This window comes from Diadema setosum, chromosome 4 (assembly GCF_964275005.1).
Source record: "Diadema setosum chromosome 4, eeDiaSeto1, whole genome shotgun sequence".
In the NCBI taxonomy this organism is placed as follows: Eukaryota; Metazoa; Echinodermata; class Echinoidea; order Diadematoida; family Diadematidae; genus Diadema; species Diadema setosum.
Window position 1 is genome coordinate 43490302 of NC_092688.1, and position 72089 is coordinate 43562390.

Below are 72089 nucleotides of genomic sequence, written 5' to 3' on the forward strand. Positions count from 1 at the left end.
ATAACAATTTTTTCTTTATTTTTCTTTCTTTCTACTACTTTCTGTGCAATAGATGAACAACAACAATGGCTATCAGTCCCATATTTTGCACATGTTTAGTACACGTCACGTACATTATTTCATAAAATAACAACTACTTAATCGGACACCATCTTGGGTATGTAAATTAGGGTCAAAGGTCATAAATGTTTCATCCTGTATCTTGGTGAATACATGTCCTATCTTTCCCATATTTTGCACACGCAAAGACCATGTTACAAGAATCATTTCATAAAATAATCACTTTTTGCTTAGACGCCATCTTAGGTGTGCAAAGTGAGGTCAAAGGTCAAATATACTTCATTCTGTATTTCCGTTAGTGTATACGGAATTCGGTACCAAAGATGGCAGGTCTCATTCCCTTTTCTAAATGAGAATCCAAACATCACACAGCCAATGTCCCGTCAACACAGATGAAACCTGTATGGTCATGAATATTTGGATCAGGACTCAAATCATTGATTTTCGAAGAGATCGGATCACCTAATTTGTCAGTCTTGACAAATTCCGAGTCTAGTTCTTTGTTTCTTTCTTTATTTCTCCTCAAAAGTTGTGCAGAGGTTAGCTCAGAAAGTGCATTGCCTCTCAATGTCAAACTTATACCATATATGTATCATGTCGCAAAGACGACAGCGCAAGTAAAATCATAGTGATCAGTCGACCGTGACGTCACTATGACGTCATTATATGAAAACACATTTTCATGCATATCTCATTAATGGAATAGAATATTTCAATGAAATTTACGTCACATATATTTCAAGTCATGCGAATTCTACTCATATTCTCAAAATTCATTTTTATCACAAAACGCGCGCGTACGCGCGCGTTGAAATATTTGCATGCTCAAATCGAGCTCAAAATTTTTTTGCACACGTTTCAGACCATTTGGAGCATTTTTTGAAAAATTGAAAAAATTGGACGGGCGCGTACGCGCGCGCACATATTCGCACGCACAGCTCATATGAAATAGAAATTTTCAATTTTTTCACACGGATCGGATGTCCGAAATGTCAAGGAATATTTATACCAAGTTTCAAGTCGATCCGATTCAATATGACGTCATACGGGCCCGTCAAATTCAAAATTCCGCGCGTGCGTCAATGGGGATACACAGTGCAACTATGCCAAAAAACCGCCAATTTTAAATCGGATTTTACTCGTCAGGATGGACGGTGACCCCCCATTTTCTTGACATATTCTGAAAGCTGATGAGTTGTACATGTCATTTCATGGGCTGGCTATGCTGACAAAATGATTAAATGATATCAAATTTCTTAATAAAGTAAAAAAAGTAAATTTTCAAAATGACGTCATCAAATTTCAAGTTTGCTCGAGCGTATCTCACTTATCCTTTGCCAATTTTCACCTAGATTTCAATATGTTGTAGCTTATGAAATGCTCTTTCATAAATGTAATTACACAATTTTGATTAGATGACGACATCACCTCGAAAAAATGGATTGAAGGTAACCTTGTCAAATTTGACCAGTTTACGTGTAATCTCTATGGGAGTGCAATTTTTATGGAAATGAAAATTGACATGACTATCTTTATCGAGCACTAGCTCACTTATGCTTCGGTGAATTTCTCTAAGATTTTAATATGTTTTAGCTGAGACGTAGGGCTATCGTAAGTGTGCCATTCGTTTTTTCATACGTTGTCGGGATCACGTGAAAAAACTTGGTTGAAATTAAAGCTTATCTTCGATGTATTGTAATATTTCTTTCTTTTTACAACTTTATGTGCAATAACTCAAGAAAAACATACCCTATCACCACCATATTTTGCACATGTTTAGTTCATGTCACGTACATTATTTCATAAAATAACAACTACTTGATCGGACAACATCTTGGGTATGTAAATTAGGGTCAAAGGTCACAAATGTTTCATCCTGTATCTTGGTGAATACATGTCTTATCTTTCCCATATTTTGCACACGCAAAGATCATGTTACAACAATCATTTCACAAAATAACCACTTTTTGCTCAGATGCCATCTTGTCTGTGCAAAGTGGGGTCAAAAGGTCATATGTACTTCTTTCTGTTTCTTCGTTATGACGTGTTATCTCTATGGGAGGGAATTTTTCTAGATGTGAAAATTGACATGATTGTCTTTATCGAGCACTAGCTCACTTACCCTTCGGTGAATTTTTCTCAGATTTTAATATGTTGTAACTGAGACTTTGCGCTATCGTTATGTGCCCTTTGTTTTTTCATATGATGTCGGGATCATGTTACAATACTTGGTTGAAATTAAAGCTTATCTTCGATGTATTGAACTATTTCTATGTTTCTGCAACTTTCTTTGCAATAACAAAGGAACAACAGCCCCTATCACCCCCATATTTTGCACATGTTTAGTTCATGTCACGTACATTATTTCATAAAATAACAACTACTTGATCGGACAACATCTTGGGTATGTAAATTAGGGTCAAAGGTCACAAATGTTTCATCCTGTATCTTGGTGAATACATGTCTTATCTTTCCCATATTTTGCACACGCAAGATCATGTTACAAGACTCATTTCACAAAATAACCACTTTTTGCTCAGATGCCATCTAGGTTGTGCAAAGTGGGGTCAAAGGTCATATGTACTTGTTGCTGTATCTTCGTTATAGTGTATACAGATTTGGTACCAAAGATGGCAGATATGACTCCCTTTTCTAAATGAGAATCCAAACATCACACGGCCAATGTCTCTGAACACAGATGAAACCTGCATGGCCATGCCTATTGCGATCAGGACTTGAATCATTGATTAAAAAAAAAATCGGATCACCTTAATTTGTCAGTGATGACAAATTACAATCTCTAGTTCTTTGTTATTTCTCCCCAAAAGTTGTGCATCGATTAGCTCAGAAAGTCCTCTTCCTATCAATTTCAAATTTATACCATATATGTATCGTCTCCCAAAGACGGCAATCGAACTAAAATCAAAGTGATCAGTCGACCGTGACGTCACTATGACGTCATTATATCAAAACACATTCTCAATCATATCTCATTAATGGAATGGAATTTTTCAATGAAATTTACGTCACATATATTTCAAGTCAAGCGTATTCTACTCGTATTTTCAAAATTCATCTTTATCTCAAAACGCGCGCGTACGCGCGCGTTAAAATATTTGTATGCTCAGATCGAGCTCAAATTTTTTTTGCACACGTTTCAGACCATTTGGAGCATTTTTTGAAAAATTGAAAAAATTGGACGGACGCGTACGCGCGCGCACATATACGCACGCACAGCTTATATTCAATGAAAATTTCCCGTTTTTTTACTTTTATCGGATGCCTGAAATGTCAAGGAATATTTCTACCAAGTTCCATGTCAATCCGACTCAATATGACGTCATACGGGCCTGTCAAAGTTGAAATTACGCGCGCGCGTCAAGGGCGATATACAGTGCAACGATGCCAAAAAAACGCCAATTTTAAATCCGATTTTACTCGTCAGGATGGACGGTGACTTCCAATTTTCTTTACATATTCTGAAAGCTGATGAGTTGTACATGGTATTTCATGGGTTGGCGATGCTGGCAAAATGATTAAAAGATATCAAATTTCTTAATAAAGGAAAAAAAGTAAATTTTCAAAATGACGTCATCAAATTTCAAGTTTACTCGAGCGTATCTCACTTATCCTTTGCCAATTTACACCCAGATTTCAGTATGTTGTAGCTTATGAAATTTTCTTTCATTAATGTAAAAACAACATTTTGATTGGATGACGTCATCGCCTCGTAAAAATGGATTGAAAGTAACCTTGTCAAATTTGACCAGTTTACGTGTTATCTCTATGGGAGTGCAGTTTTTCTGAAAATGAAAATTGATATGACTATCTTTATCGAGCACTAGCTCACTTATACTTCGGTGAATTTCTCCCAAATTTTAATATGTTGTAGCTGAGACTTTGGGCTATCGTAAATGTGCCCTTCGTTTTTTCATACGATGTCGGGATCACGTCCAAAAACTTGGTTGAAATTAAAGCTTATCTTCGATGTATTGAGATATTTCTTCCTTTCTGCAACTTTCTTTGCAATAACTAAAAAAAACCAGCCCCTATCGCCCCCATATTTTGCACATGTTTAGTTCATGTCACGCACATTATTTCAGTAAAAAACAACTACTTGATCGGACACCGTCTTGGGTATGTAAATTAGGGTCAAAGGTCATAAATGTTTCATCCTGTATCTTGGTGAATACTACGTCTGGCTTCACGGATCCCCTCCGTATACAGACCGAAGTCAATGATCCCGGCTCCTGTGTGGAGCATCGCGCACAGATCACACGTCGTTGTAAACCAAATTTCTGACAGCTTTTTTACATTCAAACAAGTTTGAACGTGACGATGCAACAGGCTGGTTGATGTGTGTTTTACGTTGAAAATTCGACCGAAATGTTGGATTATTCATTAATGTGGTGTGTGAAGTCTATTCTTGAATAGTTGATTTAACTGTGCAAGCTTAAATTTGCCGACCTAGGGCCGTGAATTAGACGCAATCGAGAAGGGTGAGGTACCTCACCCAATTTTCCATAGAGACAGTGGTTAAGAATATCCACACAGCAATGGGTACTGGTACCTTCCGTCTGTCTACGGAGGACAGATTGTCTTTATCGAGCAGTAGCGTACTATGCTCACGTACCCTTCGGTGAATTTCACCATATTTCACCATATTAACCGTATGTGTGCCTATGTATGCCTATGTATGCCTATGTATGCCAGAAAATCACAAGAAATCACACGGATGGACATGCCATCGCTGTGCCTCTGCCTCGCATTCTGAGAGCTAAAGACATAATGCAACTGATTTATCTGTGATTTCATGCATCTGGACCTGCTGAACATGAATTTTGTGGTTCTGTCCCTGCTGCAAACACCGCTGCAAACAACAGTCTTTCGCGCTATAGTCCCACACATTCATCTTCGTGTCATGGACCACCAGTTCTTCATGCAGAAATTGCAGTGACAATGACGATCTACTGTAAGTTTTTTCTGATATTGCATACACCACAGGACCTCTTGCTACAGTGTACTGTGTCTCTCAGCCTTATATCCGTGGAAACCCTGAACTTAATCAATGTCAATGCACAGTGAGTGTGCTTGAATAAACTGATACCGAGTGTTAGTTATACATGTCCAACGGCTACTGAACTGTGTACTGTGCATACGTGTATCTGTAGCGGTGCTGAATGCTATGTGCAAGCAAGTTGTACGTACAACTGTACTTCAGTCGCCTAGCTACACAGTGTACTGCTTGTAGACTACTGAGTATCTCATGTGACATCTGAAGTTAAGCCTCATCTTCTCAGAACTCAAAACCTCCCGTGATTATCACCAAATGACTATCACAAGTGTTCTTCACGTGACGGTATATAAGAGTATTAGACGTCTAGACCTACCTCGAAGTGAAGATGAATTGACTTATGCTGTACAATCATAGTATCAGAGTGCAAATGTGGATTACAGCTACAGTCCACTGGCTGCTTCTCTGCAGTCAGTATGCCTGACCTTGCCATTTCTGTTCATCACTGAGTATAGCACGGAAATACAACTGTAGTCATCACTCCAGATTCCAGTACTACTGTCACACTGTCTGTCGCACCTGATACCCCAATATGGAAACCTGCAAAGGGAAAGCCACAAGTACTGAAGCAATCATTCAGGCTTTTGGAGAGTATATCCAGAGTCCTGATTTCCTTAAAGCCATCGAAGAAGCTGTTGAGAAAGCCATGAATAAACAAATGACAAAGTTTGTCCAGCGTCTTGACCTAGTAGTAGTTGAGCAAAAGTGCACCAGTCTCAAGGAGAAGTCCGATCAACATGATGGCTGCATCTTTGACCTGGAAGCATCCCTCAAAGCAAAAGATGCTGTAATAAAACATCTCACCACCGTCTTGATGATCAAGCAACAGCTGTCAACAATCTCAAACTGACGATGAATGAAGCAGAGCAATATTCCCGCCGCAACTCCCTGAAGTTCCATGGTGTCAAAGAGAGCAGACTAGAAGACACAGACCAACTCATCCGCCAGCTCTGTTCCGACCAGCTCGATGTGCCCATTACTCTCAATGATCTTGACAGATCGCATCGTGTTGCCCCCCGCAACGACATCGCGACATCCCAGCCGTCAAACTTTGTTGCCAGCAACAAACAGAAAGACAATAAAGAAGACCATCTGTAGTAAATGTGACGTGGAAAAGCTTTGACATGGGCCTACATTGATCCCAAATAGGCACTCAAATATTGGGTATTTTGTTGAATTTTCTATATTTTTTTTTTCTTATTGAATTATATGTACACACTTTTATATCTCTGATTTTCTGTATAACTTTTGCACTTCTTTTCATTTTTCTTTTTTTCCCCCAAATGTTTGAGCCTTGTAATAATTTGATTACTCAAGTGGTCGAAGACAACGGAACCTCAGATACTTTGCATACAGATACTCCATTAATAGTGCATGATGATGTGACGGTTTCTCCTTTAACATCTGTTTTTCAGGAAGAATCAACTACATCTTCCAATTTCTGTAGTGAACAAAATGAAAATGTTGTTGAAAATGAAGAAACTCACTCAAGTGTAGTCAAGTATTATCTGGGTAACGAGTTTGATGTAACAGTTTAGCAATTAATGTTAACAGATAATTTTAGTATGTTACATTTTAATGCAAGGAGTTTGTCCCGAAATTTTGATCAAATTCACAGTTATATCTCAAGTATCCAATTTTCGTTCTCAGTGATTGGGATATCAGAGACATGGATAAATTCATCTTTGACTTTACCATTTGTGATTGATGGCTACAAATTTGTCCATGTGGATCGACCCAGTGGACGTGGTGGTGGAGTTGGTTTGTTTATACATGGAAGCTTGAATTTTATGTTAAAGAATAATTACATGTATGAGGGATGTGACGGTGTTCATTATCTGATTGTAGAAATTGAACGAAAATTCCGTAATAATATAATTGTAGGAGTTGTGTATCGACAGCCCAAATCATCAGTGTCTGCATTTACATCTTTCTTTGATAACTTGTTGAACACTGAGGATTGGAAGAGTAAAAAAGTGTACCTTATGGGAGATATGTGTACATAATATTGATTTGATGAAAGAACAAGACAATGCACAGGTATTTGATTTTGTTAGTACAGTTGTTTCATCTGGGTTTTGCTCAACTATAGACAAACCCACAAGGGTGAATTCATTATCGGCCACTCTTATCGACAACATCTATACAAATGATGTGCGATACTGTAATCTGTGTGGTATTTTATTGACTGAAATACAGTTAAACTCGCCTAAGTCGACGTCGCATATGTCGAATAATCGCGCAAGTCGAAGATTTTAAAAAGTCCCGATTTTTTCCCATTGACTTACGTGTATTAATTCATTCACAAGTCGAATACTCGCCTAAGTCGATGAAATTCCAAGTACACTTTCACGGAAAAACCATTGAATTCACTGTGCCTAAGTCGAATAAGATTTTTTTATTGTGTAATAAATCACTGTCAAAATCATGAGACGCCAGTTTTTGTTTACATACAGTATACTGTATACCAAAAGAAACTTTGCGTTAAAAACATTAACGTTTCATATACACAAGCGGTTTCACCTGAATCGTTATTAACCCAAACTAACGATCTGGAAAATTAACGTTTGTAGTAACGATGAGTAACGATCCCAAGCGCAAATTAACGATGTTTCGTTGACATTAACGATAGTAACGCTAGAACTCACGCGAGATTTTGGTTTCCGTTACCCAGACCAGGTTAAAGGACGACGCATCGCCTCTGCCGAGTTTAGCGATCTATGCCTTATATACTTAGCGGAGTCTTTTCGCGAATCGTATCACGATTTCGCGAATGGTTAATATGCGACCGGGGTCACCAAAAACGCACGCCGTGCCAACAACAACAAAAATAAGCGGGATGTTTGCCTTCAGTTTTGGAAATGAGCAGCGGTAACAATCGGCTCCATAAGATGCTAGAATAAATGTCAGATGTTTGCTTTTAATTTTGGAAATGAATAAAGGTAATATTCAAAGTGGATAAAGCGTCTTGCTGAAGGGCAAATATCGGGCACACCGTTCCAGCTCTCAGCTCCAAAGTAGACAACATACATGTACATTATACACGTGTTTGCGTGGTGTAACTGTAAGTCGATTTTATTTCGACTTACGCACAAGTCGAAACTCGCCTAAGTCGACGTGTTTTGCTCAGTCCCGAGAAGATCGACTTATGCGAGTTAAACTGTATCAGATCATTTTCCTGTATTCTATTTATCTAATGAAGCTGTCTGTGATGATAATGTTGAGCAGGTATCCTTTTGTTACAGGAATGTAATGAGGGCAAGTATCGGTGAGGTAATAGAAGGGTTGAAAACAACAGATTGGTCAGATGTGTGGTGTACCTGTATAAGGAAGATGATGCTGATGCAGCGTATAATGTATTTTGTGCAATATTTACAGGTTTATATAACACACACTTTCCGAAAATTATTAAGCATGTGTAGAAATGTAAGAAGAGTAGGAAACCATGGGTAACCTCTCGTATTTTAAAGATCATCAATAAGAAAAACAAAGTTTATAGAGGATATCTTCAATACCAAGAATATAGATATGAAAAATACAAGAAATTACATAATAATGTTACAGTTTGTTTGCGAAGAGCAAAAAGGAATTATTATTTTATTAAATTTGACTCAGTAAAAAATAATTCAAAAAAGATGTGGTTTCATATAAATTCTATACTCGGTAAGAAAAATAATGTGCATAGTGAAGGTACTAGTATCACATTTGATGGTAAACATTGTAGAGATTCTGATGTAATTTGTGAACATTTTAATGATTTTTTTTTATTCATACTGGATCTAAAGTTAATAGTGAGATTGACAGTGGAAGAACTGATGATTTTTATGGATATCTGCAAGAACCACTGTCTCATTCTTTATTTTTTAAGCCAGTGACAGAGGAAGAAATAATCAGAACTGGTAAACTGTTGAAGAACGGGAAGAGCAGTGGATATGATGACATCAGCCCAACTGTTTTCGAACATGTATTGCCATATATAGTTCAACCTTTACATTATATTTTTAATTCCTCACTCAGTACTGGTATTACATTGTATACCATCTGAAATGAAACTTGCCAAGACCGTTCCAGTTTTTAAAAAAGGTGATCCAAGTTTGTGCAATAATTATCGCCCAATATCAATTTTACCCTGTTTTTCTAAAATTTTAGAGAGATTGGTGTTTGATAGATTATATTTATTTTTAATTGAACATAATGTGTTGTACATTGTATGACAGCCAGTATGGTTTTCGTCACAATCATTCTACGGACCTTGCCATTATTGAAGTTCATGATCGAATCCTGGATGAGTCTAATTCGGGGAATGAGGTCATTGCAGTTTTTATGGATTTATCAAAAGCTTTTGATTCTCTTTCACATTATATTTTGTTGCAAAATTATGGAATACGAGGTGTTTTTTTTTTTTTTTGACTGGTTTAAATCATATCTGTTAGATCGGAAACAATACTGATGTACACTGTATTTAATTCTTGTACATCCACACAAAAAATCATTATCACAGGAGTACCCCAGGGCTCAATTCTTGGGCCATTATTGTTTTTATTGTATATTAATGATATTGTAAATGTTTGTTCTGATTGTCGTTTTATTTTATACGCTTATGATTCTGCAGTCCTTGCATCTCATAAAGATATCAATGTGTTGATTTGTAACTTGAATAGAAGTTTGGCTCAGATATCTTCATGGTTTAAAACAAATGAATTATTTTTGAATATTAGCAAGACACAGTGTATCCGTTTTAAAAGGGAAGGTGTACAAAAGGAAATTGGCAATCTGTCTGTCAAAATAGATTCAGATTCTTTAAAGGGTGTGTACAGTTCTGGTGGAGGTGAAGATTTAGCTTTTAACGTTTTGCGAGATAGTCAGAAACTACTCTATGAGATGTCAAAGAGCATGCAGTTCTAAGGGGTATCAAAAGTTTATTCGATGAAAATCGGTTTTGAAATGGCTCAGATATCCAACAACAAGGTGAAACAAAGATACCCTAATAAAGTTGGGGCATGTCGCCTTTTATTATTAGCACTTTTTTGGATATCTCAGCCATTTAAAAACCAATTTTCATCAAATAAACATTAAATCCTTCTTAAAATTACATGCTCTTTCATATTTCATAAGAGGCTTTTCATTATCTCACTTAAGAATGTTCAAAACGTGAATCCGTACCTCAACCAGTACTGTACAGTCCCTTTAATGTTTTATGATTCTGTAAATTTTCTTGGTGTCACATTGACTAGCACTTTAAGTTGGAAGGAACATATTAATTCTGTTTGCCAAAAGTGTCTCGTTTTGTTGGAATTTTAAACCGGTTGAAATATGAATTGCCAAAGTCTATATTATTCATCTTATATAATTCTCATGTTTTATCACATTTGACATATTGTAATTCTATCTGGGGGAGTACATATTTTTCCCACTTGCAAAAGTTGATAGTTTTACAAAAGAAGGCTATACGTATCTGCACTGGCTCTACATATCATTCCATAAAACAACAACTTCTGACTCAGATACCATCTTGGCTGTGCGAGGTAGTGTCAAAGGTCAAGGGTTAAGAGTACTTTGTCCTGTATTTTGGTAATTACATGCTCGATCACTCCAATAATTTGCACACATTTAGCCAATGTTATATGGAGCGTTTTATCAAATAACAGCAATTTCCTAATCAGATACCATCTACGGTTTCTAAAGTAGGATGAAGGATCAAACAAATTAATACAATACATGGCATATACTGCCTCCATATTTTGCACTAGATATAAATCTTGTCAAGAGAATCCTTTAATACACAAGATAATGGCTTTTTCCTCAGATGCTATCTTGATTTGAAGAAAAGAGATAGATACAATATCTGCAATTTGTTTCTATGTTAGCATAATCCTCTTTCCATTTTAGAATTGTATTTTCCTTGCCTGCGATGAAAATACATAATGTGATACAAATAGTAAGATATCCAGTCTTACGCCGTGACCCAATTGTTAGGCCTACATTGAATCTTCCTTTTCCAATTAGTTATGTTGTAATGGAATATTCAATAGGCAGAATAAAAAAAAAATTATGAACCATCAACCATTAAAATAGTATACTTTGTTGTTTCTCACCATTTCCATACCTGTCTCTTTCCATTTATATGATAAAATGCTGTTAAAGATATTTTCATATCTGAGTACAGGGGGGGGTGATGCCTTGTAATGAATTCTCAGTCATGTCTAAGGGACTTTCAATGAACCCTTAAACATCAGCAACAACTTAATTCGTAGATTTTTGCCCCCAGTAGAGCTATGTTCTAGATATTTTAAGCAAGTTCACTTTTGTGGTTTGGTCTTACATCACGTCTGGCTGTGGATGGGCCATTACCTTGTTGTACAATCAAATTCTGCTCCATTCTGAGTTCATTTTTTTAGCTTAGCCTCATGAATCACAATATTTTTTTTTTTTTGCTACACATTAGTGCCTATGTATGCAGGTTGGAACAAACTCTTGCATGCTTCGCAAACAAGCATATAGATCAGAGTGATGCAGAATTGGTATTGAGTAGGTAAGGAGATAAAGTTTGTGATAGGCCTACATGTGTTGTATGGGATGTAAACATTACAGCCATAGGTTGGAAACATTATTTCATTTAAGTGCCGACAAAAACCCTGTAACTCTTTACAGTTGTACCATGTCCAGTGAACACACACAGACACACACACATACACACACATACACAACTGCTTCAGAAACATAACAAACAGCTTTATCCACAAGTAAAAACTCCTTTATACTGTTCTCATTCTTTTCCCTCAAATTAATCTCATGTTTTTGTAAGTGAGTAGCTTGGACTCATAAATCACAATTTTTTTTTTTTTTTTTTGTGTGTGTGTGTACGTATGTAGTGCCTGTGTATGCAGGTTGGAGCTAATTCTTGTATGCCTTGCATGCAAGCATATCAGATTGGTGCAGAATACATTATTTCATTTAAGTGCCAACAAATACCTTGTTACTTTTACACACTTGTACCATGCACAGTGAACAAATACACACACACACACACACACAACTGATTCAGAAACATAAATAGTATATCCAAAAGTATAAAACCCCTCATATTGTTCCCATTTTTCTCCCTTACATTAACCTCATGATCAAGAGTTGACATAGGTAAAGTGAGAGTCCATATAAGACACATGTGCAGCATAACATGTCACGATGTGTTCTTCCACTGCATACGTAATTTCAATTACAGTATGTGACTGCTTCTTATTCCTATTTCAAATGGTGTGACCAAATAAAGCAAAATGTCTCTACACTCATGTATAGCAATGTGTTCAATTTACCTGTGCTTTGAGAAAATTTTGTTATAATGATTCACCTCTTTGTGTGGCCTTTGTGTGTGGTTTGAATGTTATCATGTGATGTTCATTAGGTTTTGTACTTGCTGTCACAAAAATGAGGCAAAAACATTCATTAGTTATCTAGGTCACTGGTTACACAGAATATATTCCTTTCTTTGGGTGCGTACAAATTTGAAGACATACATGATCTTAGCGTGCACACAAATGGCAGCGGCGAATCCAGGAATTCATCAAAGGGGACACCTTTACAAAACGAAATGGGGGAGGTGCACGCTCCTCCCACTCTTTCCATTTAATTTCTTTTGTTTTTACAAATAATAAAGAGGGGATCACATGCCCCATGTGCTCCCCCTACATCCCCCCCCCTTTTGGGAACTGCCACTGAACAGCTCTGTCACACAATCTATGGCACTTGCAAAAGCACACATGTCATTCTTTTGACAATGAGTCACTGTTAAAGACATCACCCCTGCATTTCTTTTTTTTTTTTTTTTTTTTTTGATCAAGGCACAAAGAACTGGCCTTACTTGTGTCCACCTTGAACCAACTCACTTAACTGTCTGTGGGGTTCAATGAAGGTGGTCAATATCTACCATATTCTTGGTGTCCTTCATTCATGTTATATGACTTTGTAAGCTTGATAACCACTCCTTTGCCATTACGAGAAGAAAACACTGGACAATTCCAGGTACAGTTGTGGTGTGAATTTACTACGGCAGCCAAGATACTCAGCACGATTGCCCACAGGAGGGCATACATTGCAAACAACAATCCTAATAACATTAACAACAGTACAAACATGGTGGCGTGACTACTTCTTTTCTCTTTTGCTTACTCAAGGCTCAATAAAATAGTGCTCTCTCAAGATCTGATATGGCATGTCAAACAAGATTCTGGGTATTTCTTGACATAGCAAAACGTCTACTACACTGTATTAACTACATCAGTATATACCTTCCATAAAATGGAGCAGAATATCCAACTCAAACACAAAGAGAAGGAGTTTTAATTACAATATTAACTAACTCATAAGCTAATAAATCATCACAACTGAAATGATGCTTATAACACATCTCTTTTGGCACTGTCAATTTGATGTTACATGTATACATCAACTATCAAATCCTGGCAAACTGCTGGGCAAATCCAAAATCACCTTGTAACATAACAAATAAAAAGGAACCTACATACATCATGACATTCCTGAACAGGTATTACTAAGGATCAAACAATAAAAAACTTACATAATTACTTATCCTGCAGATTCTAAAAGATACAAAAACACTACAACACTTTTTTGCCGTTTCACATTTAATGATGCACATAAGCACTATGATAAAATCACTAAACTTGTAACAATCACTTCAAATTCCCATAAACTAATATCAAAACTAAACAATTGTATCACTACCATCAAATTACCTACATACCATCTTTGTCACCTTCTCTTTTCAATTCCTTTATGAGAATGTTGGATAATCAAGACAGATAAACATAGCAGCCAGAAGATAAATTCTCCCATTACAGTGCACTCCTGTTATAACGAAATGCTCAAAACCGGCAGTTTTCTTTCGTTACAACGAAATTTCATTATAACCGAACAAATACAATATATAACCAAAACAAGGAAACTACATATAAATATCCTGTTTGCTGAATAGTCATTATACTCTAAAAAGTTATTTGAAATGTGATGGGATAACTGTATTACAATAATAAGCGCAAGTTCCCCTCAGAAACTGTGCGTGACAGAAGGAGCGAACTCACAGTGGTGTGAAGTGTCACCCATGCAGAGCAGTATATATGCTTCTTTTGCCAGTATTTTCCAATGCAATTCGCATTTCGTTATAATGGAGCACATTTCTTCTGTTTTTCTTTGTTTGTGGCGCTTGGGAAAGACTCTGTCACAAAGAAAATTCCCCTATTACTGTGTTTGTTACAAGCGAATATTGCACGATAGACTTTAATGGTGGTAATTTTGGGACCAGAAGTTTTAGTTCGTTTTAACGAAATTTCATTATAACTGTGTTTGTTGTAACGTGAGAGCACTGTACATAGTACGTGGAGACTAAAATGCTCATTAACATACATGTACACTATTGAAATCAAACACAGTACACCTAAGATCCACCACAGTTTACAAAAATAAACATCACATTGCATGGAAAGAAACACAAAACTACGACATATGCGTCCACTCTGCATGCACTTATTGTTGCCCTTAACACACATCAACATCACTTACAGATAATATAAGGCTTTGGTTCCTCAAAAGCTTCCCTGAGAGTCTTGTCTTAGTTTGTGTATCAGCTTAAAGTACCTTTCATATAACTAACATTGCGAGACTTACTCGCCCCAAAAATCTCTCATGTCTTAGTAATCATGCAATAATGGTTTCGTACCAAAGCAGAGTGGGCTGTGATGAATTCAAACGAGCCATTAGTTAAGCTCAACGTGATGCAGCGATAATCAATGTACACATTTGTACGAAAACATCATTGCATGACTGCTAAGACATGGGAGCACTTTGGGGCGAGTATGTCTCACAGTGTTAGTTATATGAAAGGTACTTTAACCTGAAACATAAACGAAGACGAGGAAACTCACAGAAACTTTTGAGGTACCAAAACTTTATATTATCTTTAATAAGCAATTACAATGTATACACAGACAGCTCTCTGCATAAATACTGTAATACAAATGCATAAGTTTGCAATATTTACTGTCCAAGACAGTATACTATTAATAAAAACAAAAGCTCACATCTGAGAATGCTGGACAGGCATAAGAACAGGGTCTTGTATAACAATACTCATGTCATCAAACCAGGTGATGGGTGAATCTGGCAATCGGTAGCATAAGCACTGTTCTACAAATCAAACCTGAAAATACACACCTAAGCAGTGAATAACTGTTGCATAAATATCACCTTTCATGAACTTGAATAGTCGTTTCGAGTCAGCATTGGCGATCTCTTTTCTCAGGTTCTGGGACTTTGCATCAGTAATCAGACTATACGTGTAGGACAGCTCACAATCTTGACGATATAGGTCCATGTCAGTCTGCATGCCGGACTTCAACATGTGACGTTCAGCACAACGCCAATGCCTCCTGACTTCCCTAATCTTATCAGAGAACCAAGGGGCCTTGGGTGTAATTGTCACAGTCACGGTTTTAACAGAGGCATGCTTGTCCAACAGATAATTCAGCATATCATTATACATTGAAATTGCTTCTGTACGACAAGATGTCGCTGGGAAATCAACAAAGCCTGTTTAATATCATGGCGGAAAGAGTCAGTGTCAATATTGCGAAGCTTTCCAAAGCTAACTTTCCTTCTAGGGTTTGGTGGGCTTTTAAGATTAATGGCGTAAAGAATGGCAGAGTGATCAGATGGCAAAATTGGCAATACAGTGATATGGGAAATACTATTTTCACATTTCCTAGTAAAGACTAAATCAAGTGTGTGGCTTGTTTGGTGAGTGGCACCCATAACATGTTGATGGAACCCAAAGCCTTCAACGGCATTGAAAAAAGACTGAGCGAATCTATCAGCAGAAGAACCATCTATATGTACACTAAAGACATCAAGAAGAATGGTTGAATGAGCATCAACAATAGCACTCTCGAGAAGAATTAAAAACTCATCAAGAAAGTCGTTGCTAGTAAAGGTGTGACGAGAGGAATGGGGTGGGCGACAAATGCAATTAGAAATGTCGCTACAGCGACTGGTTATACCCCCGCCAAACAACATTTCATAAGCTTTGGTCAAAACAACATTTAATAAGCTTTGGTCAAAAAACTGAGGAAGTAGTTAAATCCGCAAGATCTTTCCTTGATCTTCTGCCATTAATATGCCGTTACCATGGCAACGTACTTTCAGGTACTGTCGAAAAATGCGTCTTGCACATCTACAACCAAAGGCACACATCTGTACCAAGTTTCATGGAAATTGGGCAAAAACTGAGGAAGTAGTTCGCAACACAAAATTTTCCATCATTTTGGCTCATAATATGAGCTGTTACCATGGCAACATACTTTTTGTCACTGTCAAGAAATGTGTCATGCTGACCTATATCCTAAGACAAACATTCAATATGAATTCCATGAGAATTGGAAGAACACTGATGAAGCAGTTTTGCCATGAAGCATTTTGCCCTATATTTTACCAATAACATGCCGTTACCATGGCAACACACTTTTTGCCACTGCTAAAATATGTGTCTTGCACATTAACATATTCAGATGAACATCTGTACCTAATTTTATAAAAATTGATCAAAAACTGTGGGAGGAGTTCGCGACGCAAGATTTGTACCCATTTTTGCCCATAATATGCCGTTACCATGGCAACGTACTTTTGGGTACTGTCAAAAAATACGTCTTGCACATCTACAACCCAAGGCACACATCTGTGCCAAGTTTTATGGGAATCGGTTGAAAACTGAGGAAGTAGTTCGCGACGCAAGATTTGCAACTGACCGACCGCCCGACCGCCCGACCGCCCGACCGACCGTCCGACCGCCCGACCGTCCGCTGATTCCTATATACCCCCTTCAAACTTCGTTTGGCGGGGGTATAATAAACCTGAACAGTAGATGGAGAAGTGAGATGAATCATGAGATCTAGCAGTTCATAAGACAAAAATTTGTGAATGTCATTGACAACACAACGCACAGCAGACCTATGCAGGATGCAGACACCACCTCTAGATGTCTTCCTGGAATGATTAATAACATTGACATTTGGAAGGGATAATTTCAATTCAGCAAGGGTAGGCTCATCCCTCTGGTCACTTGAAAGCTATGACTCAGTGATGACTAACACATCAATATCATTATCTATGATCAGAGTTGACACTGCATCGACTTTATTCGTCAAGGATCTTGCGTTCCATAACCCAAATTGAGACCCAGTGGAAGCATCACAAAATGACTCTGTTCAGGGGATACAATAATCACAAACACAATATGTTAACAGAAAAGGCAAAAATAAATTATAACATATTCAATACTCTATCCACAGAGGTGTAAGACCCTATATGCTCAATTCAACACAAATATTATGCAAATCTTCCTGATCCACTTATAAAGATCTACAATTATAACCAAAACCTATGTGAAAAAAAAATGAGAAAAATCACTCAAATCTCAAAATTTCAATTGAAAATACAACCAGCTGAGTGCAAGTAAAATTTACAAAATAGAAAACTGACTTGATTTCCCACCAAAAAAAAAGCAAAAAAAAAGCCAAAAAAAAAAAACAAAAACAAAAAACACAGAATTAGCTTTACACAATGATGTAACACCATTCAAAACACTAAAGGACCCTCTGAGAACAAAACATACTTATACAGAGGACAGAGTCTATGGGCTTAAGTATGACAAAAACAAACTTGCATTGAAGCAATGCAAGCAATCATACAACGATGTAATATATGAGAACACCAACTACATTGGTGAAAAGCAAACAAATTACTGACAACCTCATAAAGGTTAGACAGTTGTACAGTAGTTGACAATTGCATCAGGGGTCCGCTGCATAAAAGTTACAATTATGGTAACTTTGCCACCAATGGTAACAACCATGGCAACAATACTCAACAGCCAATCAAAATCAAGAATTCCATGGAAGTTACCATTAGATGGCAAAGTTACCATAATTGTAACTTTTATGCAACAGGTCCCTGATCTCTGTCTTTTTTCTTTTTTTCTTTTTTAATGAATACACAACATAGTCACGTAGGCAAGTTAAACATCTATGGAAAGGGTACACCTGGTACAATTTTTCTGATGAAAAAAACAAACAAAACTTTTGTAACCTACTAAAGGTGTAGTACAATGTATAATCACTAAAAAAAAGCATGTTAAACATTTTATTCCTCAGTAAATAAAAAAATAAAAGAATGAGTTAATGCATGATTAACATGTCAACCCAATTCTATTGTCTATACCAATACACAAAAACACATGGGCCAAACTATCCAGGTGCACAGGCAACACAGATAGAAGACAGGTGTAACGGGGGGTAGCGAGCCATCAGGGTGCAGTCCAAGGAAGGCACATGGAGCATGTAGGGCATCTGTGGGCTGCTGGCATGACAGAGGCACGAATGGAAGCAGGAAAGAGTCAATGAACTGCTCCAGGTGGGCTGTGGCCCGCTGGAACTGTCAAGGGGATGACTGTCAACATACACAAGGTAGACAGCAGGAACAGAAGGCAGGGGTGTGGCTGTACTAAAACTTGGCTAACAACAAGAGAACAATACTCGAGTGCATCATCAAGCCACAGCTAAAGAGGTGTATCCCGTCCCATGGGTGACATGTGGTAGACATTGTCAAGCTGCCAGGAGGGAAACTGCTGGTAGTGACACACAAAAATTATGGCAATACAGGACCAAGATGAGCATCAGATGTATCCAGCAGAACAGTCAGGGAGCAGACATCATCTTTGTGATTGGAAGTGCCAGGGGCAGCAGTGAAGGGCACCCTGTGCTTGTGGTCAGGTGCACAGACTTGGGCACTACCTGGGTTTTGCGTCACTGCTAGGAGACCAGCGTCCATAACTTTAGCCACAGAAAGTGGACCATGCGCATGGGCAGCACCTTCTCTCTTGTGAAGTCTGTGCACTGCCTGTGATAACAGCAAATGGGGAGTTCCATTGTGTTGAAGTCTTCAGTACAGAACCAGCAGTTTTCTTTCATAATATCTGAATTTCATTATAACTGAAATGGTAAATAGGCATTCCATATTGCCTAAGTGATTGCACACTATTTTGAACAAGTCACATAAATTATTCTTTCTGCTTTTACATTCATAATGAAAATTGTTTACCGCTCTTGGTGATACTACGAAGTGAAGAGGCAGAAAGTTTCAAGACACTTTGAAGTTATCCCTCTAGTAATAGCGTGCTGAATAAAGTTTAATCCAAGATTGACAGTCATCAACACAGTTGAGGAAGATGTGATCCACAGGTGGTCTGATTCATTAGTTTTGTAAACTTGTAAACCAGTAGACTCTTAGTTTGGTGTCATACCAAAAATGCAATGCAACGTTGGTGGGTTCTCTCCATTCACCAAAGCCTCGCCAAAAAGACGTGCATACTCTTACCAATGCAAACTATTGTTCTTCCGACACTGCTGAAATACAAGCATAAAAACATGTTGGTGGAATGGAAGAAAAGCATAAATGTTCGCCAGTATGATGAATGTTATAAACTGTTTACTTAGCGTATGTATTTCAGACTTATACAGTGTACAATCAATTTCATTTAGTGATAACTTATGAATGCAAGTGCACTGAAACATTACAGTATAACATTAGCTTTTCTATCATTTTTAATGTTTATCTTATAATCACATGTACTTATTCTTTTTACAAGCATATGCCCAATAAATTAGTGCATGCATATCATGTATTTGGTTCAAACAGAACTGGAGCTGTAATTCTATACCTACTATTGTACAAGAAATGACAAGTGCTCAAAAATAATTTCATATATGCCAGAGCTGTACACTAACTAAATTTTCCTGCTGGTTCATTCATGAGGAGTTACTGGTGTGACAGTGGGTCTGGAAAACCATAGCTGCGGCACTGAAAAGCATGCAATATGAAATTGATCAATAAATAGTTTCTGACACCAACTTACTGTGAAATAAATTATTAGAAAGATTTCAGAAAGTGAATGATTTGAAAACTCTGTTCATATATTCTTTAATGGACCACATTTCATTAAGCTTCAGAACACACATTCTATATTAATTACACTTGTACTGAGTAACTGAACGCTGAGTAAGATTGAGGCAGCCTTTCCCAAATGTTATAATACCTATATAACAGGATATAGAAAAAAATGGGAGAGTGGAAGACCAAAAAAAAAACTTACCTTTTAAGACAGCTGGATGAAAGCATAGACATGTCAGGCACAGAGACAGACCACTTCAACCTACATCCGGCAAAACCAAAACCATAAAGATGTAAGATGCAATAATCCAAAACTCACCGGGTATGTGTTATTTCACCAGCTCCAAGTACGATATCACTGGCTTGCAAAGACTAATATATCGTAGCAATCACTTAATCCAAAAGCTGTGCTACACCTGCACCACACACATGAGAAAACCTGTGCTGCACATGATCAATTAATGTCACTCTTTGTTTTTTAAATACAGCATGAAGTACTCATCGATATACAATATATCACGTGAATGCACATCAGGATTTCGCATAAGATACACAACTCTATTTTCATTACTTTCTTTCCATTGATTCTTCCGCTCTTTTACCACACAGTAAAACAAGCTTATCCTAATGAGTACTTGACTTTCTGAATAAATACAGGACCCTACATCACACTTTTGAAATGATCATTATACAAAATCAAGGTTCATAAAATGAAAGCAACAATTTTTTTTTGGCAATGTTGTGTTTCTGTTCTGCATCAGTTATCATGTCTTTTCTCTGTATGTTCTATTTGAATCTTATACCTGTTCCATTTTGTTTTAATTTTGTTCTTTCTCAAATTTGCATGCAACAATGAAAACATTTGCAAGCTTTAATTTTCAGACAAAAGCAACCTTTATTAGCAATCAGTTTGTGAAACAGGATTTGTATAACTATCTGGAATTGGTGTTGACACAGCTCACTCAATATGTTATTGCCACTACAGTTGTAGTACACTTGGGTCTAAACAAGAGTATCTATCGTTCATTTTTGCAATGCCACAATTTTTGTCTTTCCCTTTCACCATGTCACACATTACCCCCCCCCCCCAAAAAAAAAGGAATAAATCAACAAAAATCAAAGATCATTGTTTTTGTCATATTTGTGTGTTGTCTGTTCAGTTGTCTTTATGTTAGTCTTGTCAATTTTTGTTCTGTAATGCTACTGTTTTCTGTTCACTAGTCTTGCTTATGTTGTTCAGATCTCGTTTTCATATTCACAAGCATATTTTCAGTGGATCCTTCAATTCTTTGCACTTTTAGTCATTGCATATTATTTCACATCAATCATTGGGTAGGCATTGTAATGTATCAATATGATAAGGTGTCATTATTGTTGTATACTCTACACATCTTACATTGTTGCACTTACCTTATTCTCTATTATAGAATCTAATATATACAGCTGAATCATGACAAATGAAAATACATTCAATGTGATTTCAGGATATGTGGAATTACTTTAAATAAACTTCCAATGTTATTCACAGAAAGAAAATTCATTAAAACTGAATTCTAATAGCCTCATGATAACTGTAATACACTGGAATAACTTCAGTGAGAAGTGCATCAAAACCAATGCTATATACATGATCAATCAATGTATCACCTTCTGTAGTAGCATCAAGTACATGCTGTTGATATCCATAAGAACACATCAATTTATGCACACAAGAATCACTTGAACCTTGTCTGAAATTCTCATTGAAGTCACCCATAACTATGCATTTTGTACTTCTTTGCTGCAATTCTATGAGCAGTCTCTTTAGTTTCTCACAAAATTCTTTTTTGTCATATCTAGGAGGTCTATATATCACTGAAATGATAAAAGAAGGGCAAGTTATTGCAAATGTAATACATTCTAGATTGTTGACATGTAAATCTAGCCTACTAATAGATCTGATTTTACTGTACACTGCAACTCCACCATGTTCTTGATTTTTCAGTGCTGAAAATAAGGGACTTTCATCTGAATAAGATTTAGACCGAGGCTGATTGTACATTATGAACTGATCTAAATTCACATCAAAAATGTCATCATTAAGCCAAGTTTCAGTTAAACAAATAATATCAGAATTTCTAAATAGGAAATTTGATTGGATATCTTTGAAATGTGCTTTAAGACCTTGAATGTTATGTAACATTATACTCATAGTGGCAATGGAGACATTATTGTCAATGTTCATTTCATCAACAAATGTTGGCATGTTCTCTAAACTTTCTTTAACAGCTGAATTGCAATACATAACTTTTGGATCAAAATCTTCAATTGTTAGTCCACATAATGATGTAACACGGCTAAGAGCTACATATGCCTGTCCAGGCAAAAATATATTTTTCAGAGAAACAACAGCTTTTTCCATTGTCATGCCTTGTACTTTATGTATTGTGCATGCATATGCTAATTTCAAGGGAAATTGTTTCCGAGTATATTTTTTTCCAATGGATTCCTGTTGCATTTCTATTGACTGAGTTCCTACTTTATTGTTATCAAATTTCACCAGCACACTTGTTGGTCTTGCATTTTCATTTACCCTTACTATCTCAGTTACAGTGCCAATGCAGCCATTTGATAAACCTTTAGTCACATTCACATTTTTAATAAGCATCACTCTAGAATTTTCAGCAATCCAAAGATATGCTGGCAAAGAAGCTTTAGTACATCTCCGTGGTTTGTCACATGTTTTGTTTTTACCCGCATCACTGAGTTCAGAATCTTCTGCATCAATACAGATGATATTTGTGCATTTCTTGTGAAGCATTATTTTATTCCAGTCATTTACTTGTTTGTTTGAAGAATATATATGCAATGCATCCTCACATTGTTCTCCGGTTTGGCATGATTGAAGAACTGCTATATCATTACTAGACAATTCATCTTCCTTTTCTTTAATCCTTAATTTGTTCAAAAGAATGGCAAACTCTGCATCATCCTTTTGTCTCATTATTTCTTCCAAGTTAATTACACAGAAGTTGTCTTTCCATAAAGAACTTTGCAGTGTATCTTTATACAAAGGAGTACCTTTTACTGGGGGTAACTGATAGAAATCTCCAACTGCAATAACTGAAACCTTTCCAAATGGAGCATCATCACGTGTCTGCTTTATTTGCCTTAAACGTCCATGTATATACCACAATAGCTTCTGATCAACCATGGATATTTCATCAATTATAAGTATCTGTAGCTGACCCAGCTGACTACGTAGATGACTTATCTTTTCTTCTCCAAGGGGTTGGTAGGGTAGTGTAGCAGAAATGGGTATGGACAAAGCATTATGAATAGTACTACCATCAATGTTGTAAGCTGCTATTCCAGTTGGAGCTACTTTCATAATTGAAATATCATCTGGATTATGCATCATTCTACTAAGAATTCTTCTCCCTTCATTGCATATGCATTTGACAAGATGACTTTTTCCTGTTCCAGCACCACCAGTCACAAATATCTGAAATGATGTAGGTTCTTTTCCGTTAACTCTGTCAAGACACCATTGTCGTATTTCGTAGAAAACCTTCTGCTGCTTGTTATTTAAAGTTCTTAGTAAGACATTACTGACTTCTCTTGAAATGCTATATGATCGAAATTCTATGCCATATGACTCTTTCTCCTGAGATTTAGACTCAAGATCTGGGATTCTAAATTCATTGCCAGCATCTTCAACTTCTTCACGGACTTTAGCTGTTTCATGTCTCTCAACTTCGGTTTCTGGACAGAGTAATCCCCATGCATCTTCTTGTGGACCAAATTTCTCAAGATACTCTTGTGCTTGATCAATTGTATCAGCATTTTTTTCATACTGACAGAGATTTCCATTTACAATACTTTTGACACTTTCCAGACTCTTATGAAACATTCGAACAGATCCAGTTTGATAGAATTCCTGATATGTCAAAAATTGGTCAGGTTTTAACTGTTTATCAGTGCGAAATGGCAAAAATAGTTGCAGTATACTCTGATAATATTTTTCTGGGCTTACGGTTGGTGAAAAACGAGGATATCTCACGACAGCATCATTGGTTCTTGATCGTTTTTGTACATAGCCCAGCTGATTTCTCAATTTGAACACATTCTGTTTTTGTTTCACACCCTTTATATCAGATTCACTGAGTAGTCTATACTTTGAACAAAATGTGGCTAAACACATATTTTCAAATTCAAAACCATCAGGTCGGGCTTTATATTTATCAATTCTGTTTGGCATCCATGGACTCCTATCATCATCGTCTCGTCTGCTTTGAATAACGCACAATGGTAAACTCATTCTCACGGGGTTAGGTCCAACAGGTATAAACTCTACTTTTCTTGAGCATTCTTTCAATCTCAGGCTACAAACACGAAACACACTTTCTTGCGCTGAAACTTCACGGTTTTGCATATACACATGTCCTATTTCTTTCATACTTTTCCGAGCATCTTCATTGCCCTCTTTCATTTCACTTTCTGCATTTTTCAAGAGCAAACCCATCTCTCTTTCTGCTTTTGACATGTATGACACAACATAAACAATGCAGGCGTACTCATTTGTTATATACTGCAAATCCATATTGGCATTCCAAGCTCTGAGTAAGAATGGATTGTATTGATTCACCCATATATCTTTTGGATCTCTTCTCAAGACTATATCTTCTTTTGTAGCTACAGCATTGTAGGCATCTTCAAATTCCCTTTGACACATTCCAAGAACTTCAAAGAGCTGTCTAGCATCATCATAAGTCTGTTCCATACATGATGAATTCTTTACTGTAGACAGAATATCTTGAGCTTCATCTGTAACTTCTGGATTATCATTAGGCTTCACAACAAATGTTTTCTCAGAAGGTGGTCTTGGAAAATTAAACCTACAGGTAGTTCCTTTTTTCTTGCATGACTTTGAATGTTTCTTTGAGTGAAGCTGAACGTTCTTCACTATTTCATATAATTCCACATCTTCGTTCTCACATGGAATGTTGCAGGAAATGTACTTATCAACAAAATCTACAACAGTTTCATCTTTCTCGATACCCAAGGTAGGTGCATTTTCAACCCAGAATAAACAGTGCGTGTGTGGAGATCCTCTTTGTTGAAATTCAATTCTGTAGAAGTAGTCAATTATCTTGCCAATAGGTTCTGCGGCAGAAAGAATCACTTTGTTCAAAAATGCATGAAAGCGTTTGTCAAATATGCGAGCTACTGTCACTGGATTTGACTTTAATAAGTTACACTTATCTGTCCAATCAAGATCATTTGCTTTTCTTTTATCACCTTGCTGATTTAGCAATGTATTGATAACTTCAGGCCATCTCATTTCAGCTGAGGAAAATGATGCAAACCATGTGGGCTTTCCAAGTTGTCTAACCATTGCTAATACATCTTTCTGTGTAGATTGCCAGTATGGAGGTGTTCCCCGTATTTGTTTCAGAAATTTGTATCCTCTATTTGAATCCAGTATCTCATGAAGTTTTCTTGAATCTTTTAGATCTGAACATTGCACCGATATGGGATTATCTATTCCCTCTGAGCTTTTTCTAACAGCTATAGAAACACTAGAAAGTATTTGTTGCAGTTCATAAATACATTGAGCATAGAATATATATTCTGTATTTTTTGCAAATCTGTTGTCAACATGCATCAAACGATTATGTAAATAACGACCTAGTGTTACATCAGTGTACCTGGTATCATGAAATGTTGGCTGGCCTGTTGGAAATAGAGCAGGAAAACATTTTGCCTCATTACTCTTATCCATCAACAGTGATACAGGACTATTCTTTTCACAAGGTGCACAACATATAATATCATCGAAAAACTGATCAAGCACTTCTTGCCTCAAATCAACCTTCTGCAAACATGTGTCTAACTGAATTCCTTGTAATCGTCCATCTTGATCATCCTCTACATCATCGTCATCATCATTCATTTCACTTGAATCCAACGGTTTAACACAAGCTGTTTGACTATTTTTCTCTGATAAATCAGAGCTCCAATCACTATCTATAACAATATCAGAATACCACTTATTATTTTTCTTCAAATATTCCAATGCAGCAAGCACATTCCTTTTCTTCACAAACTGATATTCATAATGACCTTTATATGACAGTTTCCTCTTCAGTTTTACACGAATAAATTGATCATCAGTCTCTGGTCGAGGTAATATCTTTACAGTTTCATCTGTGCGTGAAGGTACACAGACTGTTGGGCCATGTACTCCATATTGTCCTCCTTTAGGCAGGTTCAAAATTTTCATAAATGGAATGTTTAGAGCAATCAAATGCGTTTCCAACTGATTCAGATTTGCAAGTTCAGCAGGAATGGTATGTAATTCTAAGTTATTTCGACAAGCTTCAGAAGGCATACTACCAACTACTAATTTCCTGTGGCAAGTGTAACAAACCCATAGAGAATTTCTTGGTGATTTAACGATTTGACAGTCAACATCGCAGTCATCACTGCATGTATGCAAGTACTCCTCTTTTATGCATTTCTGATCATTATATTTTGCTCTTCTGCACTTCAATACTTGGTTTTTGAATAATAATTTCAAACACACACAACACACATATTCAGGGCCATGTGAAACAATTTCCCTAAAATTTTTCAAAACATGATCACGATTTCTCATATTCATTTTTCTTCGCCTTTTTCGTTTCATGTTTCTCATCGCAACCTGCTGTCTGTACTCAGAATTTGTCTTGTACTTACTGTTTGAAATTTCTCTCATAATTTTCTTATATCTTTCCCTAAACTTGATATTGTTTTTATAATTATTTTTCTTCATTTTCTTAAGCCTTTCCCTGAAAGTGGAATCCAAAGAGTATTTGTCTTTTTGTCTGTTCTTCACTTCTTCTTTCTTTTCTAACCTGTAAGGTACATCTGTTTGATATTTTACTTTCTTTGCAGCTGCCTTTCTAACTTTGCGGAATAGAAAAGGCTGATCATCTGAAAAAAATTCTGTTTCTAACAGCCTTTGCTCACTTCTTTTCTTTTCTCTCTGTGCTCTCATTCGATCTCTATTTTTCTGTCTGGTAACATTAGCATTTCTTTTTTTCCTTTTTTTTTTCTTTTTAATAGTTTGCTTAGTAGTTTTAACTTCTTCAGATTCTTCAGTACGCCTACTCATTTTAACTTCATGTTCAATGTCATCCTCTAATACTCCATCGTTCAATACATTTTTTTGACGATCACTGACTTGTTTTGTAAGTTTTCTCTTTCTTGTCACAGGTGTTCCCATATCAGTAATGTTTCGTGGACATGACAAATTTTGGGAAAAACTTACAGTTTGGATCCTTGGACACACAGATTCTACAACATCATAATGATTGCCATTTGTGTGTTGCAAGTAAACACCTCTTTGTGATGTAACAATTCCAAATTGAAGTTTGCTTGCACCAAATAATTTCCATTTTGAACAGTTTTCTTCATATATATAAATATCAGCATCTAGTAGATTTGATAAGGCCATTATTTCCAATTCTGTAGCCCATGTGCCATTGTTGAATACTCTTTCCTTTGTAATGTATTTTACAACATCTGTGTATCCTGATCTTAAAAGGCTTACATAATCTTGCTTGTTTTGTAAAATATGCTTAACTATTGCTTTTCGAACACAACGGTGTGAATCTTCTTTGCCACATGTGACATATGATATAGCTCTGTAAAAGCAATTTCCATCACCAGTAATTCTATAGATAGTCAATGGTTGTGACAGAATAGTAATATCATCATTTTGTACCATGTGTTTTTGCATATCAGTATTGCCACATTGGTCATTAACTTTTACACCTAATTTCCAGCAAAACTTTTCTCTATCAGATTTATTCACAGGACTGTACTTGAGATTAATCCTTTTTTTATCTCCCACTTGTTTCACCTCAGATGCATCAACATCGACATTTACTGTCTGTTCACATGTGTTTTGTGATGGGATTTGTGTCTGTTGCACGTTTGATACCATTGTTTGTTTTGAAGTCATTTTCCTCACACCAACACTGCAACTCTTTAATGTTTGAGTTTTAGTAATTTTACACGATAAATCATAGCTTTCCTTCTTATTTTCCACAGCTGCATCTGAACTCACATGAAACACTGGTAATTTCTCACCCAAAGTACCAGATTGAACAGAAGTTACACTTTCCACAGCGTCAAAATGATTGCCTCCAGTGAACAGAATATATATGCCTCTCTCAGTTGTTACTTTGTTGTAGTAACCAGGTTTCCTTGCAGACAGTATTTGCCAATTTTCTGTTTCATCATCATACACATATATATCACGATCTAGCATATGTGCCATTGAACTAATATCAGTGTGACCAGCCCACGTTCCTAAATCCATCAATTTCTCTTGAAAAACAAAGTCCCTGACACTCTGATATTTCACTGAGTTTATTACTTTTTTAAATAAATCACCCGTTTCCAGTAAATGTGCCACATTGGATTTCCTGAGCATGAAATGGTTTTTCTCGCTGCCAGTAACAACATGAGCAATACTTCTGTAAAAGCAGTTGCCATCACCCATAACTCTCTTGATATTTACAGGTTTCCTCATACACAAATTTTCATTTCTATCGTGCACTGATTCATCGGCAGAACCACTGTAACTGAAATTCAATTTATTGCACAAAGACTGTTTGTCTACGTACGTAATCGGCACAAATTTGAAATTTCGATCTCTTCTTTCTGTTGTCTTCTCAACTGAAACAAATTCAACTTCATTCTCATTTCCATAGACATCACTGTTTACATTAATTTGGTTTTTCTTTGCTTCACTTTGAGTCTTACAGCCAACATTGTTAATCCCTTTAACATGATCATAATGTTTTAAAATGTTGCTATTTTGATCATTTGTATTCTTACATGCAGTATTTACTGGGTTTGATCTCTTGGAGCCACTAGTGGTCAATGCATTTTTCTTAGAATTTGATTGTAATACCAGACCGGTTAGTTCAAACTGAGTAGTATGTAAATCACATGCCATTGATTTTGCCAAATTCAAACAGTGTACCTGTATACCTTGCCATGATGAAATGCTAAGCAAGACACTGCAACCATCTTGTACCAAGTATCCATCATGACTTCTGGAATGAGAATCAAATACATAATAACCGTTGTCATGTGTAATGATTGCAAATGTACTCTCAGCAAAATTCATAAGACATGCATCATATCTGCACAGTTCTTGTTCTAAAGCTTGGCTCAATGACAAAGCACCAAAGTTGGACAAAATGTTTTGATTTCCATGCAACACTCCGTATTTTGACTCAGCATAAGTTATTTGAAAGTTTTCATCCAAAATATGAAGTTCCTTGGGTAATTCATCTATCATTACAAGCTCTTCATTCAGTGGTGAATCCTTCTTTATGTAATAATACAACTCATTCCCAAGTGTCAAAATCTGATCAAGATCACGAGGTCTCATTTCATTTCCATTCTTTGTTTGGGTGTAGAGAACAGCCACAAGGGAATTACATGCACATTGTTTGCCAGCAGTATAACCAAAACGTTGATCACCTTGATTAAAATTTCCTTGTGTAATTGTTTTCGTCCTGGGATATGATTGCCCTCTACCACATTCAGAACTCGAGAGTGAAACAGGCTTACAGACACATTCTTCAGTCTCTAAATCACTTGCAGCTGGTTCATCATCTAATACATGTACTGTCAATTCCTGTACATCATATGAATTATGGTGGTCAGCACTTTTTGCAGAATCATCATTCATTACTATGCAGTCAAATGGATTAGTATTTTGTTCACGTTCAGGCAAGAATATTGATTCATTACAAACTTCAGCACACTGTGTAGCTGAAACAGGTCGGTGACATGGAGAGTGAACACTAGCATCTGTACAAGAATTCACAGGGAACAATTCCTTCACTGATATTTGTCTGTCACTTTCAACATCTTTTCTTTCACTGTAACATGGGTTCAGTTCATGCACACTGTGGATTCTGTCACACTTCACTTTGGACATATCATTCAAGCCTGTGTTGTCTCTACTTGTGCATTTACTGTCCTCACGGTCAGATATTCCATTCTTACACAGCTTTCCATTCTTTGCTACATGTTCTCTTTCAGGAATTACATGTTTGACCTTTCCATCATTACGAACCTGTGAGTCAACATTTTTTACCAGTGGCACACTTTGTCTGTTGCGGATCTTCGTGAAACGACCTTTCTTTCTTGGTTGCCGTGCATTCCCACCTCCATAAAGCATGGTCACATTCCAGAGTTCTTTTCCAATGTCTGTGGAAGGGACATAGGCACATGTAGTCTGATCACCATTTGGTTCACAACATTCATTAGTCATATTAAAAGTGCTTCTAGCCACATCAGCCCAACTTCTCTGTGTTTTCGCACAGATTTGCTCAGTGTATTTTGCCATAACATGAGGTGACTGAACACACTTTGAATATACATTCAACACAGATTCAGTGTATACCTGCAGACTATCATTTCGTTCTGTGTCCAAGTTTGCATTCACATTTCGCTTCACAAGTTTACCAGGTTCTTTCTGCCTTCTTTCTAATTTTGATTTCTTGCCCTTGCTGGTCTTCGCTCTTTTTTGCTTTTCAAGATAGTAGGCTTTCATTGCTTTGCCAATGTAGGTCACACCAGGTTGGAGAATCACACCATTTACTGATCTCACTGAGCTCTTGTTATTGGTCTTGGTCTTGGGATTGTCAGTCATTGTTTGGGATGTTGTCACTTTTGTCTTCTCAATCATTTTTGTCTTCCTTGATTTCACAATTGTCCAACCATCATCAACTGCAATTTCTAATGGCTGGAATTGCCTCTTGGTCAAATTTGTAATGAATGTCGAATCTGATTCATCTCTGTCACAATCTGCTCTTTTCTTCACACGCATATTTGTCATTTCTGAAATTCCAAGTTTGTCCTTTCTCTTCACATACCTCTTTTTCAGTCTCTTGGTTGATTTCTTCCACTGGTTGCTCTTGCATGATGAATGTGAAATATCAACACCAAAATCATCTTCACCAATGTCTTCGAGAAGCTCATATCTGTTGAAATGACAGGGAATGCCAACTTTGTCAAAGATGCGATGGGCAATATTATTGCTTCCACATGCTGAACATATCCAAATCAACCTTGCATCACACAGTCTAGCCTCAGAAATGGTTCCTGTACACATCACATGGAACTGTTTGCCACAATCCTCACATGGTACTTTGCTTTCATTTTCATTGATCACATTGCAACATGCACCACATTCACTGACCTCTAGATTTCTCATCAAGTCACAACTTTGGAGGATATCTAGGATATCACTAATAATATCCTTGAATTCACTTGCTTCCATTGTCAAACTATATGGCCTTAAATCTTTAAACTTATGCTACAATATATCAATCAACTGTTCAATTAATATACTTCTTGAGTCCGTATACCTCTATGAATCACGTCTACTCCACTAGTATTATGATTTTATTTTAGCACTATTGCGTTTACAGTAGTGTCTTGAAACCTGCATGTACTAGTACATGTGTACTGTACTGTACAATGTGCTTGCAATGATGCAACACCCGGTCCTTTTTTACCAACAGATGCCGTTTTTTGTCTACCAAGCAAAATGTGTGTGCTAGTGCTATGTACTCAAAATTTCTTTTGTACTTCACTGTATAAGTCAATCAATAACACTGAAGCAATTTGTTTCTACCAACATGTGGCGCTCTTTGTCTGTTACGTGCTGGTAATAGTTACTGTGGCAGTTGCAAGAATGTGATTACTACACTCACACTTGTTTGTCTATTTTTGTGTTTACCGAGTTTGCTACCAGAATAACAGGTGTGATTTTTTTTTTAAATGTTTATAAAATAACAATACACTACTTGTATCAGTCAGGTCACTTTAATATGAAAGTGAATATGAACTACACACAATATTTTTCTTTCCCCACAAGGTATATATCTTTATAAGCACATGTACATGTACAATGCCAAAGTCAATCAATTCTTCCACAAAATCAAGACTTCTTTAATACTTAACCCTCAATGTTGTGTCTAATATACTTTTCCAAACTCTTTTTTTGTTTAGTTGTTGAAGTTTCTCTGTGTTTCCTTCAGGTATCTTTGTTTTTCTCAAGAGTCTAATAGTTACACTTTGGCTGTCAACCACAACTCTGTGACTTAAAAGCTTTTTGCAATGAAAATGAAGTATACAATATCTGATGAAAAATAAAGACAATTTGACTATTAAGTACACACCAATGGTATTCAGATAATAGCATAAAATATACACAGATGAGATCCAGATATGATTCAAGACAAGTTTCAGATACAACTGAAAATGATATTCAGAAACGAATGGAGATATGATTTAGATATGATTCCAAATGAGATTCAGATACAATTAAAGATAGATTCAGTGCCTAAGGGGATTTGCACAATCACACTGTCCTCAGACTATTTTCCTAATGTAAAAAAAAATTGTAATCTATCATTTCAAATTACTTTCCCAAAGCTTGTACTATCAAAACTGCAAGTATATTTATTGGTTTTAGTGAATGGAAATACCCTCCTACTAAATTACTTTTTATTTTGCTTCAACCAGTTGATAGCTTTCTGAATTATTTTTGACTTCAAAATTCAGTTGAGAATTTACAAAATCGCATAAGTGTTTCCCTTGCAATCAGCTTCTTTAATGCAGTCACTCAAAAACTTCACTTATATTTCCTGGTTCATGTCTTCACGTACACTTTCAAGAAACAATTAGTCAATCAACTTTCCTCCACACACAATCAATATTGACCTGTATGTACTACAGTTTATCCACAAATACTCAATGTGTATACAAAACTAAAACTCTTATAATAACTGAAGACACACAACTTCAATTTAAGAGTTTTGAAATTTGTTGCTTCTCCTCTCTGGTTTACAATTCAGTTGAATTTTCAGTTCAAGTTAATTTCTCGGGCCTGGTAACCCGGATTTTGATTTTATATCTCGGGCCTGGTAACCTGGATTTTGAGTTTAGTTCTCAGGCCTTGTAAGCTGGACTTTGAGTTTACTTCTCAGGCCTGGTAACCTGGATTTTGAGTTTATTTCTTGGGCCTGGTAACCTAGATTTTGAGTTTATTTCTTAGGCCTGGTAACCTGGATTTTGATTTTAATTCTCAGGCTTGGTAACTTGGATTTTGAGTTAATTTCTCAGGCCTGGTAACCTGGATTTTGAGTTTATATCTCAGGCCTTGTAGCCTGGATTTTGACTTTATCTCTCAGGCCTGGTAACTTGGATTTTGAGTATATTTCTCAGGCCTGGTAACCTGGATTTTGAGTTTATCTCTCAGGCCTGGTAACCTGGATTTTGAGTTTATATCTCAGGCCTGGTAACCTGGATTTTGAGTTTATTTCTCAGGCCTGGTAACCTGGATTTTGAATTTATATCTCAGGTATGGTAACCTGGAGTGAAGGGCTTGGATGGTTTTTCAGATGAAATTTCAATGGAATTCACTGGATGAAGATGTAATGATATGAAATGGAAAATGTGGGTGAAGAAAACAATACAACATAAAACAGACACAAATATAAACACACTTTCAACAAGAACAAACAAATCTCTATCCACAGCCTGCCACTCCCAGATCCTGCATAAAGACAAAACAATAATAGATATCTTCTTAACAGTTATCTATCAATGTAAATCAGTAATAACACTGAAAGCATCTTACTCTCAAAATCAATTGTATACCATAATTGACTTGAACTAGTATAAAGCAAATCAACAAGCCCTCTTTTCTTACCTCCAATAATTACATATTTTGGACACAATATGATATAAACAATTGATATGAATTGGGATCAAGGCTTACCTTTCTCACGAGTTTAAAATCTTTGTTGAAAAAGATATTTACTACTACTACTCGTTGTAATATTTTGAAAAACAATGTGGATTGCGCAAGGAGGTGACATATGTGCACAACATCACATCTAAGCTGACTCAATAGAGACTCAATCCCATCATATGCTGGCTCACAAGACCTTACTAGTCATATTAATAAAGTACATTGTACATTACATTGCGAATGTGGTCCTAGAAAAAATCACAAAACATACCCCTTAACTACAGGATAAACAACTATAATATTGACTATAGATATGGTCTAAAGGACTCATCACAGCCCCTCATCACAGTGTGTGTTATATACGCCACTGACACCTGCCATAAGTTCTTATTATTCTTCAATAGAGTTTTTGATTAGGTGAATGTGAGAATGTGACGCCAAGTCTTAGCGTACAGTATGTCAATGCGTCACACCTGAATGTTAGCCGCTACTAAATACATTACGATTTCACATGTCACACCTTGTGGAATGCTGTCAAAACATCAGGACAAATAATTTTACTCACAGGATAGTAACTCACTGGGACATGCTGCCAAAATCAGTCGTGAAGGAACTGGACTCAACAGAATCAAGCCAAAATAGATGCCCTCCTGTCAAAAAAAAATACAAAGTCCCGATACTCAGCCAATCAATTACATTCTCAGTCACTACTGCAATATAAACAAAATATCAAGTTGACATACAGTAGAAACTTGCTCAAAGTGGGCAGGCAATACAAGACTAACTGTCTTTCCAGAAGCCCAACAACACAAGTCAATATAGGTGAATGTGCAGAAGGCAGGCTGGTGCCTGCCCTTGAGTGCAACACATGTAGAACTCTATTAGAACTGTAACACGTTAATAGAAGGCCCTATAGTAATATATATGCAGAATTTGTGACTTGTTTCTGAACTTCAAACACTTGTAATATATATTGTGTCTTGACAAAATGCCAGATAAGTATCCTGGGATAAATTATGTGGATTTTAAAACATGAAGCATGGTGAAGACTACAAGGTACATCAATGCACTGCATCAGCCAGGCCAGGCACCAAGACATGATTGCATATGTAGCATTTACATGTAGGGTTGAGGGTACCACGTATCCGTCACCCTAAGGATCTGTAACGTTAGCTTGTTTATTCAAAAAATATAACACAAATCCGCCTAATTCCTACATTGTACCTCAAATATGCCATAAATACTGCAGTTTTGAATATCATGACCGTCTCGTTGATAAAGAATCTCTGTTTTAAAATAGCGCAATTATAATGCGTGCGTTCCATTTTCTTCGCGCAGCTACAATTTGTAAAAAGGGAACCTTGCGATCGGCACCCCCTCCCCTTCATAGGTAAACACGTGAATTTCACAGCATAGGTAATACACGTGAATTTCACAAGCCATAGGTAATACATGTGAATTTCACAGCCATGCGTCGTTACTGAGCGGATGTGTAATTTTTAGCTTGGTTTGTTTGAGTTTGATTCTCGTTTCTTTGTTTTTATTGTCTTTATAGCTAATGACACTTAATCCTGCGAGTACCTTTTCGTTCTATACGCAAACAGCCGTGATACGCAGGGTGCCGATTAACTATACACAGCCCAGTCGCTGTACATGGTACGTCGGTTTTGCATAGCGTAACAGCGTCTGGTCGGGCTAGGTGCCGATGGGAAAGTGCCCTGCCGATAGGTGGAGCCCCAATCATACATTGTAAATGCATGTATGGGACTATGGTACTTGCAAATTGCACAACAGTCAAAGCTGACAAATAAAATAAGTGTCAGAGGCTGTTGCATCTCTCCACTGCTGCTGTAACTTATCAAAATCGTAATTTTAACTTAGCATTCATGTAATTAAAAAAAAAACAGGTTAACTGAGCACGAATTCCTCAAAGGTCATTGTGCTCTTTCGCACAGTTTTCGTTAATAATCGCAAGAGGAGTGTGACGACATTACCCATGTCATACGCTGCACCACGGAATTAATGATGTTCATACTGATGCTATGGCAAGCATGCAATTCGTCACTCTTGGTCTAGAAACCCAAGTAAAGACTTCTCTACAGCCCAATACTTACCACAGACGGCTTAAACTCACAATTTGTACTTTTCAATCCTTTAGTGAGCAGACAACGACGATTACTTTAGTCTGCAGCAATCGCAGAATTATTTTAGTCTGCAGCAATCGCAGATGCAAAAAACGCGTGATTCGGGTTCGATGAAGGCAACTGAGAAAAATTTGTGGCACTGACATACTAGTAATGGCTGGGCTGGGCGCATGCGCAGTGCAGTACAAAATGTATGTGACGCGACGTCCTATCTAGTAGTGCCGTATTAACCGCTTCCCAAAAATATTGGACAGACACGTACGCGCACGTGCATTATACGTACGCACAACTTATGCAATCAAAATTTCCCTTTTTTTCACACGGATCAGAGGTGCATTTCATAAAAGGAACTTGTCGGATAAAATGTCCGACAAGTTCAGAGATATTATTAGACTACAGGGCATTTCATGAAGCATTCTTGTCCGACAACTTGTCGGACAAATTAACTCCCAGCCAATCAGACGCAAGGATTCCAGTAGCTTTTAACATTTGATCGGACGAAATATCTGACAAAACGCTTCATGAAATGCCCCCAAGTGGGACCGTTTCATGAAATTTTTGTCAAATAATGATTTACACTGACAAACGTTGTTTTGTTTTTTATATGTCGTGGTTTCTCCCACATTTTAATATGTTGTAGCCGAGACTGCGCTATCTTGTGAGTGTCCTCCGTTCTTTCATGCAATGTCGGAATCACGTTAAAAATTTTGGCTGAAATTAAGGCATATCTTCGATGCCTATATCAAGATATTTCTTTCTTTCTACAACTTTCTTTGCAACAACTCAAATAAAATAGCCCCTATCACCCCCATATTTTGCACATGTTTAGTTCATGTCACCTACATTATTTCATGAAATAACAACTACTTGAATTGGACACCATCTTGTGTATGTAAATTAGGGTCAAAGGTCATAAATGTTTTATCCTGTATCTTGATAAATGCATGTCCTATCTTTCCCATATTTTGCACACGCAAAGACCATGTTACAAGAATTATTTCACAAAATAACCACTTTTTACTCAGATGCCGTCTTGTTTGTGCAAAGTGGGGTCAAAGGTCATATGTAGTTCTTTCTGTATCTTTGCTATGACGTGTTATCTCTATGGGAGGGAATTTTTCTAAATGTGAAAATTGATATAATTGTCTTTATCGAGCACTATAGCTCACTTACCCTACGGTGAATTTTTCCCAGATTTTCATATGTTGTAGCTGAGACTTTGCGCTATCGATACCCTTGTAAAAAAATACCATGGTTTGACTATGAGGCATAACCATGGTTTTACATTGGATCCATCCATGGTTTAACCATAGTGCAATATGGTTTGATTATGGTCAAACCATGGTGCACTAATGTTTAACCATAGTTTAACAATAGTTAAACAATAGTGCACTATGGTTAAACCATGGTATCTACGGTTAAACCATAGGTTTAGCATGGGTTAACCATGGTAACCATGGTTTAAAGGTGGTAAATTGGAACGCACTTACCATGACATTACTGTGGTATTACCATGGTCACTACTGTGGTTCTACAGTACCAAAACCATGGTTAAGAAAAAGTAAAACCATGGTTACGGAAGTGTGAAACCATGGTTAGGAAATGGTGAAACTATGGTTAGGAAAAGATGAAACCATGGCAAACTTATGGTTTCACCATAGTGCAATATGGTTTGATTATGGTCAAATCATGGTGCACTAGTGTTTAACCATAGTTTAACCATAGTTAAACAATGGTGCACTATGGTTAAATCATGGTAGCCATGGTTAAACCATAGGTTTAGCATAAGTTAACCATGGTAACCATGGTTTAAAGGTGGTAAATTGGAACGCACTTACCATGACATTACTGTGGTATTACCATGGTCACTACTGTGTTTCTACCAAGCCAAAACCATGGTAAAGGAAGTGTAAAACCATGGTTAGGAAATGGTGAAACCACGGTTAGGAAATGGTGAAACTACGGTTAGGAAAAGATGAAACCATGATAAACTCATGGTTTAACCATAGGGCAATATGGTTTAATTATGGTCAAACCATGGTGCACTAGTGTTTAACCATAGTTTAACCATAGTTAAACAATGGTGCACTATGGTTAAACCATGGTAGCCATGGTTAAACCATAGGTTTAGCATAAGTTAACCATGGTAACCATGGTTTAAAGGTGGTAAATTGGAACGCACTTACCATGACATTACTGTGGTTTTACCATGGTCACTCACTTGTGTTTCTACCGTGCCCAAACCATGGTTACGAAGAAGTGAAACCATGGTTAAGGAAGTGTAAAACCATGGTTAGGTAAAGGTGAAAGTTTGGTTAGGAAAAGATGAAAACATGGTTTTACAGCTGCCAAACCACAGAATTACAACCCAAATAACGATACAACCATGATCCATTGTACATAGTAAACCCACTATTTAACCACAGTGCAATATCGTAGAAAAATGTATTTTTAACTACAGTTGTATTTCACAAGTACTTTGAGAAACCATGGGGAAATTTGGTTGGAGAAATATATTTTTCCACAATTGCTTTGCTATTTGATGAATAATGATCAATAAATAGCACAGTAGAGTCTTCACATAAAGTGATGAAATAAAAATATTTTCAGTAAATTACCTGGAGCAGAATAATAATTCTTACAATTCCTATACATATGTATTGTGATACAGTACATTTGTAAACATGTATATGAACCTGGACTCTGAAACAGGAGAAAACCAATTCTCTATTACATGTATTTTCCTTCTAGCTATAGTCTAAAAAATATGTACAGCTGTATTTAAAAACTGACTTCCATGTGTGTGTTGGTGGATGGGTGCAGATTGTAAGTGTTAATTGATTCACTGTTTAATAAAAGAAGCTATATGTAGCAACGAGTACATGTAGGTCGATGCTCTTACCAGCATTGACTTTCACACAGCCAAAGCTCTCCCCAAAACATACATGTATATCGAATACACTATGGCCAAATTGAGGAAACCAATAAGTCCCAATTTTTATGGCCTAGTCATGTGTATTCCTCTGAACATGCAGAAGTCAAACATTGCCCAATTTGATGCGCTTTTTCAGTCAAAACTGACTGACTGGAGTTGACTGTACTGTCATTAGCATTTAAAGGCACATAGACCCGGTGGTTTGCTTGCTTACACGGCGCACGGCACAAGCTTCCTTGAGAGACCTATGCTATCGACTCCTCTTTATCGTTAGCGTACACGGCGCACGGCACAAGCTTCCTTGAGAGACCTATGCTATCGACTCCTCTTTATCGTTAGCGCTTACGCTTTGACCCATTTCCATGAGTCCGAAGAAGTCCAATCCACTGCTGATGATGACAGCTTTAATATTTTTTTCTCTGAAGTCAAACAAAAAAGCATGCACCCTGGCATTCAAATTCTACGGACTGTCTGACACGCAGAGAAGACAATGAAGGCAACATTACCTATCAACACCTACGCGCTTTACCGTTGAAGACAGCTCAATTTCGGCAGTCTTTGTATCAATGCTAATGGTGATCGGCACTCTCATCCAAAAGCGCTGCAGCAACTACCGGGTCTAGGCACCTTTAGAATAAGAAAGTACACAAGGGTAGAAACAGTCAATTATGATTATACATTCAAAAGTTATTTTTCAGCAGCTGGGTGTGAGAAGTCAAAGTATCATACAAATATCACATTATTTCCAGTTGCAAAACTGTAGGTTTATGTAAACAAATCAATGAAGAAAATGTACTCTTACTGAACCTCAGTCAACAAATAAGACATAAGAATGCACATTTGCTCACTTTGCTGTTACAATTGAAAAGTAGCTTTTTATTGCTTCATGAGCAGCATCTTGACTGTACGTGGGTATGGCTTATTGCCAGTCACATGATTTAAAACTATAAGAATATCACCTGCAAAGAATTAGTTGGATAATTAAATACAGTGTACATATATTAGTGCATGTTTGATGTACATGATCATTAGTAGCTTTGAATTGTATAGATAATGCAAATTTGGACTTAAGTGACACCAGGAGCACTGGACAACAGAACAAAACAGCATCAAAAAAAAAAAAAAAAAATTATCTAGCAACCAACAGTCCTGACATGAGAGCATACATGCACACTTCACATGCTTTAAAAACTGTCCTTGTACTTCTACTGTCCAAGACTATCCAGCAGTAAGCTTTGGTGCAACTTCTGGATGAGGCTTCGCAGGAACTAGGTCTTGATATAGCTTGGTTAGTGTGCCCTTTGTCGTTGTGGAGCCTTGAGATGTCCTTCTTTTGCAACCGTGAGCCGTGAGAATTTTCTTGGGGAAGATCACTCCTGCAACGAACTGAGAATTTATTCATTACGCTATTATTTTTTTAAAATAATAATAACATGTAGTACGTGTTAAACTCTACTTCAAATACTCAACACACAAAATTCTTGCACAGAATAGTTACCTTGCAAAAAAACATAAGAATGGGATTAGATTGATGTGGTACACCTAGCCATCATTTCATCACTCTAATGTGCTGGAGAGATACTGTTTAAAATACAGTGTACTTTTACAATCATTTTAACCCCTAAGTGCCACATACAGGTGAAGCCATTACGTTCAACATTCCATATCATGTATTGTGCACAAATTGCCTAGAGTAATTTGATGTTTTTCAAAAATTGATCACATTCTATTTTAAGCAGGTTGCCAATATTTTAGGATGCTGCATAGCATGCTGCTGGTATTTGAGGATGTTGCACAAGAATTTGGGTATGCTGCAGTGTAATGCTCAAATTCCTCATGAACTACACTAATAATGGGTTGAAAAAAAGAAAGAAACAAAGAAAGAAAGAAAGAGGAGTATCTTACCCTTGATGACATGGAAAAGCGGGAGAAAGTATGACATCAGTAGATGGACTTCTCTGCACCAGAATTCAGCCAGGAGGATGCCATACACGTATCAGCACTGCATGTACTTGTACCCATGAAAGGAGCTAGCTAGGGGACAGCCTGATCGATGGTCATGGGTGGACTTCAAGTCTTCTATGGAGAAACCTTCTCGTGTCAGCCACTGGCACAATCAATCATTGATTCTGATGAGGAAAAAAAAAGATAACACAACATAACGATAATAGTGATGATTGAGAGAAGTGAAATAAGGTTAGGCAGAAAAATCACACAGGAAAATGATGTAACATACAAAATACAGCATTGGATGATTTAAAGTTTGGTGCTTGTGCTAGCTCCCAAATGACTGCTGGAATAAAAGACTCCCAAATATTCTACAATGTCGCATAGCATGCTGCTGGTTTTTGAGGATGTTGCACAAGAATTTGGGTATGTTACAGCGATATGCTCAAATTCCTAATGAACCATACTGGGTTGAAATAAAGAAACAAAGAAAAAGGAATACCTTCTCCTTGATGACATGGTCAAACGGGAAAAAACATGACATCAGATGATCCACTTCTTTGCACCAGAATTCAGCCAGGAGGATGCCATGTACACATATTGATGTAAATCAGCGCTGCATGTGTATCATGTACTTGTACCCATGAAAGGAGCAAGCTAGTGGACAGCACGATCAATGGTCATGGATGGACCTCAAGTCTTCTATGGACTGCAAGTCTTCTATGGAAACACCTTCTCACATCAGCCACTTGCACAGTCAATCTTTGATTCTGATGAGGAAAAAAAAAAAACAACACACGATATAACAATAATACACCTATTAATGATTGAGAGAAGAAAAATAAGGTTTGCCAGAAAAATCACACAACAATCCGTTAGGTGAATGATATACTGGTATAACATACAAATTACAAAATACAGCATCCTTTGCCATTGGGGGATTTCAAGATCAGTGCTAGTGCTAGCTCCCAAATGACTGACTTAAATTGAGCTCCAACACCGACGGTTGGATTAACTAAGCGATACTTATCAAAGTTATTGATCCCCAGCAATAGGTGTTGGAATCGCAGCATCGCATGGTCCGTGAGAATCGCACGACGAAAAGTGATGGCGCATGATTACACTCGAATATTAAAAGATGCAGGACTGCTTAGTTTTTAGACACAAAGTGAGGAAGACAGACTAAAATGCCCCAAATTTCAACCATTCTTCAAAACACAACTTAATATTTAATTTTATGCTTCCAGGCTCAGATTTATGAAGCCACATGCTCGTGTAGGGCCTACGTTTCGTGGCGTGGGTGACCATTGCATTAGCATAAAATGTACATGCTACAGGCCTAACTCTTACACTACGAAATGGCGGAGCTAGGTGCAGCAGACGACATTCTTTGATTTCAACACCAAGCCCAGCACTTGACCGAAAGATTGGTCTGTATCTCGTCGACGGGGATATGTTCCACAGAGCAGAGACTGCATCTGGCTTTACGGATCCCCTCCTATAGACATAGTCCGGAGGTAGAGAGCCATAAGTAACATCAAAAAAAAAAAAAAATAAAAGACTCCTCCTTCGGACAGACGAATCTTTCACAAGTTTGCCCAGCACTAGCAACCAGAAATTTATGACATATTTTTGAGGTCATCCTACCAGCACCTACGGACTTCAAGTTCACTTCAGTTTTATCGCCAGTGCCAGTGGCTGCCAGTGCTTAAGTTAGTGCTGAGACACAATCAAAGAGTATAGAAGCTAAGAGGGCGTACTCTCGCGACTTCGCACTCAAACGGGTGTAGTACGGCATGGAGCGGGAGCCCAACATGGAGCCCAATGGCAGCCAATTTAGTAATAATACCGCAAGCTTCTTAAACACGTGAGCCTATGGAGCAAACCCTACCTTCCTTTCATTTTCTTCATTTTAAAAGGAAGCACACAGCGGTAGAATTGCATTTCAGACCTCAAAATATCACAAAAAGTATATTTTCTGTCGATATGTAAAAAAAAAAAAAATTGAAGTAATGTAATTACTTTTTTATCAGTAGTCCCTCAGCAAGTTTGTATTTGAGCTGACAAACGCCACCTATCTCATTTCTCTCTCCCTCCCGAAACATAGTTTGGTCTACCTACTTCAGCTCAAACTTTGTGGGCCTGCAGATTGCGATTGGAAAGTAAATGACATTTTTTTCAAATACATTTCACGGTTAGACAGGAATGATATTTCTTTACGACAAAACAAGATTCTAAGTACATACATCGGTACATATCTTCCCCTGTTAAGTATGCCCCCTAAAATGGGGAAAAATGAAAGGGAGACAGATATACGAGGACCCAGTGATACGGCACTGATATCATGATCGCGTAATATACAGTACGCCCTCTAATCAATCTATCGGTCTGTTGCTTTCAATGGCGGAATGGCGTCAGTATTTCGCCCATGAGCGTACTAGTTCGCAGGAGTAAGCCCTTGTGTCTTAGCGTAGCTTCTACTGATTATCTTGATTCACTGGAGCAGTTACCACTAGAAGTCCTAACAGAGTTACAAGAAAATAGTGTTGTTGATGTAGCTTGCACCGAACCTGATATCACCACCCAATATGAGGTAGGCCTATGCCTACTAACATTGTTAGGGATTACGCCTAACTGTTAGAACTACCGACTACCGTCTTGTTAGCCCGACCAGATGCTGTTAGAGTACGCTGTGCGAATAAATTATAGCCTGTCGCTACTAGTAGGGTTGGGGGTACCACGTATCGTCACCCTAAAGATCTGTGGTAGCTTGTTTATTCTAAAAATATAACACAAATCCGCCTAATTCTTACCTCAAATATGCCATAAATACTGCAGTTTTGTCTCGTTGATTATGAATCTCCGTTTTAAAATAGCGCAATTTTAGCGCGTGCGTTTCGTTTTCTTCGCGCAGCTAAAAAGGGAACCTTGCGATCGGCACCCCCTAACCTCCATAGGTATACACGTGAATTTCACAGCATAGGTAATACACGTGAATTTCACAGCCATGCGTCGTTACTGAGCGGATGTGTAATTTTTAGCTTGGTTTGTTTGAGTTTGATTTTCGTTTCTTCGTTTTTATTGTTTTTATAACTCATGACACTCAATCCCGTGCGTACCTTTTCGTTCTATAAGCAAACAGCCATGATACGCAGGGTGCCGATGGGAAGGTGCCCTGCCGATAGGTGGTGCCCCAACCATTACTAGATCTACACTGTCTACAGCGACTGGGTTGTGTATAGAATCTAGTTAACGTAGATAACTTGTAGAATTTACGTGACACAGTAACACTAACAGTTCAGTACATATACAGTAGCTGAGTTAGAACAACTCATTCCAAACTCTTGAGCTCTCATGTCATACTCTCACACTCACAGACTCAGTCACACTTTCAGATACAGAACAGTCTACTGGACTGGTTATCCCCACTTGATACGATCATGCGAAATTTGCACAGCAGGGGCAGGGCCGCTGCCGGCCCCGGGTCGGTCGGGACAATTCAATGCAAATCTCGCTGGTATCAGTGGTAATTATTTTAGCTAAGATTAGGTCTACTAATAATGTATTAAAAGTTACGTTGACCAACCTTCCTCGAAGAATCCCAAAGGAGCAGTTCCTCTTTTTCTTAGGGGCCGTTTGCTAGCCATTTCTGAAAATATCAGATGGTTCGTACGTCGAGATGTTTGACTCCGGTCAGAGATCATCACGAAAGAGCGTTTGAAATGATGAACAGCAAATCATCGTAGCCGTGTGTGTGGTTTTTGAGCGCGGTCGCGGACTAACGGTTCAGCAGTACATACACGTAAGGTTCAATCAGCGACAACAACAACACGCACATGACCTCTTACGTTACATTATTATCAAGAAAACTTGTAATCATTAATTTTTTGGTTTTGAATTAAAAAATATATGTTTAAAACTTTTTCTTATTGCGAATTAAATTTTTTTTAATGTGTCAATATTTTTTATGCTCCATATATTTTGAAATATATTTTTGTTGTGATCTTTGGTACGAACGAGCCTCATATCAACAACCCGGATCTCCCATTCATCGTACACAATTACTACATGCCGATTGCATTCATATGTAGTTTTCTATTGTTGTGTGTACATGTATGATGTATGTCAAAGCTACGGGGATCGAACGGGCGGCAATGGGTTACTACCTTTTTTTATTTTTTTCACGAGTATGTAATCTCATTTAAGGTTTTTTATGTGCTTTATTCCGTAGTGAATAGATGTTGCATTTTAGGAATGCTGTAAATCAAGCAAGTGAAGCAGCTTTTTGTTTGCAATGGTAAGACTACTGTTTGTTTACATAATCCTGTTGAAGCCAAACGGGTGCTGGTGGTTGCGTTAGATGAATGTCCGTCATGACTTGCATTGGCATTGCGGCCATCAAATTATGAGTTTTCATATTGATTTTTGTGATCGACATCATTCAATAATCATGGCTAGTGCACGTGGTTTAAACTTTGGTAAAACAAAAAGTTATTAAAACCATGGTTTAATAACCACTGTTCTTATGCTATCATACAAGGTTCCATGGTTAGAAATTCTAGAATATGGTTTTTCCGCACTCTAGTCTATATCTGATCAGCATGAAACCACGGTTGAAACCATTGATTGTTAAAAAATAACCACTTTTTCAACCGTGGGTAAACAAAAGTTAAACCACGGTTTTATAACCACTGTTCTTATGAGCTATCATACAACCATGGTGAAAATCATATGGCTTTTTAACCGCCTCTTCACTATCATGAAACCACGGTTCGTAGAACCAATCAATGTTTCATAACCATCCTTTGCACATCACACTATGATAAAACCATGGTTCAAATCCTGGTGTAGCTATGACCATCGTTTTCCTTGCTAAAATGGAATTTGAACGATTGTTTAAAACCGTTGTTTTCACACTTTTGTTAAACCACTGTTAAAGTCATGGTTATATAGCCTAACCATCATTTTTTAACTATGATAAAACCATGGTTAATATAATCATGGTTAATAGCCATCGTTTTCAACCTTTGTAAAACGAAGTTTAACCATGGTATTATAACTAGTGTTTTTGTGCTATCATAAAACCACGGTTAAAATCATGGTTTTATAACTATTGTTTTTACACTATCATAAAACCATAATGAAATCATGGTTTTATAACGATGGTTTTCAACCTTAGTAGAACGAGAGTTACACCATGGTTTCCTAACCATTGTTTTTATACTATTGTGAAACCATGGTTACAACCATTGTTATATTATTATGTTATTTTTACCAAAGTAGAACGATAGTCTTGTTGTGGTTTTCTCACCATTTTTTTTTAATTTCTTAAAACTGTGGTATAACGATAATTTTTTAACCATGGTTTTAAAACACTTTCATTAAACCACTGTTAGAGCCATGGTTATATAACCATCATTTTTAACTATGATAAAACCATGGTTAATATCATGGTTATAATACCCATCATTTTTAACCTTTGTAAAACGAAAGTTTAACCATGGTATTATAACTAGTGTTTTTGTGCTATCATAATACCATGGTTGAAATCATGGTTTTATTACTATCTTTTTTACACTATCATAAAACCATGATGAAATCATGGTTTAATAACGATGGTTTTCAACCTTAGTAGAACGAGAGTTACACCATGGTTTCCTAACCATTGTTTTTATACTATTGTGAAACCATGGTTACAACCATTGTTATATTATTATGTTATTTTGACCAAAGTAGAACGATAGTCTTCTTGTGGTTTTCTCGCCATTGTTTTTTTAATTTCTTAAAACTGTGGTATAACGATGATTTTTTAACCATGGTTTTAAAACACTTTCATTAAACCACTGTTAGAGCCATGGTTATATAACCATCATTTTTTAACTATGATAAAACCATGGTTAATATCATGGTTAATACCCATCATTTTTAACCTTTGTAAAACGAAAGTTTAACCATGGTATTATAACTAGTGTTTTTGTGCTATCATAATACCATGGTTACAATCATGGTTTTATTACTATCTTTTTTACACTATCATAAAACCATGATGAAATCATGGTTTAATAACGATGGTTTTCAACCTTGGTAGAACGAGAGTTACACCATGGTTTCCTAACCATTGTTTTTATACTATTGTGAAACCATGGTTACAACCATTGTTATATTACTATGTTATTTTTACCAAAGTAGAACGATGGTTTTGTCGTGGTTTTCTCACCATTGTTTTTTTAATTTCTTAAAACTGTGGTATAACAATGATTTTTTCACCATGGTTTTAAAACCGTCGTAAAATGAAAGTTTTATCATGTTATCATAACTATGGTATTTTAACAATGGTATTACCACACTTTCGCCACACATTTACCATGGATATGAATTAAAAATCATGGACTACCATCGATCCATTGTAAAACCGTCCATAACCATGGTTATACCATAGTTACGGTTGTAAAACCATGGTTTTTTTTTATAAGGGTAATGTTCCCCTTCTTTTTTTTTTTCATACGATGTCTGGACCACGTTACAAAACTTGGTTCTTCGATGTAATAAGATATTTCTTTCTTTCTGCTACTTTCTTTGCAATAACTCAAGAAAAACAGCCCCTATCATCCCCATATTTTGCACATGTTTAGTTCATGTCACGTACGTTATTTCATAAAATAACAACTACTTGACCAGACACCATCTTGGGTATGTAAATTAGGGTCAAAGGTCATAAATGTTTCAACCTGTATCTTGGTGAATACATGTCCTATCTTTCCCATATTTTGCACACGCAAAAACCATGTTAAAAGAATCATTTCACAAAATAACCACATTTTGCTCAGAATGTGATGACATCTTGGCTGTGCAAAGTTGGGTCAATGGTCAAATATACTTCATTCTGTATCTTCGTTATAGTGTACACCGAATTTGGTACTAAAGATGGCAGACCTGACTCTCTTTTCTAAATGAGAATCCAAATATCACACGGCCAATGTCTGTAAACACAGATAAAACCTATATGGTCATGCCTATTACGATCAGGACTCGAATCATTGATTAAAAAAAAAATCGGATCACCTAATTTGTCAGTCTTGACAAATTCCGGTTCTAGTTAGGTGATCCGAGTATCCTTCGGATCACCTTCTGTATCTGTACTGATTCTTTATTTCTGGACAAAAGTTGTGCAGAGATTAACTCAGAAAGTCCTCTGCCTATCAATTTCAAAATTATACCATATATGTATCATGTCACAAAGACGACAGATTTTGTAAAATCATTGTGATCAATGGACCGTGACGTCACTATGACGTCATTATATGAAAGCACATTTTCATTAATATCTCATTAATGGAATGGAATTTTTCTATGAAATTTACGTCACATATAGTTCAAATCAAGCGCACTCTACACATTTTCTCAAATTTCAGTTTACACTTAAACCGTGCGCGTACGCGCACGTTAAAATGTTGACATGCTCCAATCGAGCTCAAATTTTTTTTGCACACGTTTCAGATCATTTGGAGCATTTTTTGAAAAATTGAAAAAATTGGACGGACGCGTACGCGCGCGCACATATACGCACGCACAGCTCATATGCAATAGAAATTTCCCGTTTTTTTACACTTATCGGATGACTGAAATGTCAAGGAATATTTCTACCAAGTTTCAAGTCGATCCGACTCAATATGACGTCATACGGGCCCGTCAAAGTTGAAATTCCGCGCGCGCGTCAATGGCGATATACAGTGCAACTATGCCAAAAAACTGCCAATTTTGAATCCGATTTTACTCGTCAGGATGGACGGTGACCCCCCATTTTCTGTACATATTTTGAAAGCTGATGAGTTGTACATGTCATTTCATGGGGTGGCAATGCTGACAAAATGATTAAAAGATATCAAATTTCTTAATAAAGTAAAAAAAGTAAATTTTCGAAATGACGTCATCAAATTTCAAGTTCATTCGAGCGTATCTCACTAATCCTTTGTCAATTTTCACCAAGATTTCAGTATGTTGTAGCTTATTAAATGCTCTTTCATTAACGTAATAACGGTATTTTGATTAGATGACGGCATCACCTCGTAAAAATGGATTGAATGTAATCTTGTCAAATTTGACCAGTTTACGTGTTAACTCTATGGGAGTGCAGTTTTTATGGAAATGAAAATTGACATGACTATCTTTATCGAGCACTAGCTCACTTATGCTTCGGTGAATTTCTCCCAGATTTTAATATGTTGTAGCTGAGACTTTGCGCTATCGTGAGTGTGCCCTTCGTTTTTTCATACGATGTCTGCATCACGTCAAAACACTTGGTTGAAATTAAAGCTTATCTTCGATGTATTGAAATATTTCTTTCTTTCTGCAACTTTCTTTGCAATAACTCAAGAAAAACGGCCTCTATCACTTCCATATTTTGCACATGTTTAGTTCATGTGACGTGAATTATTTCATAAAATAACAACTACTTGATCGGACACCATCTTGGGTATGTAAATTAGGGTCAAAGGTCATAAGTGTTTCACCCAGTATCTTAGTGAATACATGTCCTATCTTTCCCATATTTTGCACACGCAAAGACCATGTTACAAGGATCGTTTCACAAAATAACTACTTTTTACTCAGATGCCATCTTGTCTGTACAAATTGAGGTCAAAGGTCATATGTACTTCTTTTTGTATCTTCGTTATGACGTGTTATCTCTATGGGAGGGAATTTTTTTTAATGTGAAAATTGACATGATTGTCTTTATCGAGCACTAGCTCACTTACCCTTCCGTGAATTTCTCCCAGATTTTAATATGTTGTTGCTGAGACTTTGCGCTATCGTTTTGTTTATTTCGTCTTTTCATACGATGTCGGGATTACGATAAAAACTTGGTTGAAATTAAAGCTTATCTTCTATGTATTGAGATATTTCTTTCTTTCTGCAACTTTCTTTGCAATAACTCAAGAAAAACACGCCCTATCACCCCCATATTTTGCACATGTTTAGTTCATGTCTCGTACATTATTTCATAAAATAACAACTACTAGATCGGACAACATCTTGGGTATGTAAATTAGGGTCAAAGGTCATAAATGTTTCATCATGTATCTTAGTGAATACCTGTCCTACCTTTCCCATATTTTTCACACGTATAGACGATGTCGCGAGAATCATTTCACAAAATAACCACTATTTCATCAGATGCAATCTTGGGAGTGCAAAGGTGGGTCAAAGGTCATATGTACTTGTTGCTGTTTCTTCGTTATAGTGTATACAGAATTTGGTACCTAACATGGCAGATATGACTCCCTTTGCTAAATGAGAATGCAAACATCACACGGCCAATGTCTCTAAACACAGATGAAACTTGTATGGTCATGCCTATTGCGATCAGGACTCGAATCATTGATAAAAAAAAAAATCGGATCACCTTAATTTGTCAGTGATGACAAATTACAATCTCTAGTTTGTTCTTCTTTTTATTAGGTGATCCGAGTATCCTTCGGATCACCTTCTGTATCTGTACGGATTCTTTGTTATTTCTCCCCAAAAGTTGTGCATCGATTAGCTCAGAAAGTCCTCTTCCTATCAATTTCAAATTTATACCATATATGTATCGTCTCCCAAAGACGGCAATCGAACTAAAATCAAAGTGATCAGTCGACCGTGACGTCACTATGACGTCATTATATGAAAACACATTCTCTATCATATCTCATTAATGAAATGGAATTTTTCATTGAAATTTACGTCACATATATTTCAAGTCAAGCGTATTCTACTCGTATTCTCAAAATTCATCTTTATCTCAAAACGCGCGCGTACGCGCGCGTTGAAATATTTGTATGCTCAGATCGAGCTCAAAATTTTTTTGCACACGTTTCAGACCATTTGGAGCATTTTTTGAAAAATTGAAAAAATTGGACGGACGCGTACGCGCGCGCACATATACGCACGCACAGCTCATATTCAATGAAAATTTCCCGTTTTTGTACACTTATCGGATGCCTGAAATGTCAAGGAATATTTCTACCAAGTTCCATGTCAATCCGACTCAATATGACGTCATACGGGCCTGTCAAAGTTGAAATTCCGCGCGCGCGTCAAGGGCGATATACAGTGCAACGATGCCAAAAAAACGCCAATTTTAAATCCGATTTTACTCGTCAGGATGGACGGTGACCCCCAATTTTCTTTACATATTCTGAAAGCTGATGAGTTGTACATGGTATTTCATGGGTTGGCGATGCTGGCAAAATGATTAAAAGATATCAAATTTCTTAATAAAGTAAAAAAAGTAAATTTTCAAAATGACGTCATCAAATTTCAAGTTCACTCGAGCGTATCTCACTTATCCTTTGCCAATTTACACCCAGATTTCAGTATGTTGTAGCTTATGAAATGTTCTTTCATTAATGTAAAAACAACATTTTGATTGGATGACGTCATCGCCTCGTAAAAATGGATTGAAAGTAACCTTGTCAAATTTGACCAGTTTACGTGTTATCTCTAAGGGAGTGCAGTTTTTCTGGAAATGAAAATTGATATGACTATCTTTATCGAGCACTAGCTCACTTATACTTCGGTGAATTTCTCCCAAATTTTAATATGTTGTAGCTGAGACTTTGAGCTATCGTATGTGTGCCCTTCGTTTTTTCGTACGATGTCGGGATCACGTCCAAAAACTTGGTTGAAATTAAAGCTTATCTTCGATGTATTGAGATATTTCTTCCTTTCTGCAACTTTCTTTGCAATAACTTAAAAAAAACAGCCCCTATCGCCCCCATATTTTGCACATGTTTAGTTCATGTCACGTACATTATTTCAGTAAAAAACAACTACTTGATCGGACACCGTCTTGGGTATGTAAATTAGGATCAAAGGTCATAAATGTTTCATCCTGTATCTTGGTGAATACTACGTCTGGCTTCACGGATCCCCTCCGTATACAGACCGAAGTCAATGATCCCGGCTCCTGTGTGGAGCATCGCGCACAGATCAAACGTCGTTGTAAACCAAATTTCTGACAGCTTTTTTACATTCACACAAGTTTGAACGTGACGACGCAACAGGCTGGTTGATGTGTGTTTTACGTTGAAAATTCGACCGAAATGTTGGATTATTCATTAATGTGGTGTGTGAAGTCTATTCTTGAATAGTTGATTTAACTGTACAAGCTTAAATTTGCCGACCTAGGGCCGTGAATTAGACGCAATCGAGAAGGGTGAGGTACCTCACCCAATTTTCCATAGAGAGAGTGGTTAAGAATATCCACACAGCAATGGGTACTGGTACCTTCCGTCTGTCTACGGAGGACAGATTGTCTTTATCGAGCCGGTGAATTTCACCATATTTCACCATGTGTGCCTATGTATGCCTGTGTATGCCTATGTATGCCAGAAAATCACAAGAAATCACACGGATGGACATACCATCGCTGTGCCTCTGCCTCACATTCTGAGAGCTAAAGACATAATGCAACTGATTTATCTGTGATTTCATGCATCTGGACCTGCTGAACATGAATTTTGTGGTTCCTTGCTGCAAACACAGAGGCGGACTGTACCAGACTGGAAGAAGAAGAAGAAGAAACACCGCTGCAAACAACAGTCTTTCGCGCTATAGTCCCACACATTCATCTTCGTGTCATGGACCACCAGTTCTTCATGCAGAAATTGCAGTGACAATGACGATCTACTGTAAGTTTTTTTCTGATATTGCATACACCACAGGACCTCTTGCTACAGTGACCTGTGTCTCTCAGCCTTATATCCGTGGAAACCCTGAACTTAATCAATGTCAATGCACAGTGTGCTTGGATAAACTGATAGGCCTACCGAGTGTTAGTTATACATGTCCTACGGCTACTGAACTGTGCTGTGTACTGTGCATACGTGTGTCTGTAGCGGTGCTGAATGCTATGTGCAAGCAAGTTGTACGTACATCAGTCGCCTAGCTACACAGTGTACTGCTTGTAGACTACTGAGTATCTCATGTGACATCTGAAGTTAAGCCTCATCTTCTCAGAACTCAAAACCTCCCGTGATTATCACCAAATGACTATCACAAGTGTTCTTCACGTGACGGTATATAAGAGTATTAGACCTACCTCGAAGTGAAGATGAATTGACTTATGTATGCTCTACAATCATAGTCTCAGAGTGCAAATGTGGATTACAGCTACAAGTTGTACAGTCCACTGGCTGCTTCTCTGCAGTCAGTATGCCTGACCTCGCCATTTCTGTTCATCACTGAGTATAGCACCGTAATAGTCATCACTCCAGATTCCAGTACTACTGTCACACTGTCTGTCGCACCTGATACCCCAATATGGAGACCCGCAAAGGGAAAGCCACAAGTACTGAAGCAATCATTCAGGCTTTTGGAGAGTGTATCCAGAGTCCTGATTTCCTTAAAGCCATCGAAGAAGCTGTTGAGAAAGCCATGAATAAACAAATGACAAAGTTTGTCCAGCGCCTTGACCTAGTTGAGCAAAAGTGCACCAGTCTCAAGGAGAAGTCCGATCAACATAATGGCTGCATCTTTGACCTGGAAGCATCCCTCAAAGCAAAAGATGCTGAAATAAAACATCTCACCACCGTCTTGATGATCAAGCAACAGCTGTCAACAATCTTAAACTGACGATGAATGAAGCAGAGCAATATTTCCGCCGCAACTATTGAAGTTCCATGGTGTCAAAGAGAGCAGACTAGAAGACACAGACCAACTCATCCGCCAGCTCTGTTCCGACCAGCTCGATGTGCCCATTACTCTCAATTATCTTGACAGATCGCATCGTGTTGCCCCCCGCAACGACATCGCGACATCCCAGCCGTCAAACTTTGTTGCCAGCAACAAACAGAAAGACAATAAAGAAGACCATCCTTAGTAAATGTGACTTGGAAAAGCTTTGACATGGGCCTAAATTGATCCCAAATAGGCACTCAAATATTGGGTATTTTGTTGAATTTTGTATATTTTTTTTTTCTTTTTGAATTATATGTACACACTTGTATATCTCTGATTTTCTGTATAACTTTTGCACTTCTTTTCTTTTTTCTTTTTTTTCCCCAAATGTTTGAGCCTTGTAATAGTTTGATTACTCAAGTGGTCGAAGACAACGGAACCTCAGATACTTTACATACAGATACTCCATTAATAGTGCATGATGATGTGAGGGTTTCTCCCTTAACATCTGTTTTTCAGGAAGAATCAACTACATCTTCCAATTTCTGTAGTGAACAAAATGAAAATGTTGTTGAAAATGAAGAAACTCACTCAAGTGTAGTCAAGTATTATCTGGGTAACGAGTTTGAGGTAACAGTTCAGCAATTAATGTTAACAGATAATTTTAGTATGTTACATTTTAATGCAAGGAGTTTGTCCCGAAATTTTGATCAAATTCACAGTTATATCTCAAGTATCCAATTTTCGTTCTCAGTGATAGGGATATCAGAGACATGGATAAACTCATCTTTGACTTTACCATTTGTGATTGATGGCTACAAATTTGTCCATGTGGATAGACCCAGTGGCCGTGGTGGTGGAGTTGGTTTGTTTATACATGAAAGCTTGAATTTTATGTTAAAGAATAATTACATGTATGAGGAATGTGACGGTGTTTATTATCTGATTGTAGAAATTGAACGTAAATCCCGTAATAATATAATTGTAGGAGTTGTGTATCGACAGCCCAAATCATCAGTGTCTGCATTTACATCTTTCTTTGATAACTTGTTGAACACTGAGGATTGGAAGAGTAAAAAAGTGTACCTTTAATGGGAGATACTAATATTGATTTGATGAAAAAACAAGACAATGCACAGGTATTTGATTTTGTTAATACAGTTGTTTCATCTGGGTTTTGCTCAACTATAGACAAACCCACAAGGGTGAATTCATTATCGGCCACTCTTATCGACAACATCTATACAAATGATGTGGGATACTGTAATCTGTGTGGTATTTTATTGACTGAAATATCAGATCATTTTCCTGTATTCTATTTATCTAATGAAGCTGTCTGTGATGATAATGTTGAGCAGGTATCCTTTTGTTACAGGAATGTAACGAGGGCAAGTATCGGTGAGGTAAAAGAAGGGTTGAAAACAACAGATTGGTCAGATGTGTATAAGGAAGATGATCCTGATGCAGCATATAATGTATTTTGTGCAATATTTACAGGTTTATATATAACACACACTTTCCGAAAATTATTAAGCATGTGAAGAAATGTAAGAAAAGTAGGAAACCATGGGTAACCTCTCGTATTTTAAAGATCATCAATAAGAAAAACAAAGTTTATAGAGAATATCTTCAATGCCCGTCAGAATATAGATATGAAAAATACAAGAAATTACGTAATCATGTTACAGCTTGTTTGCGAAGAGCAAAAAGGAATTATTATTTTAATAAATTTGACTCAGTAAAAAATAATTCAAAAAAGATGTGGTTTCATATAAATTCTATACTCGGTAAGAAAAATAATGTGCATAGTGAAGGCATCACATTTGATGGTAAACATTGTAGAGATTCTGATGTAATTTGTGAACGTTTTAATGATTTTTTTATTCATACTGGATCTAAAGTTAATAGTGAGATTGACAGTGGAAGAACTGATGATTTTTATGGATATCTGCAAGAACCACTGTCTCATTCTTTATTTTTTAAGCCAGTGACAGAGGAAGAAATAATCAGAACTGGTAAACTGTTGAAGAACGGGAAGAGCAGTGGATAATTATGATGACATCAGCCCAACTGTTTTCAAACATGTATTACCGTATATAGTTCAACCTTTACATCATATTTTTAATTCCTCACTCAGTACTGGTATTATACCATCTGAAATGAAACTTGCCAAGACCGTTCCAGTTTTTAAAAAAGGTGATCCAAGTTTGTGCAATAACTATCGCCCAGTATCAATTTTACCCTGTTTTTCTAAAATTTTAGAGAGATTGGTGTTTGATAGATTATATTTATTTTTAATTAAACATAATGTGTTGTACATTGTATGACAGCCAGTATGGTTTTCGTCACAATCATTCTACGGACCTTGCCATTATTGAAATTCATGATCGAATCCTGGATGAGTTAAATTCGGGGAATGAGGTCATTGCAGTCTTTATGGATTTATCAAAAGCTTTGAATTCTCTTTCACATTATATTTTGTTGCAAAAATTATATTATTATGGAATACGAGGTGTGTTTTTTTGACTGGTTTAAATCATATCTGTTAGATAGGAAACATTACACTGTATTTAATTCTTGTACATCCACACAAAAAATCATTAGCACAGGAGTACCCCAGGGCTCAGTTCTTGGGCCATTATTGTTTTTATTGTATATTAATGATATTGTAAATGTTTGTTCTGATTGTCGTTTTATTTTATACGCTTATGATTCTACAGTCCTTGCATCTCATAAAGATATCAATGTGTTGATTTGTAACTTGAATAGAAGTTTGGCTCAGATATCTTCATGGTTTAAAACAAATGAATTATTTTTGAATATTAGCAAGACATAGTGTATCCGTTTTAAAAGGAAAGGTGTACAACAGGAAATTGGCAATCTGTCTGTCAAAATAGATTCAGATTCTTTAATGTTTTATGATTCTGTAAATTTTCTTGGTGTCACATTGACTACAATAGCACTTTAAGTTGGAAGGAACATATTAATTCTGTTTGCCAAAAAGTGTCTCGTTTTGTTGGAATTTTAAACCGGTTGAAATATGAATTGCCAAAGTCTATATTATTCATCTTATATAATTCTCATGTTTTATCACATTTGACATATTGTAATTCTATCTGGGGAATACATATTCTTCCCACTTCCAAAAGTTGATAGTTTTACAAAAGAAGGCTATACGTATCTGCACTGGCTCTACATATCAAGCGCCTACATCTGAATTATTTACTGTAAATCATTGAAAACTCTGAAGTTAATAGATACAAATGTATAAATAAGATGCAAATTGCCTCGTTGATGCAACGTTATCATTCACAATCTCTCCCTCCGTATTTTATGAATATGTTCATGATTAATGCTGATGTTCACACTCATTATACTGGATCATGATACCAGATTCACCGATGGTCTTTCTCAAATGATAGGTCCAAATATTTATTACGGTATACTAGACCTGTATTGTGGAAGGATTTGAACGTGAACCATGTTTTTAATGTACAATTTCATAATATTTTTAAAAAACAGTATAAAAAGATTCTTCTGAGTTTATACTGAAGTTCTATGTGAAAGTATCGGTTTTAGATTTTGTGTGATATCCTTATGTATTTTGACCATGTTGATTTGTTTGTTTGTTTGTTTCTGTATGTTTTTGCTTGTTTGTTTTCTCAATTCAAATCTGTTTCTATACACTATTAGGTATGCACAGTCTTACAAACCATTTAAAGGCTTTCTTATGTGCATTCCATTTTTCATCATTACAGTTGTGTACTTTGTGCTGATTTGTATAGCATATGAATGTAACAATACCTTGAATTAACGTTGTTTTGTTTTTATATGTCATGTGTTTTTTTATCCTTGTGGAATGATGGAAATAAACAAAATTTTTCCCACATTTTAATATGTTGTAGCTGAGACTGCGCTATCTTGTGAGTGTCCTCCGTTTTTTCATGCAATGTCAGGATCACGTTAAAAATTTTGGCTGAAATTAAGGCTTATCATCGATGTGTAATATCAAGATATTTCTTTCTTTCTACAACTTTCTTTGCAACAACTCAAATAAAATAGCCCCTATCACCCCCATTTGCACATGTTTAGTTCATGTCACGTACATTATTTCATAAAATAACATCTACTTGAATTGGACACCATATTGTGTAGGGTTAGTTATTGTGTAGGGTCAAAGGTCATAAATGTTTTATCCTGTATCTTGATAAATGCATGTCCTATCTTTCCCATATTTTGCACACGCAAAGACCATGTTACAAGAAGTATTTCATAAAATAACCACTTTTTACTCAGATGCCGTCTTGTTTGTGCAAAGTGGGGTCAAAGGTCATATGTAGTTCTTTCTGTATCTTTGCTATGACGTGTTATCTCTATGGGAGGGAATTTTTCTAGATGTGAAAATTGATATAATTGTCTTTATCGAGCACTATAGCTCACTTACCCTTCGGTGAATTTTTCCCAGATTTTCATATGTTGTAGCTGAGACTTTGCGCTATCGTAATGTTCATCTTCTTTTTTTCATACGATGTCTGGACCACGTTAAAAAACTTGGTTCTTCGATGTATTGACATATTTCTTTCTTTCTGCTACTTTCTTTGCAATAACTCAAGAAAAACAGCCCCTATCATCCCAATATTTTGCACATGCTTAGTTCATGTCACGTACATTATTTCATAAAATAACAACTACTTGACCAGACACCATCTTGGGTATGTAAATTAGGGTCAAAGGTCATAAATGTTTCAACCTGTATCTTGGTGAATACATGTCCTATCTTTCCCATATTTTGCACACGCAAAGACCATGTTACAAGAATCATTTCACAAAATAACCACTTTTAGCTCAGAATGTGATGCCATCTTGGCTGTGCAAAGTTGGGTCAATGGTCAAATATACTTCATTCTGTATCTTCGTTATAGTGTACACCGAATTTGGTACCAAAGAGGGCAGACCTGACTCTCTTTTCTAAATGAGAATCCAAATACCACACGGCCAATGTCTGTAAACACAGATAAAACCTATATGGTCATGCCTATTGCGATCAGGACTCGAATCATTGATTAAAAAAAAATCGGATCACCTAATTTGTCAGTCTTGACAAATTCCGGTTCTAGTTCTTCTTTATTTCTAACCAAAATTTGTGCAGCGGTTAGCTCAGAAAGTGCATTTCCTTTCAATGTCAAACTTATACCATATATGTATCATGTCCCAAAGACGGCAGATCAAGTAAAATCATAGTGATCAGTCGACCGTGACGTCACTATGACGTCATTATATGAAAACACATTCTCATTCATATCTCATTAATGGAATAGAATTTTGCAATGAAATTTACGTCACATACATTTCAATTTATGCGCATTTTACTCATATTATCAAAATTCATATTTTCTCTTCAAACGTGCGCGTACGCGCGCGTTGAAATATTTGTATGCTCAAATCGAGCTCAAATTTTTTTTGCACACGTTTCAGACCATTTGGAGCATTTTTTGAAAAATTGAAAAAATTGGACGGACGCGTACGCGCGCGCACATATTCGCACACACAGCTCATTTGCAATGGAAATTTCCCGTTTTTTTACATTTATCGGATGCCTAAAATGTCAAGGAATATTTCTACCAAGTTTCAAGTCAATCCGACTCAATATGATGTCATACGGGCCCGTCAAAGTTGAAATTCCGCGCGCGCGTCAATGGCGATATACAGTGCAACGATGCCAAAAAAACGCCAATTTTAAATTCGATTTTACTCGTCAGGATGGACGGTAACCTCCCATTTTCTTCACATATTCTGAAAGCTGATGAGTTGTACATGTCATTTCATGGGTTGGCGATGCTGGCAAAATGATTAAAAGATATCAAATTTCTTAATAAAGTAAAAAAAGTAAATTTTCAAAATGACGTCATCACATTTCAAGTTTACTCGAGCGTATCTCACTTATCCTTTGCCAATTTACACCCAAATTTCAGTATGTTGTAGCTTATTAAATGATCTTTCATTAATATAATTACAACATTTTGATTGGAGGACGGCATCACCTCGTAAAAATGGATTGAATGTAATATTGTCAAATTTGACCAGTTTACGTGTTATCTCTATGGGAGAGCAGTTTTTCTGGCAGTGAAAATTGACATGACTCTCTTTTTCGAGCACTAGCTCACTTATGCTTCGGTGAATTTCTCCCAGATTTTAGTATGTTGTAGCTGAGACTTTGGGCTATCGTGAATGTGCCCTCCATTTTTTTATACGATGTCGGCATCACGTCGATAAACTTGGTTGAAAAATGGCACGTGGCTTCGATGCAGCGTCATTTTGCTTAATACACAGGGCCTATGGAGCATGAAATAGGTCATTGCATAGCGCATCCGACTCGTAATCCTAAGGTCCCTGGTTCGAGCCTCACCCCTGCCAATATTTTTTTTTAATTTTTTTAAACACTTTTTTCTTCTTTTTCTTTAGTTAGTCTTAATCTCCCTTCATAACTTCATCTTTTTCTGATTTATTTATGCTTCTCCTTCAAATTTCTATAAAATAACATATTTTTTCTTTATTTTTCTTTCTTTCTACTACTTTCTGTGCGATAGATGAACAACAACATTGTCTATTGATCCCATATTTTGCACATGTTTAGTTCATGTCACGTACATTATTTCATAAAATAACAACTACTTGATCAGACACCATCTTGGGTATGTAAATTAGGGTCAAAGGTCATACATGTTTCATCCTGTATCTTGGTGAATACATGTCCTATCGTTCCCATATTTTGCACACGTAAAAACGATGTTACAAGGATCATATCACAAAATAACCACTTTTTGCTCAGATGCCATCTTGTCTGTGCAAATTGGGGTCAAATGTCATATGTACTTCTTTCTGTATCTTCGTTATGACGTGTTATCTCTATGGGACGGAATTTTTTTTTAATGTGAAAATTGACATGATCGTCTTTATCGAGCACTAGCTCACTTACCCTTCGGTGAATTTCTCCCAGATTTTAATATGTTGTAACTGAGACTTTGCACTATCGTTATATGCCCTTCGTTTATTCATACGATGTCAGAATCACATTAAAAATCTTGATAAAAAATAAATCTTATCTTCGATGTATTTAGATAGTTCTTTCTTTCTGCAACTTTCTTTGTAATAACTCAAGAAAAACACGCCCTATCACCCCCATATTTTGCACATGTTTAGTTCATGTCACGTACATTATTTCATGAAATAACAATTACTTGATTGGACAATATCTTGGGCATGTAAATAAGGGTCAAAGGTCATAAATGTTGCATTTTGTATCTTGGTGAATACCTGTCCTATCTTTGCCATATTTTGCACACGTATATAGACGATGTCGCAAGAATCATTTCACAAAATAACCACTTTTTCCTCAGATGCCATCTTGGGAGTGTAAAGGTGGGTCAAAGGTCTTATGTATTCGTTGCTGTATCTTCGTTATTCAGTGTATACAGAATTTGGTACCAATGATGGCAGATACGACTCCCTTTGCTAAATGAGAATGCAAACATCACACGGCCAATGTCTCTAAACACAGATGAAACTTGTATGGTCATGCCTATTGCGATCAGGACTCGAATCATTGATAAAAAAAAAAATCGGATCACCTTAATTTGTCAGTGATGACAAATTACAATCTCTAGTTAGGTGATCCGAGTATCCTCTCGGATCACCTTCTGTATCTGTACGGATTCTTTGTTTTTCTTCTTCTTTATTTCTCCTCAAAAGTTGTGTATCGATTAGCTCAGAAAGTGCTCCTCCTATCAATTTCAAAATTATACCATATATATATCGTCTCCCAAAGACGGCAATCGAACTAAAATCAAAGTGATCAGTTGACCGTGACGTCACTATGACGTCATTATATGAAAACACATTCTCAATCATATCTCATTAATGGAATGGAATTTTTAAATGAAATTTACGTCACATATATTTCAAGTTATGCGCATTCTACTCATATTCTCAAAATTCATATTTTCTCTTAAAACGTGCGCGTACGCGCGCGTTGAAATATTTGTATGCTCAAATCGAGCTCAAATTTTTTTTGCACACGTTTCAGACCATTTGGAGCATTTTTTGAAAAATTGAAAAAATTGGACGGACGCGTACGCGCGCGCACATATTCGCACACACAGCTCATATGCAATGGAAATTTTCCGTTTTTTTACACTTATCGGATGCCTAAAATGTCAAGGAATATTTCTACCAAGTTTCAAGTCAATTCGACTCAATATGACGTCATATGGGCCCGTCAAAGTTGAAATTCCGCGCGCGCGTCAATATCGATATACAGTGCAACGATGCCAAAAAAACGCCAATTTTAAATCCGATTTTACTCGTCAGGATGGACGGTAACCCCCCATTTTCTTTACATATTCTGAAAGCTGATGAGTTGGACATGTTATTTCATGGGTTGGCGATGCTGGCAAAATGATTAAAAGATATCAAATTTCTCAATAAAGTAAAAAAAGTAAATTTTCAAAATGACGTCATCAAATTTCAAGTTCACTCGTGCGTATCCCACTTATCCTTTGCCAATTTACATCTAGATTTCAGTATGTTGTAGCTTATTGAATGATCTTTCATTAATATACTTACAACATTTTGATTGGATGACGGCATCACCTCGTAAAAATGGATTGAAAGTAATATTGTCAAATTTGACCAGTTTACGTGTTATCTCTATGGGAGTGCAGTTTTTCTGGCAGTGAAAATTGACATGACTATCTTTTTCGAGCACTAGCTCATTAATGCTTTGGTGAATTTCTCCCAGATTTTAGTATGTTGTAGCTGAGACTTTGGGCTATCGTTAATGTGCCCTCCATTTTTTCATACAATGTCGGCATCACGTCGAAAAACTTGGTTGAAAATGGCACGAGGCTTCGATGCAGCGTCATTTTGCTTAATACACAGGGCCTATGGAGAATGAAATAGGTCATTGCGTAGCGCATCCGACTCGTAATCCTAAGGTCCCTGGTTCGAGGCTCACCCCTGCCAATATTTTTTTTTGAATTTTTTTAAACACGTTTTTTCTTCTTTTTCTTTAGTTAATCTTAATCTCCCTTTCCTTACTTTATCTTTTTCTGATTTTTTTATGCTTCTCCTTCAAATTTCTATAAAACAACATATTTTTTTCTTTATTTTTCTTTCTTTCTACTACTTTCTGTGCAATAGATGAACAACAACAATGGCTATCAATCCCATATTTTGCACATGTTTAGTACATGTCACGTACATTATTTCATAAAATAACAACTACTTGATCGGACACCATCTTGGGTATGTAAATTAGGGTCAAAGGTCATAAATGTTTCATCCTGTATCTTGGTGAATACCTGTCCTATCTTTCCCATATTTTGCGCACGCAAAGACCATGTTACAAGAATCATTTCACGAAATAATCACTTTTTACTTTGACGCCATCTTGGGTCTACAAAGTGAGGTCAAAGGTCAAATATACTTCATTCTGTATTTCCGTTAGTGTATACGGAATTCGGTACCAAAGATGGCAGGTCTCACTCCCTTTTCTAAATGAGAATCCAAACATCACACTACCAATGTCCCGTCAACACAGATGAAACCTGTATGGTCATGAATATTTGGATCAGGACTCAAATCATTGATTTTCGAAGAGATCGAATCACCTAATTTGTCAGTGTTGACAAATTCCGGTTCTAGTTACTTCTTTTTCTATCTTCGCTATGACGTGTTATCTCTATGGGAGGGAATTTTTTAGATGTGAAAATTGACATGACTCTCTTAGCGAGCACTATCTTACTTATGCTTTGGTGAATTTCTCTCAGATTTTAATATGTTGTAGCTGAGACTTTGCAGTATCAGGACTCGAATCATTGATTTAAAAAAAAATCGGATCACCTTAATTTGTCAGTGATGACAAATTACAATCTCTAGTTCTTCTTCTTTCTTTCTGGACAAAAGTTATGTTTCGATTAGCTCAGAAAGTGCTCTTCCTATCAATTTCAAACTTATACCATATATGTATCGTGTCCCAAAGACGACAGATCAAGTGAAATCATTGTGATCAGTCGACCGTGACGTCACGATGACGTCATTATATGAAAACACATTTTCATTCATATCTCATTAATGGAATGGAATTTTTCAATGAAATTTACGTCACATATATTTCAAGTCAAGTGAATTCTACACATATTCTCAAAATTCATATATACCCTTGAAACGTGCGCGTACGCGCGCGTTGAAATATTTGTATGCTCCAATCGAGCTCAAAATTTTTTTGCACACGTTTCAGACCATTTGGAGCATTTTTTGAAAAATTGAAAAATTTGGACGGACGCGTACGCGCGCGCACATATACACACGCACAGCTCATATGCAATAGAAATTTCCCGTTTTTACACTTTGATCGGATGTCTGAAATGTCAAGGAATATTTCTACCAAGTTTCAAGTCAATCCGACTCAATATAACGTCATACGGGCCCGTCAAAGTTGAAATTCCGCGCGCGCGTCAATGGCGATATACAGTGCAACTATGCCAAAAAACCGCAAATTTTAAATCCGATTTTACTCGTCAGGATGGACGGTGACCCCCCATTTTCTTTACATATTTTGAAAGCTGATGAGTTGTACATGTCATTTCATGGGGTGGAAATGCTGGCAAAATGATTAAAAGATATCAAATTTCTTAATAAAATAAAAAAAGTAAATTTTCAAAATGACGTCATCAAATTTCAAGTTTATTCGGGCATATCTCACTAATCCTTTGTCAATTTTCACCCAGATTTCAGTATGTTGTAGCTTATTAAATGCTCTTTCATTAAAGTAATAACAATATTTTGATTAGATGACGGCATCACCTCGTAAAAATGGATTAAAAGTAATCTTGTCAAATTTGACCAGTTTACGTGTTATCTCTAAGGGAGTGCAGTTTTTCTGGAAATGAAATTTGACATGACTATCTTTATCGAGCACTAGCTCACTTATGCTTCCGTGAATTTCTCCCAGATTTTAATATGTTGTAGCTGAGACTTTGTGCTATCGTAAGTGTGACCTTTGTTTTTTCATACGATGTCTGCATCACGTCAAAAAACTTGGTTGAAATTAAAGCTTATCTTCGATGTATTGAAATATTTCTTTCTTTCTGCAACTTTCCGTGCAATAACTCAAGAAAAACATATCTTATCACCCCCATACTTTGCACATGTTTAGTTCATGTCACGTACAATATTTGATAAAATAACAATCACTTGATCAGACGCCATCTTGGGTATGTAAATTAGGGTCAAAGGTCATAAATGTTTTATCCTGTATCTTTGTGAATACATGTCCTATCTTTCCCATATTTTGCACACGCAAAGATCATGTTACAAGAATCATTTCACAAAATAACCACTCTTTGCTCAGATGCCATCTTGTCTGTGCAAAGTGGGGTCAAAAGGTCATATGTACTTCTTTCTGTTTCTTCGTTATGACGTGTTATCTCTATGGGAGGGAATTTTTCTAGATGTGAAAATTGACATGATTGTCTTTATGGAGCACTAGCTCACTTGCCCTTCGGTGAATTTTTCTCAGATTTCAATATGTTGTAACTGAGACATTGCGCTATCGTTACGTGCCCTTTGTTTTTTCATATGATGTCGGAATCATGTTAAAATACTTGGTTGAAATTACAGCTTATCATCGATGTATTGAGATATTTCTATGTTTCTGCAACTTTCTTTGCAATAACTCAAGAAAAAAAGCCCCTATCACCCCCATATTTTGCACATGTTTAGTTCATGTCACGTACATTATTTGATAAAATAACAATTACTTGATCAGACGCCATCTTGGGTATGTAAATTAGGGTCAAAGGTCATAAATGTTTTATCCTGTATCTTTGTGAATACATGTCTTATCTTTCTCATATTTTGCACACGCAAAGATCATGTTACAAGAATCATTTCACAAAATAACCACTTTTTGCTCAGATGCCATCTAGGTTGTGCAAAGTGGGGTCAAAGGTCATATGTACTTATTGCTGTATCTTCATTATAGTGTATACAGATTTGGTACCAAATATGGCAGATATGACTCCCTTTTCTAAATGAGAATCCAAACATCACACGGCCAATGTCTCTGAACACAGATGAAACCTGCATGGTCATGGCTATTGCGATCAGGACTTGAATCACTGATTAAAAAAAAAAAATCGGATCACCTTAATTTGTCAGTGATGACAAATTACAATCTCTAGTTCTTATTGTTAGCTCACCTGAGTCGAAGTCATGACAAAAGTTGATAATAATAATTTGATTTGAATAGTGTTGAAGGGAATAGAATGAGGTTGAAGGAAAGGTGGAAGAAAAAGGTTAGGCTATTAGCGTTAGGAGGGAGAGAGAAAGAGAGAGAAAAGAAGTTGAGAAGGAAGTTGAATTCAAAGGGGATTTGTTTCTAGTAATCTACATAATTTATAGGCCTACTTTAATAAATTAATGAGAATAGTATTACAAAAAGTGTATGTTATGTTATAAAATCATGTATTACTATTGTGGACTTCTCATAATGTGCTCATTTTACCTAAAAAGAAACAGAATATTGAAATTGAAATGGTAATATGTTTTTAATTGATAAATTCAACTTATAGTAGAAAGTAATTGTCTTTATGATAGTATTTATATTTCAATTTCATTTTTTTAATTATGTATACAAAAACTGCACCCCCAGTATTTGCTTTTGTTGTGTAGTAAAAATCCATTTTATTGTGCAATATTCATGATGGATAATTCCCATTTTTTCATATATCTTTTACTGTTTTGTACACATATTATCCGTCCATCAGTTTAGTCAGCAAAAAATGTTGACAGATATACAGTCACACGCAGGAGAAAATTAACTAGACTCGGAATTTGTCAAGACTGACAAATTAGGTGATCCGATTTTTTTTTTTAAATCAATGATTCGAGTTTTCACCTGAGATTAGGGACATGGATCGTGTGATGTTTGGATTCTCATTTTGAAAAGGGAGTCAGACCTGCCATCTTGGGTACCGAATTCCATATACACTATCAAAGATGCAGAATGAAGTATATTTGACCTTTGACCCCACTTTGCACCCCCAAGATGGCATCTGAGCAAAAGGTAGTTATTTTGTGAAATGATTCTTGTAGCATGGTCTTTGCGTGTGCAAAATATGGGAAAGATAAGACATGTATTCACCAAGATATAGGATGAAACATTTATGACCTTTGACCCTAGTTTACATACCCAAGATGGTGTCTGATCAAGTAGTTGTTATTTTATGAAATAATGTACGTAACATTAATTCAATTCAATTCAATCATAGTTTATTTCCAATCAACGAAAATCAAAAACATAGTACAATGTATACATGTCATTAAATGATATTGTTCAAACGCTTGCAAAAGATTCATGTAATATACGAGACAAATTATAGAACAACATATATGTACAATAATAAAGAGGAACACTGTACAAATACTACGTGGGCGAGCGGAAAATAAATCGATCATGGAAAATAGTGATCCACTAAAAAGCAAAGCTTGTCGGACGTGGATCGCTAGATAAATAATGAGTGAATGATATACTATTCTCTAACAATATACATGTAGTTATTTTGAGATACACAGGTGGGGAAAAAAATATAGAATACCAATGCTATAGTGCCCGGACACTGTTCATTGAACCACGTGTACCGGGAAAATATGACAAGGACAATACATTCGTACACACATTCAATTACCCACACGCATATACACTGTTGGACGCGAGACAGTACCGAGAGGAGAGAAGACGGTAACAATACAAGTCTACGAAGAACAATAGACAGGAAAGGAAAAGGAGAGAAGAAAGAAGGGAGGTCTGCACCTCTAAACATGTGCGAAATATGGGGTTGATAGGGGCTATTTTTTTGAGTTATTGCAAAGAAAATTGGAAAAAGAAAGAAATATGAAAATACATCGAAGATAACCTTTAATTTCAACCACGTTTTTGGACGTGATCCCGACACCATATGAAAAACAAAGGGCACACGTACGATAGCGCAAAGTCTCAGCTACAACATATTAAAATCTGGGAGAAATTCACCGAAGGGTAAGTGAGCTAGTGCTCGATAAAGACAATCATGTCAATTTTCACATCTAGAAAAATTCCCTCCCATAGAGATAACACGTCATAACGAAGATAAAGAAAGAAGTACATATGACCTTTGACCCCGATCTGCACAGACAAGATGGCATCTGAGCAAAAAGTGGTTATTTTGTGAAATGATCCTTGTAACGCGGTCTTTACGTGTGCAAAATATGGGGAAGATAGAACATGTATTCACCAAGATACAAGATGAAACATTTATGACCTTTGACCCTAATTTACATACCTAAGATGGCGTCTGATCAAGTAGTTGTTATTTTATGAAATAATGTACGTGACATGAACTAAACATGTGCAAAATATGGTGGTGATAGAGTATGTTTTTCTTGAGTTATTGCAAAGAAAGTTGGAAAAAGAAAGAAATATGAAAATATATCGAAGATAGGCTTTGATTTTAACCAAGTTTTGGACGTGATCCAGATACCGCATGAAAAAACTGAAGGGCACACTTACAATAGCCCAAAGTCTCAGCTACAACATATTAAAATCTTAGAGAAATTCACCGAAGCATAGGTGAGCTAGTGCTCGAAAAAGATAGTCATGTCAATTTTCATTTCCAGAAAAACTGCACTCCCATTAAGATAACACGTAAACTGGTCAAATTTGACAAGATTACTTTCAATCCAATATTACGAGGTGATGCCGTCATCTAATCAAAATGTTGTTAATATATTAATGAAAGAGCATTTAATAAGCTACAACATACTGAAATCTAGGTGAAAATTGGCAAAGGATAAGTGAGATACGATAAAGTGAACTTGAAATTTGATGACGTCATTTTGAAAATTTACTCTTTTTATTTTATTAAGAAATTTGATATCTTTTAATCATTTTTCCAGCATCGCCAACCCATGAAATGATATGTACAACTCATCAGCTTTCAGAATATGTAAAGAAAATGGGGGGTCACCGTCCATCCTGACGAGTAAAATCGGATTTAAAATTGGCAGTTTTTTGGCATTGTTGCACTGTATATCGCCATTGACGCGCGCGCGGAATTTCAACTTTGACGGGCCCGTATGACGTCATATTGAGTCGGATTGACTTGAAACTTGGTAGACATATTCCCTGACATTTCAGGCAGGCGATAAGTGTGAAAAAACGGGAAATTTCTATTGCATATGAGCTGTGCGTGCGTATATGCGCGCGCGCGTACGCGTCCGTAAATTTTTTTCAATTTTTCAAAAAATGCTCCAAATGGTCTGAAACGTATGCAAAAAAAAATTTGAGCTCGATTTAAGCATACAAATATTTCAACGCGCGCGTACGCGCACGTTCTAAGGTATAGATGAATTTTGAGAATATGAGTAGAATGCGCTTGACTTGAAATATATGTGACGTAAATTTCATTGAAAAATTCCATTCCATTAATGAGATATGATTGAGAATGTGTTTTCATATAATGACGTCATAGTGACGTCACGGTCGACTGATCACTTTGATTTTAGTTCGATTGCCGTCTTTTGGAGACGATACATATATGGTATAAGTTTGAAATTGATAGGAAGAGGACTTTCTGAGCTAATCGATGCACAACTTTTGGGGAGAAAGAAGAAAAAGAAGAAGACTAGAGATTGTAATTTGTCATTACTGACAAATTAAGGTGATCCGATTTTTTTTTAATCAATGATTCGAGGTCTGGTCGCAATAGGCATGACCATGCAGGTTTCATCTGTGTTTAGAGACATTGGCCGTGTGATGTTTGGATTCTCATTTAGAAAAGGGAGTCATATCTGTCATCTTTGGTACCAAATTCTGTATACACTAGATAACGAAGATACAGCAACAAATACATAATTTAGGCATGACCATACAGGTTTCATCTGTGTTTAGGGACATTCACCGTGTGATATTTGGAATCTCATTTAGAAAAGCGAGTCAGACCTGCCATCTTTGGTACCAAATTCCGTATACACTGTAACGAAGATACAGAATGAAGTATATTTGACCATTGACCCCACTTTGCACAGCCAGGATGGCATCTAAGCAAAAAGTGGTTATTTCGTAAAATGATTCTTGTAACATGGTCTTTGCGTGTGCAAAATATGGAAGAGATAGGACATGTATTCACTAAGATACAGAATGAAACATTTATGACCTTTGACCCTAATTTACATACCCAAGATGGTGTCTGATCAAGAAGTTGTTATTTTATGAAATATTGTACGTGACATGAACTAAACAGTCATGTGCAAAATTTGAGGGTGATAGACGCTGTTTTTCTTGAGTTATTGCAAAGAAAGTTGCAGAAAGAAAAGAAACATCTCAATACATTGAAGATAAGCTTTAAATTCAACCACATTTTTTAACGTGATCCCGACATCGTATGAAAAAGACGAAGGGTAAAATACGATAGCCCAAAGTCTCAGCTACAACATATTAAGATCTGGGAGAAATTCACCGAAGCATAAGTGAGCTATTGCTCGAAAAAGATAGTCATGTCAAATTTCATTTGCAGAAAAACTGCACTCCCATAGAGATAACACGTCATAATGAAGATACAGAAAGAAGAATATATGACCTTTGACCGCACTTTGCACAGACATGATGGCATCTGAGCAAAAAGTGGTTATTTTGTGAAATGATTCTTGTAACATGGTCTTTGCGTGTGCAAAATATGGGAGAGATAGGACATGTATTCACCAAGATACAGGATGAAACATTTATGACCTTTGACCCTAATTTACATACCCAAGATGGTGTCCGATCAAGTAATTGTTATCTTATGAAATAATGTACGTGACATGAACAAAACATGTGCAAAATATGGGATTAATAGCCATTGTTGTTGTTCATCTATTGCACAGAAAGTAGTAGAAAGAAAGAAAAATAAAGAAAAAATTATGTTATTTTTACAGAAATTTGAAGGAGAAGCATGAAAAAAATCAGAAAAAGAAAAAGTTAGGAAAGGAGATTAAGACTAACTAAAGAAAAAGAAGAAAAAATAGTGTTTAAAAAAATTTAAAAACAACTGGCAGGGGTGAGCATCGAACCAGGGACCTTAGGATTACGAGTCGGATGCGCTATGCAATGACCTATTTCATGCTCCATAGGCCCTGTGTATTAAGCAAAATGACGCTGCATCGAAGCCACATGCAATTTTCAACCAAGTTTTTCGACGTGATGCCGACGTCGTATGAAAAAATAAAGGGCACACTAACGATAGCCCAAAGTCTCAGCTACAACATATTAAAATCTGGCAAAAATTCACCGAAGCATAAGTGAGCTAGTGCTCGAAAAAGATAGTCATGTCAATTTTCACTGCCAGAAAAACTGCTCTCCCATAGAGATAACACGTAAACTGGTCAAATTTTACAAGGATACTTTCAATCCATTTTTACGAGGTGATGACGTTATCCAATCAAAATGTTGTTTTTACATTAATGAAAGAACATTTCATAAGCTACAACATACTGAAATCTGGATGAAAATTGGCGATATTTAAGTGAGATACGCTCGAGTGAATTTGAAATTTGATGACGTCATTTTGAAAATTTACTTTGTTTACTTTATTAAGAAATTTGACATCTTTTAATCATTTTTTCAGTATCGCCAACCCATGAAATGAAATGTACAACTCATCAGCTTTTAGAATATATCAAGAAAATGGGGGGTCACCGTCCATCCTGACGAGTAAAATCCGATTTAAAATTGGCGGTTTTTTGGCATAGTTGCACTGTGTATCCCCATTGACGCACGCGCGGAATTTTGAATTTGACGGGCCCGTATGACGTCATATTGAGTCGGATCGACTTGAAACTTGATAGAAATATTCCTTGACATTTTGGACATCCGATCCGTGTGAAAAAACTGAAAATTTCTATTGCATATGAGCTGTGCGTTCGTATATGCGCGCGCGCGTACGCGTCCGTCCGATTTTTTCAATTTTTCAAAAAATGCTCCAAATGGTCTGAAACGTGTGCAAAAAAAATTTGAGCTCGATTTGAGCATACAAATATTTCAACGCGCGCGTACGCGCACGTATCAAGAGAAAATGTGAATTTTGAGAATATGAGTAAAATGCGCATAACTTGAAATATATGTGACGTAAATTTCATTGAAAAACTTCATTCCATTAATGAGATATGATTGAGAATGTGTTTTCATATAATGACGTCATAGTGACGTCACGGTCGGCTGATCACTTTGATTTTAGTTCGATTGCCGTCTTTGGGACACGATACATACATGGTATAAGTTTGAACTTGATAGACATAGCACTTTCTGAGCTAACCTCTGCACAACTTTTGGGGAGAAATAAAGAAAGAAGAAGAAGAAGAAGAAAG

General features: G+C 36.6%; 1 protein-coding gene, 1 long non-coding RNA gene and 2 pseudogenes across 4 annotated transcripts; 2 read left to right on the forward strand and 2 right to left on the reverse strand.

Moving 5' to 3' along the window:
- Nucleotides 1-5666: 5666 nt before the first annotated feature.
- LOC140227306 (uncharacterized) lies at nucleotides 5667-6259 on the forward strand (annotated as a pseudogene).
- A 12601-nt stretch (nucleotides 6260-18860) lies between these two features.
- On the reverse strand, nucleotides 18861-36169 carry LOC140227307 (uncharacterized). 3 transcript variants are annotated; one of them, XR_011901036.1, is made up of 9 exons: nucleotides 36077-36169; nucleotides 34528-34612; nucleotides 33715-33764; nucleotides 31075-31182; nucleotides 30273-30406; nucleotides 29166-29238; nucleotides 20349-20408; nucleotides 19580-19599; nucleotides 18861-19096 (listed from the first exon to the last, which is right to left on the reverse strand). XR_011901036.1 is itself a non-coding variant. In XM_072307727.1 (6 exons), exons 1-6 carry the CDS (start codon nucleotides 31479-31481, stop codon nucleotides 19032-19034), a joined length of 738 nt encoding a protein of 245 aa, XP_072163828.1. In that variant the 5' UTR covers nucleotides 31482-31516; the 3' UTR covers nucleotides 18861-19031. The 3 variants fall into 3 exon arrangements, 1 of the variants encoding a protein (XP_072163828.1); XR_011901037.1 differs by lacking the exon at nucleotides 36077-36169 and adding an exon at nucleotides 35187-35292; XM_072307727.1 differs by lacking the exons at nucleotides 33715-33764; nucleotides 34528-34612; nucleotides 36077-36169 and having other exon boundaries at nucleotides 30294-30406; nucleotides 31075-31516.
- A 3738-nt stretch (nucleotides 36170-39907) lies between these two features.
- Nucleotides 39908-44720, reverse strand: LOC140227308 (uncharacterized). The gene is made up of 4 exons (XR_011901038.1): nucleotides 44575-44720; nucleotides 41491-41758; nucleotides 40947-41170; nucleotides 39908-40427 (listed from the first exon to the last, which is right to left on the reverse strand). It is a non-coding gene; the product is annotated as an uncharacterized lncRNA (long non-coding RNA).
- Nucleotides 44721-53191: 8471 nt separating this feature from the next.
- LOC140227309 (uncharacterized) lies at nucleotides 53192-53855 on the forward strand (annotated as a pseudogene).
- Nucleotides 53856-72089: the final 18234 nt, after the last annotated feature.

Coding starts and splice junctions, on each gene's coding strand:
- LOC140227307 (XM_072307727.1), bottom strand. CDS start 31,481: ATGGAAGCAAGTGAATTCAAGGATATTATTAGTGATATCCTAGATATC. Junction 19,600..20,348: donor TCATCCAGCTGTCTTAAAAG/GTAAGTTTTTTT, acceptor GTATTTCAGCAG/TGTCGGAAGAACAATAGTTT. Junction 19,097..19,579: donor TGTCGGAAGAACAATAGTTT/GCATTGGTAAGA, acceptor CTGTTATCACAG/GCAGTGCACAGACTTCACAA.